The sequence below is a fragment of the Mobula hypostoma genome, chromosome X1, assembly GCF_963921235.1.
Source record: "Mobula hypostoma chromosome X1, sMobHyp1.1, whole genome shotgun sequence".
NCBI lineage: Eukaryota > Metazoa > Chordata > Chondrichthyes > Myliobatiformes > Myliobatidae > Mobula > Mobula hypostoma.
Window position 1 is genome coordinate 28,197,948 of NC_086128.1, and position 53,622 is coordinate 28,251,569.

At 42.9% G+C, this 53,622-nt stretch overlaps 1 protein-coding gene across 5 annotated transcripts; it reads left to right on the forward strand.

Moving 5' to 3' along the window:
• Nucleotides 1–8,672: 8,672 nt before the first annotated feature.
• Nucleotides 8,673–48,209, forward strand: avil (advillin). Of its 5 annotated transcripts, XM_063037841.1 has the most exons (21): nt 8,703–8,766; nt 8,893–8,937; nt 10,121–10,219; nt 10,530–10,604; nt 12,358–12,554; nt 16,956–17,064; nt 19,165–19,275; nt 19,894–20,099; nt 20,847–20,925; nt 21,465–21,563; nt 23,110–23,263; nt 25,453–25,553; nt 29,619–29,756; nt 31,289–31,447; nt 35,275–35,454; nt 36,494–36,639; nt 37,799–37,943; nt 42,739–42,927; nt 43,543–43,611; nt 44,619–44,735; nt 45,444–48,209. In XM_063037841.1, the coding sequence occupies exons 3-21, from the start codon at nt 10,154–10,156 to the stop codon at nt 45,555–45,557; spliced, it is 2,454 nt and encodes an 817-aa protein (XP_062893911.1). In that variant the 5' UTR covers nt 8,703–8,766; nt 8,893–8,937; nt 10,121–10,153; the 3' UTR covers nt 45,558–48,209. The 5 variants fall into 5 exon arrangements, with proteins under 5 accessions (XP_062893910.1, XP_062893909.1, XP_062893914.1 ...); XM_063037840.1 differs by lacking the exon at nt 8,893–8,937 and having other exon boundaries at nt 8,673–8,777; XM_063037839.1 differs by lacking the exon at nt 8,893–8,937 and having other exon boundaries at nt 8,683–8,766.
• The last annotated feature ends 5,413 nt before the right edge of the window (nt 48,210–53,622 follow it).

Below are 53,622 nucleotides of genomic sequence, written 5' to 3' on the forward strand. Positions count from 1 at the left end.
GTTCATTAGCTATGTTTAATAGGAAGTTAGATATGGCCCTTGTGGCTACAGGGGTCAGGGGGTATGGAGGGAAGGCTGGGTTCTGAGTTGGATGATCAGCCATGATCATAATAAATGGCGGTGCAGGCTCGAAGGGCCGAATGGCCTACTCCTGCACCTATTTTCTATGTTTCTATGAATACCTGTCTGGGCCACCTGCTTTGATTTGCACTTAAAGGTGGTCTCGGATGGGTAGGAGGGAAGCAACTGTCCTGAGCTGAGTTCTAACAGTTGTTTGCTTTACACTATTATCTTAATGATCTAAATGAAACTTAGATCGCAGAGCAGCATAGATAGCGTCCTGTGTATGTGTGCGTGTTTGGGGAGGGGGAAAGGTGGGAGAGAATTTGCATACATGGCAGATGCTGTAAAAAGGTATCATGTGCCTTGCATTTGATGTTTGTATCTCTAGATGTGGGTGTTGATGACATTTATTTGCCTCTAGCAAGGGTGGTAGTGGGCAGTTTCTGGAAGTATTGTGGTCCATGTAGTGCTGAAAACATTTGCCAGGATTTTGACCCAACGATGGAAAGAACAGTGGATAACTGCAAGTGGGGATTGTGTGTGACTTAAAGGGTAATTTTCAAGTCACGATGCTACTATACACCACCTTCCTTGTCAGTTTTGTAGGAACAAAAATAACCTGTTTTGCCAGTTAATGAGATCATGGCGATTTTACCTCTAATCTGTTTTCTCCCTTGCTTCCATTTCCCTTAATACCCTTAGCTAACAAAAATCTAGTGATATTAGTTTTGGAATATTTCCAGTGACTCAACAGCATCTTTTCTGAAGGAGAGTTGGAAATCTGCTTGGGCGTAACATTAAAACGTGACCCTGGTCAATCCAAACCTGAGGGCTTATTGCTTGATACTTGACCCAATCGAAGCCTGACATGTAGTCTGGCCTCATCAGATTCAGGTCACCAGACTCCAGGGAGATTTCTAAATTTATAATGCATTGTGTAGAAAAAAGTGTTTTCTGATACAGTCCTTGATTGGCCTTTGTCTAACTTCAAGACCTCCAATGCTACCATGACTTTCCTGAAGTGAGGTGCTAAAGGAAATAAAGGAGTATTACTGTTATGTTTTGTAACTCCAAAACAATATGAATTAAAGAAAAACATGGAGCCAGGAGATACTTGTTTTTAACTTCCAGTTTCATTTTTACTTTAAGTGAGGTGCATGGTGGCATATGTCATTCACGTACTTTTACAGACAACCCATAGTGAATTATGTAAACAACAAAGAATGCTTAATCAAACAACAAATTTACACTATTACCCAAATATTATTGAAATATTAAATACACAACACTCCCCCCTGCTTAGCTATAAACTCCAGCTCAATATAGCATGCATCTCAACTTATATACACAGCGGAGTAAATTTTAAATTGTCCCATTTAGGCCTAAAAGTTTAACTACAGTAGAGGATTTCTTACTCTTGTGGGATAACATCTTTCCTGACCTAGGGGGGTAGAGGTGGAAGGAGGAGGGGGCAATCACTCTGCTTGGCAGGTGAGACCTGTGGCTGTGAAACAATCTCAGGTTCTGGGGACTCCTAGTGGTGGTTGTAGGAGTTGACTCTGGGACTGCAGAAAGTGGTTCTTTCTGACAGTTCTGGACAACTTTCTTCTCCAGCAATTGACTCTGCTCTCCTCAACTGATCAATTTGTCATCTCCACATGACATCAGATGCAATCTCCGCTATGTAGGAGAGTGATTTAGTTCAGTCCTTAGTCTTTCAATATTTAGAAGGTTTCAATGAGATCCCCCCTCATACTTTTAAACTCCAATGAGTGCAGCTTTAGAGCCATTGAACACTCCTCATATGGTAACCCTTTTATTCCTGGGATCATTCTAGTGAACCTCCTCTGGACCCTCTCCAATGTAAGTGCATCCTTTCTTAGATAAGGGGCCCAGAACTGCTCAGAATAGTCTGGGTGCGGTCTGACCAATGCCTTATAAAGCCTCAGCATTACATCCTTGCCCACTCTATTCTAGCCCACTCGAAATGAATGCTAACATTGCACTCGCCTTTTTTACCATCAACTCAACCTACAAGTTAACCTTTAGGAAATCCTGCACGAGGACTCCCAAGTCCCTACGCACCTCTAATTTCTGAATTTGCTCCCATTTGGAAAATAGTCCACACCTTTATTCCTCCTATCAAAGTGCATAACCATCCACTTCCCTACACTGTATTCCATCTGACACTTCTTTGACCATTTTCCTAATGTAAGTCCTTCTGCAGACTCTGCATCCTCAACACTACCTGCCCCTCCACCTATCTTTGTATTGTCTGCAAACTTGTCCATGAAGCCATCAATTCCATCATCCAAATCATTGACATATAATGTGAAAAGAAACAGTCCCAACACCAACCCCTGCAGAACACCAATAGTCGCTGGCTGCGAACCAGAAAAAGCCCTCTTTGTTTCCACACTTTGCCTCCTCCTGGTCAGCCAATCTTCTATCCATGCTAGTATCGTTCCTGTAATTCCATGGCTTCTGCTCTTGTTTAGCAGCCTCGTGTGCAGCACCTTGTCAATAGACAATAGACAATAAGTGCAGGAGTAGGCCATTCAGCCCTTCGAGCCAGCACCACCATTTACTGTGATCATGGCTGATCATCCACTATCAGTACCCTTTTCCTGCCTTCTCCCCATATCCCTTGACCCTGCTATCTTTAAGAGCTCTATCTAACTCTTTCTTGAAAGAATCCAGAGAATTGGCCTCCACTGCCTTCTGAGGCAGAGCATTCCACAGATCCACAACTCTCTGTGTGAAAAAGTTTTTCCTCAACTCCGTTCTAAATGGTCTACCCCTTATTCTTAAACTGTGGCCTCTGGTTCTGGACTCCCCCAACATCAGGAACATGTTTCCTGCCTCTAGCGTGTCCAATCCCTTAATAATCTTATATGTTTCAATCAGATCCCCTCTCATCCTTCTAAATTCCAGTGTATACAAGCCCAGTCGCTCCAATCCTTCAACATATGACAGTCCCGCCATCCCGGGAATTAACCTCGTGAACCTACGCTGCACTCCCTCAATAGCAAGAATGTCCTTCCTCAAATTGGGAGACCAAAACTGTCAAAAACCTTCTGAAAATCCAAGTAACCAACATCCACTGACTCTCCTTTGTCTATCCTGCCTGTTATTTCCTCAAAGAATTCCAACAGATTTATCAGGAAACCATGCTAATTTGGCCTATTTTATCATGTTCATCCAAGTACTCGGAAACCTCATCCTTAGCAAATGGACTCCAGCATCTTCCCAACCACTGAGGTCAGACTAACTGGCCTATTGTTTCTTTTCTTCTGTCTCTCCCTTCTTGAAGAGTGGAGACACATTTCTAATTTTCCAGTTTACTAGAACAATTCCAGAATCTAGTCATTCTTGGAAGTTCATTACTAATGCCTCCACAATCTCTTCAGCCACCACTTTCAGAACACTGGTGTGTAGACTACCTGGTCCAGGTGACTTAACTACCTTCAGACCTTTTAGCTTCCCAAACACCTGCTCCCTGTTAATAGCAACTACACTCACTTCTGCTCCCTGACACTCACAAATTTCTGGCATATTGCCGGTGTTTTCCACAGTGAAGACTAAAGCAAATATTAATGATTTTGTCTGCCATTTCCTTGTCTCCCATTACCACTCCTACAGCATCATTTTCCAGTGGTCTGATATCCACTCGCCTCGCCTTTATTTTTTATATATCTGAAAAATATTTTTGTATCTTTTATTTTATTAGCTAGCTTACCTTCATATTTCATCTTTTCTCTCCTTATTGCTTTTTTAGTTGCTTTCTGTTGGTTTTTAAAAGCTTCCCAAATCTGTAGCATCCCATTAATTTTTGCTCTATTGTATGCCCTCTCTTGCTTTGATGCTGACTCTAACTTCCAATGTCAGCCACAGTTGTATCATCCTCCTTTTAGATACTACTTCTTTGGGATATAACGATCCTGCACCTTCCAAATTGCTCCCAGAAACTCCAGCTATTGCTGCTTTGCCATCATCCCTGCTGGTGTCCCCTTCCATTCAACTTTGGCAGCTCCTTTCTCATGCCTCTGTAATTCCCATTACTCCACAGTAACACTGACATGTCTGACTTTAGCTTCTCCTTCTCATACTACAGGGTGAATCCTATCATGGAGATAATAAATACTTTAAAAAAAACGTTTATTTCCCTATTTAAAAAATTACTCAACCCCCTGAATCTCTGTCTTAAAACATGCAAGCTTGCTCTACTTTCTGTTTTGAATGCAAGAATTTTAAGACACAATGCAGCAAGTAATGTCATTTCAGACAAAGCATGGCAGTGCCTCTACGTAGAAGTTTGTGCAGATTCGCCATGTCATCTAAAACTTGGACAACTTTCTATCAATGCACCGTGGAGAGAGTACTGACTGGTTTTATTACTGCCTGGTATGGAAGCACCAGTTTTCTACTCACTGCTATCATGGCCTTAGGTCCCATACCATCAGGCTTGGGAACAGTTATTCAGTTATTACCCTTCAACTATCAGGCTCCTGAACCAGCATGGATAACTTCACTCACCACAACCCTGTACACAACCTATGGACTCAATTTCAGGGACTCTGTAACTCATGTTCAGTATTATTTCAAAGTTGCTGGTGAACGCAGCAGGCCAAGCAGCATCTATAGGAAGAGGTGCAGTCGACGTTTCAGGCCGAGACCCTTCGTCCTGACGAAGGGTCTCGGCCTGAAACGTCGACTGCGCCTCTTCCTATAGATGCTGCTTGGCCTGCTGCGTTCACCAGCAACTTTGATGTATGTTGCTTGAATTTCCAGCATCTGCAGAATTCCTGTTGTTTCAGTATTATTTGTTTATTTTTTTTGTTATTGATATTATTATTGCATTTGCAGAGTTTGCCTTTTGCACATTGGTTGCTTGTCAGTCAGTGTGCAATTTTTCATGGACTCTCTTGCATTTCTTTATTTTACTGTGAATGCCTACAAGAAAATGAATCTCAGGGTAGTATCTGGTGACATACATGTAGTTTAAATGCTTCTCAGGCTTCTAGGCTGGAAGCCAAAGAAGAGTTTGTTCACCATATATACCAGGAAAGCATTAGGTCCTTTTTCATATATGTATGTACTTTGAATTCTGAACAAAGACTGGAGGTGGCAAGTTACATTACAATAATGCTTGAAGTCAAGGTATCGGACAGATGCAAAATGACTGCTGTCTCTGGTGGGAGAATATACAACACGCATGGGCAATGTTATAATTAGAATAATACCAGTTAGGAAGGAAATTGGGTCACATTTTTCATAAAGGCTAAAGAAATGTTTGAGTTGGCAAAGCTTGGCACAGAAAAGTGATGAAGCTGTATCTGAAAGCATTAGATTTTCTGTGAGTGGACAATTTGATGTTGGAATCCCACTTTTAATAAACACACTTTTCTTTAGCTTGACGCACAGAGCAAAACAGAGCCTCTGGCAAAGTTTCTGTGCTGTGGCTCCATTTCTAGAAAAGCACGTGTCATTGAAAAAACAGTTCTACGATTTCTTTGGATATCTTTAATTGGTGCAGGTGAACATTCGAGGCCTTTGCCTGACCCAAGACCCAGCATGGCTCATTTTGTGCCAGATAGTTGACTGGTGGCACAGCAGTAGGTGCTGCTGCTTGACATCGCCAGGAACCCTGGTTTGATCCTGACCTCTGGTGCTGATCCTGTGGATTTTTCTTGTTCTCGCTGTGCCTCTGTGGGTGCCCCTGAACGGTGTGTTGGTTGGTAAGTTAATTGGCTCATGTAAATTGCCCTAGTGCAAGTGCGTGGTAGGAGATTTGGAGGTGTTAGCCCATAAGACATAAGAGCAGAATTAGGCCATTTTGCCAATCGAGTCTGCTTCATCATTTCATCATAGCTGATTTATTATCCGTTTCAACCCTGTTCTCCTGCCTTCTACCTGTAACCTTTGATGTTCTTACTAATCAAGCACCTCTCAAACTCCACTTTAAATATACCCAATGACTTGGCCTCAAGAGCTGTCTGTGGCAATGAATTCCACAGTTTCACTACTCTCTGGCTAGAGAAATTCCTCCACATCTTTGTTCTATGGGGCATCTTTCTATGTGTCCTCTGGTACTGGACTCCCCTCACTATAGGAAACATCCACTCCACATGCTATCTATCTAGGCCTTTCAATATTTGATAGATTTCAATGAAATCCCTCTCTTTCTTCTAAACTCCAGTGAGTACATGCCCAGAGCCTTCAATCATTCCTCATACATTAACTCTTTCATTCCCAGGATCATTCTTATGAACCTCCTCTGGACCCTCTCCAATGCCAGCATATTCTTTCTCAGGTAAGAGGCCCAAAACTGCTCACAGTACTCCAAGTGCGGTCCGACCAATGCTTTATAAAGCCTCAGCATTACATCCTTGCTTTCACATTCTCATCCTCTCAAAATGAACTCTAACATTGTAGTTGCCTTCCTCACCACCAGCTCAACCTGCAAGTTAACCTTTTAGCAAATCCTGCACGAGGACTCTCAAGTCCCTCTGCATGTCTGATTTCTGAATTTTCTCCCCATTTAGAAAATAGTCTACACCTTTATTTCTTCTAACTGTTCAAGACCATACGCTTCCCTACACTATATTTCATTTGCCACTTCTTTGCCCATTCTCCTAATCTAAGACCCTCTGCAGACTTCCTGCTTCCTCAACACTACCTGCCCCTTTATCTAACTATGTTGATGTGTATTTGGAAGAGAATGGTCTACCAGGAAATAATTAGAAGAATGGGATTGCCCTGAGTCTATAGTTACAACAGTGCAAAGCAATACCGTAATTTGATAAAGAACAGACTATGGGCACGATAAAAAAAAGTCTCAAAGTCTCTTGAAAGTCCCATCATCTCACACAGACGGTAGAAGGAAGAAAAAAAACTCTCTCTGCCATGAACCTCCAGCGCCGCAAACTTGCCGATGCAGCACCCTGGAAGCACCCGACCACAGCCGACTCTTGAGTCCGTCCGAAAACTTCGAGCCTCCGACCGGTCCTCCGACACCGAGCACCGAGCACCATCTCTGCCGAGCCTATTATGACCTATTATGATGTATGAAATATGAAACTTGGCCACACAGCCAGAGATGAACACATTTTAGATTATTGAGTATAACTTGTCGGCTACCTGTCCTTGCCCATCACTACCTTCATCTACAAGCTTTCAGGTGGCAACACTGTAGTGGGATGAATCTCAAATAACAATGAGATAGCGAGCCTAATGACATGGTGTCATAACAACAATCTTTCTCTCAATGTCAGCAAAACAGGAGCTGGGCAGAGACTTCAGGAAGTGTGGTGGTGCACATGCTCCTGTCTACATTAAAGGTGCTGAGGTCAAGGGGGTTGAGAGCTTCAAGTTCCTAGGCATGAACATCACCAACAGCCTGTCCTGGTCCAAACACATAGACACCATGGCTGAGAGAGCTCACAAACATCCCTGATTCTTCAGGAGGCTAAAGGAATTTGGTATGTCCCCTTTGACCCTTAACAATTTTCATGGATGTACCATAGAAAGCATTGCATTTTTTTAAGTCCATCTCCCCTACTGGGGCGTAGGCCACCATCAGTAGCTTGCCAGGGTCCTCTGTCCTGGGCCAGTCTTTCAAGTTGCTCCTCTAGGTGAAGATCCTTCCTCTCCCAGAGATGTCTTTTGAGCCTTGTTGGCATATCTGTAGATCTGGGTTTATATGGGATGGGGTGTCTAGCCCTTTGTCCAACCCTTCTCCTTTCGCACCTGGGCCTGGGACTGTCTATGGCGGAGTTAAAGCATTGTATCCAGATGAATGGATGCATAATGCCTTGGTATGGTATATGCACATGACTGCAGGAAACTGCAGAGAGCTCTGGGTACAGCTCAGCACATCACAGGAACTGGCTTCCCCGCCACGGACTCTGTCAGCACCTCGCACTACCTCCATAAAGCAGCCAACATGATCAAAGACCCCATCCACACTGGACGTTCTCTCTTCTCCCCTCTCCCATCAGGCAGAAGATACAAAATCCTGAAAGCACACACCACCAGGCTTGGTACAGCTTCTACCCCACTGTTTTAAGACTATTGAACAGTTCCCTAGTATGATAAGATGGACTCTTGATCTCACAATCTACCTCATTCTGGCCAATCCACTTGCACAACATGGTGTAGTGTTCTGTAATCGTCTATTCTGTATTCTGTTGTTGTGCTATTGTATTCCCTTGTGCTATCTCAATGTACTGACGCGGTGAATTGATATATATGCATGGCATGCAAAGCAAAATTTTTCCACTGTACCTTGGTACATTTAACCAATTTACAAACATTCCTTGGCATTTCATGTCTAATCTTGGGATGCGATTGCAGCAACCTGTGACTATCTGAGTGGTGGCCTTTAAAAGGACAGACTCTAGCCACTCTCCTGATTATCTGTAACGCCATGCGAGATTAGTGAGCAGGAGGAATGAATGGCTTTGCTGTCAGTCATATTTCCGTGAGTTTGAATTACTAACATCTTTTGTTCTCTCTCTTTAAATCCAAACAGGTGAAATCATGTGCCATGCAAATACATGGCAACGCCCAGAACAGCTAGAACACGCCATCTGATACCTCTTTGAGCTTTGATTGCAAGTGGTTCTGCGTTTGTCTCTGCCTGATCTCCTGCTCTCCTCTCATCCCAGCCTACAGCTGAGTTTTGATCAGCGAACCATTGAGGTAATGTACATGTAAGTTTATCATAAAGCTCTTCAGTTTTCATTTTTACATTGGACAGCACCTGAAATTTGCAGGTCGCTGGTTCAGGAGAGTGCACAAATTATATCATTCTCATTCTTGTTAAAGATCAGCAATGTAGAGCCTTGAGGTGCAGTCCTGAGAAATTAATCAGTTGAGTACTGTTCTTTTACTTGGACATATCACTGCAATTTCTCTTCTGTTGTTTCTCCTGTTTGTTGCTTCATCTTAAATTCCTCTTAATACACCCAGTGAGATTGTTTAATGGGGAAAGCGATGTTATGAGTAAGGGAAGGTTCACTGTTCAAAAAGAAGCAGTATAACTCCATGCTTGAAATTTTGTGAAACTGCATTTATGCGGCAAACACAGAAGTATGTACGATATATGTGCCTGTGGGTTACTCTGAGTTCTACTTATGCTTTCAGTTCTTGTAGAGTTCCCATTGCTCTCCAGGAAACCAACATTGCTTCCAGGACTATCCTGGAGGTTAATCTGGGAGGAAAATCACAGGGGTGAAAATAGACATCCCACCCTGCACAAACTCATATCAGGGAGGTAGCACCATCAATTTGCGGGAGACTTCTGGGAGAGGTGGGATGTCTGCAATAGAGTAGCTCCTTAGCAGCTGGCCAGCTAGTTTAAATAATGTTAGCTATGCTAATGAATGAATGACACCTGTTAAACTCACCTCAACACGTCTTTTACAGTCTTAACCCACCATGGGCAATAGAAAAGTCACTGTTGCAAATGTCATTATTTTTTACCCCTATTAGACAGGGGTACACTTTAGTGTAGTCTGGGGTGACGTACGTTTTATATTTTTTTGCAATGGCGTGCTGTCACTCTCTCTCTCTCTCTTGTGGTCGCTTGCGCGCTCTCAAGCGCTCTCACTTGCTTTCTCTCGCGCGCGCTCTCTCGTGGACGCTCTCGTGCTCTCTCTTGCTTTCTCTCATTAACTCTCAAAAAAATTGATTTCCGTGATATTGTATATAATTTGCGAGCATCAGGGAACCACTATTAATATGCGGGAGACTCCCGGAACTTCTGGGAGAGGTGGGATGTCCAGTTAAAATAATAACAGCTTTGAACTTCCTGTGAACTCTTTTAGATCTAGATTTTAAAATACTGAAGGTAGAGAAAAGATCGTTCAGCTGAGAGTGAAGAATCATCAGTTAGGTAATAAAAAATCTTTCTGATTGGGGCTCAATGTGGGCTGTTATGTTGGGTGAGCAGGGAAGGGGTAACAGGAGGCAGGAGGTTATGTTGCCAAACTTCCAGAAATTCGTTCAACCAGAGTTGTCAATCCTGGCTCTGCCTGCCTCATTTTTTTTGTAGGAAATACTACTGATTTGCTGGATCTGAGCTATCATGTCACTGGAAATTGCTTTTAAAGCTGTCACCGATACTTCAGGGATCCTGATCTGGAGGATTGAGGTTAGTTGGCACTTTGGGTCTGAGGTTCATAAGCAAATGAAGGGTGTTGACCATCTCAGTCAGCAGCTGTAAATCTGGTGTAAGTTTGACACGTTGGAGGACAAACATCTGTGTAAAGGCTTCTTTGGGGATCAACAAACATTAATGCAAAGTAAAATCCTTGACCAACTACACATTTAAAACCAATTGCACGCTATTTGTTTCGGACCTTGTTAAACATTGGAAGTGAACGCCCAATGTCGTTGCAGACTTTTATTTAACTAGTTTTATTGCTTTTCTCTGTTAAATGTGACCTATTTAATTTTATCAGCAAATGGAATTGGTGCCTGTTCCTCAGAAGTCTTATGGGAACTTTTTTGATGGTGATTGTTACATCCTCCTGGCGGTAAGTTAAAGATCTGGCTGCTCATCAGAAATGGAATTAATAATAAACCTATTTTATAGTTGACTTTTTATGCGTATTAAAACAATAGAAATCGGTGATAGAGAATGAAAAATATTCCAAATTTTTGGATGCGATATCACACAGGGTAGGAATATCACAGGTTAGATGCATAGTTACAATCCTCTGCACTGTTCCATCTAAACACTCCCAGAGCAAGGACAGCACATCAAAATCATGTCTTTGCCATTCTGTGTATAGGGAAATATTTTCATGTTCATGTCAGTTTAAAAATAAATATGTAGCTTTGAAACTTGGAATCCTACTTGCTGCTTTTCCAATAAAGATAACGAGTGGGAAAATTCAAATAAAAAAGGCTTAGATACAATATTAAGCTCCTTCTATGCTACCCAGTCAAACACTGCCTGGGCATGGGCAGCGTGGATTACATAATAAATGCTTCCCTGCTCTGCATTAATGTGGTACATAAACTGAAAAATTGTAAACTAAATTGAAGTAAAAGAGTAGAATAGCTATAAAATAATGTACCGTCCCATCAAACAATCCCAGGATTAGATACAAAGATTTTTGAGACCAATGTGACAGTTGTTTTCCCATAGATGTGTTCATGTATATTGGGTATATTGGTGGGGATGGGAGAGGGTTGTTCTGTTTGAAGATCTTCAGGTTAGGACTAACATTTTGAAAAAATGTTTGTCGTGTTTAATTTTTTGAGCTGAGTGTTGATCTCCATGCCCCTGGACTAGAGAAGGAAATTCACCAGAATGTTAGCTTCTGACCTCATCAACCAACTGGTGTTGGAAGCATCTTTTGACTGCAAATGACAGGGTGGTATGAAGGAGTGGCCAAGATGAAGAGCAGAGGTGCTTTTAAGGAGAAGCAAGATAACCATGGGAGAAGATTAGAAGTAATAAAGTGGGAGGAAGGTCATGTAGAGCATAAACTCCCATGCATACCTGTTGGGCTGAATGGCCTGTTCTGGGGCAGTGCATTAATGAAGCTTAGCGGCAGGGCATACAGGTCTGAGCCTGCATCTACACCCTTCGAATCATGTGTAACACATTGTCTCATTAAACCCTTGCTCGATGACCTACATTGGCTCCTGGTCAAACATTGCTCTGTTTAAAAAAAAGCCTTTTCACTCTTATTATCACTCTCTACCTCCTTTTCCCAAAATATGCTCCTCAAAAGCCTCTTTGACCTTTTGGTCATCTACACTACTTAAGTGGCATTGTCATTTTTGCCCTCTTGTGTTTCTGAAAGCATTTGTTATATTAAATGTGCTTAAATATAACTGGTGCTTACAGAGTTGGTATTCTCTTTTGAGGAGAACGGAGGGGTATCTCATTGAAACCTATCGAATATTGAAAGCCCTAGATAGAGTGGACGTGGAGAAGATGTCTCCTATAGCAGGGGAGTCTAGGAACAGAGGGCACAGCCTCAGAATAGAAGGACGTATCTTTAGAACAGAGATAAAGAGGAATCTCTTTAGCCAGAAGGTGGTAAATCTGTGGAATTCATTGCACAGGTGGCTGTGGAGGCCACATTATTGGGTATATTCAAAACGGAGGCTGATAGGTTTTTAATTAGTAAGGGTGTCAAAAGTTACCAGGAGATGGCAGGAAAATGGGGTTGAGAGAGAAAATAAATCAGTCATGATTGAAATAGCAGAGCAGACTTGATGGGCCAAATGGTCTAGTTATGCTCTAATGTCTCTTTCTCATCCATCATGCAGACCCAGAGTGTTGGCAGTGCTTTACATCGTGATATCCATTACTGGATTGGGTTGGACTCGTCGCAGGATGAGCAGGGTCTGGCTGCGATCTACACCATACATCTGGATGACTACCTCAATGGAAGTCCAGTGCAGCATCGAGAAGTTCAAGGGCATGAGTCAGAAACCTTCAAGGGTTACTTCAAAAGTGGGATCATGTGAGTCCTTTCTCTTGTCTGTGAATGGGAGGACAGAGAACTTGGGGCTTGGTAATTAGGGGAATGCAGAGTATAGTGCTCAGTAAAAAGAGGAAATGCTGTAAACACTCAACAAACCAGTCGGCATTTGCAGAAAGGAAAATGAAACACTTCTTTCCATCCTGCACTTTTTATTTTTAATATAGTGCTCAATATTTGAAGAATACTGAGCCTGAATCTGAATTTTTGAAGCACATATTTATTGTGAAACTTCCACAGGGAATGCATAAACTCTTCTCGGGCTTCTAGCCAGGTCCAGGTGTCAATTTTAACTGACGTTTCGATGACAAACTCTGCTATCTTTATCAGGGATGACGCCTAGGCATGTCTAGTTTAGTAGCATATATACTCAACTTCCGTCGTCCATCCCTCTTGATTGGTAGTCCTCAACCAATCAGGTTTCCATTGTCCCACCTTGTTTAAAGTCATATTCCAGTTCTTACTTCGAGCAAAACCTTTTGTCTTTGTTAAAATTCATATTCTCTAGTCTTATTTGAATGGCTTCCTTCACCAAGCAGCCTCAAAAGCCGTTGGCTCGGCAATGTAGTTTTGTGCCATCAAAGTCAATCCTGTGGCCATTGCGAATGCAATGTTCTGCTACTGCCGATTTCGCCAGGTAACCCAAGTGGATACACTTCCTGTCCTCCTGTGCTCCTTGATGCAGGTTTTCCAGTCTGGCCAATATATGTTACTTAGTATTCACAGGGAATCCTGTAAATGCCAGCCATCCCAGGTCATCTTAGACCCACATAAGCTGGGATTTGAGCTTCCTTACAGGATTGATTGACTTTGACAGCATGGAAGCTTTTGGCTTTTGGGACCATCTGGTGAAGGAAGCCATTGAAATAAAACTAGAGAATAGAATAGAATGATATATATATATCTATCTATCCATCACCGGACTAGACATGCCCAGGTATCATCCCTGATGAAGATGGCGGAGTTTGTCATCGAAACATCGGTTAGAATCGACACCTGGACCTCGAGAAGAATTTATGTGTCATGTACACCAGGAAAGCACTAGCTCCTTTTCCAAAGGGAATGTTTTGTTGTTTTACTGTAGCCTAGAACTGAAAGCATATCCACAAATAACTTCTAGTCCTAGAACGTTAAACCACAGAAGAAGGTCCATCATGACCTCTGCTACTCGTACGAAAGAGCTGTCTCGCGCTTTCTACTCTTCCTGGTAATGCCCGGACATTTATCATTGTGTTTTGCTATTCCTCACTCACCACCAAGTGCATTCATTACTTGTTGAACTACGGTGTCTCAGGCACTAGTTGACATTGTGCATTTCACCTACCCAACCAGAGGTCACACGTAACCTTCAACAATGAGAAGTGTGGGACAATTCACTCATGGGTGGGGCATGACCTCCAGCTGCTCCAGTTCTGCTCGCTGTTCCCAAGACGTGTGCTTTGCAGGTGGAATTGCTGGAGGGGGCTTGAGCAGAAAATCTGGACAAATTTTTCTTTCCCACCTCCTTCAGTGGTTAATTACAACACCTCTTGCACCAGCCTACTGGATTCAGCTAACAACATGGGATAGGCTCTAGGTATTTATCGAGCTAACAGGTCAATCAAACTGTGTATTCATGTTAGGTTACAGTCTCCTTCCATAACATTTTCAGCATTGGTTGTTCTTGAGACACATACATAAGATGAGGTATGTACTTCGTAATGTCAATGCATGCAGAGCAGCGGGACCGGATGGCATACCCAGAGGGGTTGTCAGGGACTGTGCCAACCATCTGGCAGAAGTTCTGATAGATATTTACAACCCCTCACTCTCCCAGGCTATGGTTCAGGCATTCGTCAAAGCAGCAACCATCATATCAATCCCCAAGATGTGGGCAGCGATGAGTGTTGATGACTACAGTCCGGGGCACTCATCCTCATAGTTGCCAAGTGCTTGGAAAGACTGGTCATGTCCCACATCAAGGGTGTAATCCTGGCTACCTTGGGCCAGCACCAGTTTGCTTACAAGGTGAATAGATCAAATAAAGATATGATTTCTATCACCCTTCATACTATCTCAGAACACCTGGAGCACAAAGACACCTACATCAGGATGCTTTTTATTGATTACAGCTCGGTCTTTAACACCACACTACCGAACAAACTGACTGTTGAGCTCCACAATCTAGGCCTCGACATATCAACCTGTAATTGGATCTTGGACTTCCTCACTAATCATACCCAAAATGTGAAACTAGGCAAATGCATATTAACCTCCTCCACCCCAATCCCGAACCCTGGTGCCCGCAGGGGTACGAACTGAGCCACTTCTCTACTTCTCTTCACCTATGCTACTCATGCTCACGCTACAAACTCAGTCATCAAATCTGCAGATGACACAACTGTGATTGGCCTAATCACAAACAATAACAAATCTTCAGATAGAGAGAAGGCGGTGAAACTGTCCAATTCGTACAGGAACCACAACCTATCACTCAACATCAAGAAGACGAAAGAAATGATAATTCGACTTCAGGAAAGTAAGAGGCCCCAAACAAACCCACTATTCATAAATGGTGGTGGAAAGGGTCTCTAGTTTCATGTTTTTGGGGATGAACATCACCGACGAGCTCTCTTAGTCTATCAACACGACCTTAATAGTAGGGAAGGCACAACAAGTGATGATATTACTTCAGGTGCTTAAGGAGAGCTAATCTGCCTCAAAAATTGCAATGTGTGAGAGAGAGCCTACTGACATACAGAATGACAATGCGGTACTCTAGCTGCAGCAAGACAGATCACAAAGCACTCCAGTGGGTGATTAGGATGGCTTAGAACATCACTGGGACTCAACCACTGAACCTGGAGACAATCTACGACTCTCAATGCCTACGGCACGCTCGTAACATCAGTAAAGACCCATCCCATCCCAGACACTGTCTGTTCAATCTCCTGCCATCTGGTAGGAGATACAGAAACATCTTAGCCAAGGCAGCAAGACTAAAAAACAGTTTCTTCCTGAGGGCTGTTGTGCAGCTGAATAATGCTACACCTCAGCTTGCCAATGGCTTTTTAGTGTCATGGACTATCAAAGCCATTTGTTTCATGTAAATATGCGAATTTAAAAAAAAAATTAAGCCGTACCGCATGCATTGTAAGTATCTGTATTACATGGACTGAGGTACCACCACAATCTTGTTGTCTTCAGCAATACCAGTAAAGCTCTGTTCTATTCTATGCTTGTTGGTTGTTCTTGAGACACATGCTGAGGCTTGATGGACAGCCAGCCTTTGTCTAAGCTTCTACCAATGCAGCCCTGCGTTGGTCATTGAGAGGTTCCAGGGCAGCATTGTGCCGCTCCTGGCTCCACGTTAAACCTCTATGCGGATTTTGTATAAATTGTTGTCAGGGTGTTGGCTTCTTTCCTGTAGCTATCCAGCTTCTTGTCTAAGTTCACTCTGTTGTCATACCTGAACTGTCCCTGCACAACATCTGTTAAACACCTTTCCTGCTCTCCTTGTTCTGTTAATAATTATTGAGTCTGTTCATATGTTCACATTTATTTAAGTTTGATTATTGACATTTGGACATGTGACCATTCTGCTAATTGTTAATTGCTCATGGCTGTTTGCACTAGTGTCTTGTAAATTGTTGTTTGTTATTGTGTTGTCTGTTATAGTATTGTCATGTGTTTTATGCTTGGCATCGAACAAGAATCAATACTGGCAATGATTCAGGTTCTGTTGTCTATCGCTAGTAATCTTTAGAGTGGTGACGGGTTTTGTTCTAGATCTGCTTTAGTCTCAGTGGAAGATCTCTGTGCGGATGTTGGACAAGTCCACCAATGTTGAAAGGAAGACCATGTTTCCAAGTCATGATACCGTGTGACTTGGAAGTAATTTGCTGACTTTCCTTGGATTAGGTGCTAACATTGTCCTTTTCTACAGTCTGTTGAACAATCTTGAGTTTTGAAAGTAGGAAAGTGGAAGTGGGAGGAAGACATGGGAAATTAATTAATGCTTTGGCAACTGACCTTTGTGTTTGAATGGTAGTAGTGAGAAGGAGGTAGGTGCTGACATCCTTCTATACCTCACAAGGGGCCTGAGACAGGCTCTGTCTTGATAGAAATGTAATCATTCTTCATGTTCTGGTGATCTATATCACATTATGATTTACATCTTTTCTTTACACCATTTGAATTGGAAGCTCAGTGAAACAGAAGAGGTTTTGAACATTCACCCTACTTATATCTCTATGTTCTGACATCCTCTGCAACCGTGTTGACCCACCAGTTTTACAGAAGGCACCACGTAAGCGCAGTACGGTAGGAACGTGCAGGTGCAGTGTTGAGCTCCCTGCTGCCCCCACTTCCACACTTCCATGACAATGTGCCTGTTCCTTGCAGTTACAAGAAGGGAGGAGTGAACTCTGGTATGAAGCACGTAGAAACCAACATTTACGATGTGCAGCGTCTCCTCCATGTGAAAGGGAAAAGGAATGTCACGGCTACTGAGGTAAGAATGTACCTCCAGCACAGCTGAAGGCCAGTGATCCATATCTGTGGTAGAGAGTTGTGGAAGTAAATACTGGATCACTACTGGAGCTTTCAGGGTTGAGATCAATGTATTTTTAATGAACAAAGCTATCCAGAGCTGGGTCAAAAGAAGATAAATAATATTGAGGTTGAGATCAGCTACAAACTAACTGGACAGCAGAGCAAGTCTCAGGTTCTGTATGTTGCAACTTCTAATTTTCCGCAGCCTGATCTGACAGAGTGACTCGCTGAGATCGTTACATCTCCATACAAATCATGGTGGCCACTGCCTCTTGCTACTCCTGGACCAGCTGGCTCCAATTTTAACATTAATCCACCCCTTGTTCTATTCTTTCCCACTCGAGAAAATTGTCTCTGTGTTTCAACTCCTATTTTTTAAAAAAAAACTCGGTGAAGGAATGGAAACTTCTCAATTAAATTGTCCCTCAACCTTCTAAATCTTTCAGCTCAACTTTTCAGAAGGTCTTTGACAAGGTGCCATGCACGAAGCTGCAAAACAAGATAAGAGCCCATAGTAATGCAGGAAAGATACTAGCGTGGACAGAAGATTGGCTGACTGGCGGGAGGGAAAGTGTGTGAATAAAGGGAGCCTTTTGTGATTGGTTGCCGGTGACTAGTGGTGATCCAAAGAGGTCTGTGTTGGGACCAGTTCTTTTTACATTATATATCAATGACTTAGATGATGGAATTGATGGCTTTGTGACCAAGTTTGCAGACAATACAAAGATAAGGGGGCAGGTAGTGTTGAGGAAGCAGGGATTCTACAGAAGGGCTTAGACAGATTAGGAGAATGGGTAAAGAGGTGGCAGATGGAATACAGTGTCGGGAAGTGTATGGTCATGCACTTTGGTAGAAGGAATAAAGGCGTAGACTATTTTCTAGCTGGGAACAAATTCAGAGATCAGAGGCAGTATTCCCTAATGGTTAACTTGCAGATTGAGTTGGTGGTGAGGAAGGCAAATGTAATGTTAGCATTCAGTTTGAGAGGACTAGAATATAAAAGCAAGAATGTAATGCTGAGGCTTTATAGGCACCAGTCAGACTGCACTTGGAGTATTGTGAGCAGTTTTGGGCCCTTATCTGAGAAAAGATGTGCTGACATTGGAGAGGGTCCAGAGGAGGTTCACAAGAATGATCCCAGAATGAAAGGGTTAATGTATGAGGAGTGTTTGATTGTTCTGTAAATAAGAATGGGGTAGGGGGTGGATCTCATTGAAATCTATTAAGATAGAGGGGATGTGTAGAGGATGTTTCCTATAGTGGGGAAGTCTAGGACAAGAGGGCACAGCCTCAGAATAGAAGGACATCCCTATAGAACGGAGGTGAGGAGGAATTTCTTTAGCCAGAGGGTGGTGAATCTGTGGAATCCATTGCCACAGATGGCTGTTGGGTGTATTTAAAGCAGAGCTTAATAGGTTCTTAATTAGTAAAGGTGTCAACAGTTATGGGGAAAAGGGTGGAGAACAGGGTTGAGGAGGAAAATAAATCAGCCATGATGGAATGGCAGAGCAGGCTCGATGGGCCGAATGAACTGATTCTGTTCCTAGGTCTTATGATCTTAAATATATGCAAAACCAAAGCAAATTCACACACCCTTTCCTATCAGATCAGGGGTATTTACAACAAAGGAAAGACATAGTGACATACACCCATACAGTGATACTCAAACATTCCTCTACTGGAGGGGTGGTGGTGATCAATCATTTCACCTTGCCGTGTTTTCTCTATCTTATGAAACAAGGCTTTCAATTCATCCATTCGGAGAAACATAGGCATACAAATAGAAACTCCTTTTCATCAGCACTCTGTTTCCAACCATAGGGTGTTGCTGGAGAGAAGGTCTCTACTGAACGCAAATTGCCCATTGACTGATGTTCTTTCCCAGTATCACAGATTAGCAGGTGGGTCCTGATCTCCTGGTTTGCCACACACTCTGTGGTGCCTGTTTTAAATGCCCCAGAATGGTCAAAGCCTGAGGGAACATCTTAGAAGCTTGATGATATTATTGCAGGCTTTGCACTGGGATCTATTATTCTAACGTGTGCTTTGTGTTTTTCAGGTTAAAATGAGTTGGGAAAGTTACAGCTTGGGTGATGTCTTTCTTCTAGATGTCGGCAAAGTCATCGTTCAGTGGAATGGGCCAGAGAGTAATCGGATGGAACGGTTAAAGGTACAGTTGTCTAGAAATCCTGCTGTACTACAATGGTGTAGATGAGTTGAAATAAATATCTGTTCTGGTCAGTGCAAGCCAGATGAGGGACCTTATTATCTGGTTAATTGTGTCTGTGACAAATGTCGTCTGTGCGTAATGAGATGCCTTGCTTCTAATCTCAGTGGCACGTTCATTCGGTAGCACCCTCACCTCTGAGCTTAAGCTCCAATAGCCGTGAACACAAAATTTGGCACTCTTGTTGCAGAACCACATGTATTCCTTGCATTGTCTTTCAGATCAGATATTAAACTAGGTGTTTCTCCGCCCATTAGGTGGATGTAAAAGATGCCTGACGCTCTTTCAAATAAAAGTAGAGTTCTCCTTGTGCCCTGACTAGAATACAGTACTGTATATCCCGCAACCAATGATGAAACAAATGCTCTAGCTATTGTCTGTGGGAGCTTGCTCTGAACAATTTGGCTGGTGTGCTTCCTACTGTACAACTGATACTACACTTCAAAAAGTATGTCAATTGTAAAGGACTTTGGGATATCCAGAGACCATAAGCATAGTGCCTCCTCACAAAAAAATAGACGAATTAATGGTTTTTAGAACTCCCATTTGTTCTTGCCATAGGGCATGCAACTCGCTAAGGATATTCGCGATCGGGAGCGAGGTGGACGTGCAGGGATCGGAATAATCGAAGGCAATGAGGAGATAAAATCTCCCGAGCTGATGAAGGTTTTAGTAAAGTTTCTCGGAAAAAGGACCAAGGCAATTAACCGTTCGCTACCTGATGAGATGGCAGATCAGCAGCAGAAAGCCAAACTTGCCCTCTACCAGTAAGATTGGAATGGGTTTTACATTAAATAGTAAATATGAAGCATTACATGGAGCATGTTTTGTGTATTGGGGAGTAGACGTGTGGAGTATGTCTCTATTATCATTCTATGGCAAACTGAGTTTGTGGATTACTGTATTATTTTGTGGGTATAGGAAGGACGTGAAAGCTTTAGAGAGAATTCGAAGGAGATTTACCAGGATGCTGCCTGGATTAGAGAACTTGTTTTATGAGGAAAGGTTGAGTGAGCCCAGGCTTTTCTCTTTGGATCAAAGGAGGATGAGAGGTGACTTGATAGAGGTGTACAAGATGATAAGAGGCACAGATAAGAGTGGATAGTCAGAGACTTTCTCCCAGGGTGGAAATGGCTAATACAAGAGGGCACGATTTTAAGGTGATTGGAGGAAAGTGTAGGGAGGATGTTAGAGGTAGGTTTTTCTACACAGTGTGGTGGGTGGGCAGAATGCTGTGCCAGAGGTGGTGGTAGAGGCAGATACATTATGGGCATTTAAGAAACTCTTAGATAGGCACATGGGTGATAGAAAACTGGAGGGCTACAGGGGAAGGAAGGGTTAGATTGATCTTGCAATAGGTTAAAATGTTGGCACAATGTCGTAGACTGAAGGGCCTGTACTGTGCTGTAGTGTTCTCTGTTCGAGGTGTATGTGTGTAGTATAGCATTCAAACAAAATGATAGCTACAAACAGTAAAGGTCTGAAAAGCAAATCAAGCTGTCTTGATAACTCAGTGTTTCAGATGCTTGTGGACAAATGAAGGTTACAGAAGTTGCCACACGGCCTCTCGTCCAGGACGTGCTGGATCACAATGTGAGTATACAGTACACCCTCCTGATGCCTTTACACAGTAAGCATTTTCAATACAGCTCCTCCCCAGGTTATGACTGGGTTCCATTCCTGTGAGCTGTTCGCCACCCAAGCAGTTTGCAAGTTGGAAGTGTGGCCTTGGATAGAGTTTTGATTGGGTAGAAGATTCCTGCAGCCCTACAGCAGCTGGCAAATCCACCCTGCTGGTCTCTCAAATGGTTGAATGTATGCAAGTTGGGTGTTTGTAACTCCGGGAGGACCTGTTTGTCAGAAGGCCTCTTCTGTTTCTGCTCCTCTCTTTACTGCTCATTGAATTGAATTTGTTGCTAATTGTTGATTTATTGAACTACCTGTTACAAGCCTTTAGCCAAGGCTTAACACCTCCAGCCTTGAAACTATCAGGGCTTTGACCTTAAGAGATGACAGTTAACTAGAGAAAATGTAGACTTTTTTTCCTTTAGACCTTTGTTTATATTGTGGTCAGATATATTACTTCTGAGTTTTTGCATTTTAATAATGTGAACTTGTTCAATGTCTTCCAGGATTGCTTCATTCTCGATCAAGGTGGAACCAAGATTTATGTCTGGAAAGGAAAACGAGCTTCAAAGAAAGAAAAACAAGCAGCAGTCTCTGGAGCTCTGGTAATTTCAATCTAATGGACTGAAGGGTTTGGATGGTGGTTTCTATAATGGCTATCATGGATAACTGTACTCCTGCCTTTCATATTTGCAAGCACCCGAATGATCTTTCAGTTATAGATCTCTTCCCTTCTTTGTATGACATGTGTAAGAGAGTGCAGTGCAGTGTTAGCCTGAGGTAAAACAGGTCTGAGCAGTGAGTGATATGGATGCCGTTGTAGTTGATGATCAGTGTTATTGCATCATTGATTGCACAGGTGGAAAGACCAATCCAGGCAACCCTAATGTTACGGCCATTTGGGCAACAGAAATTCACCCTTGCAGAATTGACCAACCACTACCCAAAAATTAGAGATCGAGAATAAAATTTACTCTAACTGAATTTACACTGGGGGGGAAACTAAATAAGTAAAACAATTACAAACAACAGGAATTCTGCAGATGCTGGAAATTCAAGCAACACACATCAAAGTTGCTGGTGAACGCAGCAGGCCAGGCAGCAATTTTTACTTTGTCTTTCATTTCTTGATGCTTATGCAGATGTTGCAGCTTTGTTATCGAAAATCGCAGTTTGGACTATTTTCTTGAAATTGTGGGATGTTTAAAGAGCTGCAGTGTTTAAGTCTGCTGGTTCAGAATAGCATCCTGCAACGTCTGGACATCCAGTTGTCGGTTTTATGTTTTGGGTGCCAGATTGATCTAGATAGCCACTTACTTGATTGAATCCTCAGAGGGGTGGAGGGGGGAGGTGGAAGGAAGGGAGGATAACTTTTAGTTGCTGTGTTCTGCCAAAAGCTCTGACTCGTGGACAGACAGCTCCTCTCTGCATATTCTCCACGTTGAACTTGGATAGCGAGTGAGGAAGCCCACGGGAAAATCATGCAACCCAAACTAACCTTATCCTTCCCTGCTTAATGTCTACACATGCTCCTTCTCAGCACAAGTGGCCAATATCAAAAATATTGGTGAACTTCTGTTTATAAAAGAGTGTCTGCGGTTGCCTTAGTGTCTCATTTGAGATCAGCAAGATTGCAAGTCTAGGCAGAGTCAGCATTGCTCAACTGGATGGAAGCCATTGCAATGCTTGCTGAGTGCAGAAGTCTGGTTGCCTCTCCTGTGCTTGGAGCTTATCTAAACCTGCTCAGAAATTATCACTGGAATCAAATTGACCTACAGAATCCAAAATAAAAATTAATGGCAAAGGAGACCAGCTGGCCAGTTCGAGTGCTACCCAGCCTGATCTCTCCTTCCTGGCCTGTATCCATAGAGCTACAGTACACATCCAGGCAACAGCTAAATGTAATAAAGGTTTCTGCCGCCTATTTGTACCACCCACCCCTCTTGGGAAGAAATTTCCAGACACCTACCATCCATCCTGATTTCCGCTCTAATCTTTTTTGTCAATTAGCTTAAATGTACATCCCTGGTTTTGGAACTCTTGGTTAAAGAAAATGGGTCTTCATGATTTTATACAGCAGTTTTTGTTTTTATTCACGAATGACTTTTAACAATATTGCTCTGAATCGATGAATTCTTTAATCTCACACAGGAGTTTATGAAGTTGAAGGGATACCCAAACACTACTAGCACTGAGATGGTCAATGATGGGGCTGAGTCAGCCATGTTCAAACAGCTCTTCAAGAAATGGACGGTGAAGGGGCAGACAGTGGGTTTAGGGAAGACACACACAGTTGGTAAAGTTGGTGAGTATGCACAGTATGAACTGTTTGCTGTGGGGCAGGAATAAGTGGAAAGATGAATGAACTTTTATGTCTTTTCTGATGATGGACATGTTTTTTCATAATCCAAGTGAAGGTCCAGAGAGGTTTGAGCTCTGTTTACACAAATCACTAAGATGTGGCAATTGTGTACAGAGGGGGGGGGAAATGTTTGAAATGATAAGTTTGTTGGCCTGTAAAACTGGAACAGCAAATTCCAGGAGGGCTGTAACTTTGGAGCAGTTCACATGTATTGTGAGGCCTTCTCAGGAAATTTGGAACTTCCACATTCATAAGACATAGGGGCAGAATTAGGCCATTGGGCCCATCGAGTCTGCTCCACCATCCATTCGTGGCTGATTTATTTTCCCTCTCAATCCCATTCACTTGTCTTCTCCCCTTAACCTTTGACACATTTACTAATGAAGAACTTATCAACTTCGGCTTTAAATATACTTAATTACTTGGCCTCCACGACTGTCTGTGCCAAAGAATTCCACAGATCCACCATCCTCTGGCTAAAGAAATTCCACGTCATCTCCGTGCTAAATGGACATCCCGCTACTCTGAGGCTGTGTGCTCTGGTCCTGAACTCTCCCACTATAGGAAATATCCTCTGCACGTCCACTCTAATAATATTCGATAGGTTTCAATGATATTCCCCTTCATTCTTCTAAACTCCGGTGAGCACAGGCCCAGCGCTATCAAATGCTCTCTTTTCAATCCCGGGATCATTTTCATAAACCTCCTCTGGACGCTCTCCAACACCAGCACAATCTTTCCCAGATATGGGCCCAAATCTGCTTACAATACTCCAGATGTGGTCAGACCAATACTCAGCATTACGTCCTTGCTTTTGTGTTCTAGTCCTCTCAAAATGAATGCTAACATTGCATTTGCCTTCCTTATGATGGACTCATCTTGCAAGTTAACTCTTGGGGAATCCTGCACTAAGACTCCAAAGCCCCTCTGATTTCTGAATTCACACCCCATTTAGAAACTAGTCTACACCTTTATTCCTTCTACCAAAGTGCATGACCATACACTTCCTTACACTGTAACCATCTGCCACTTCTTTGTCCATTCTTCTGATCTGTCCAAATCCTTCTGCAGACTCCCTGCTTCCTCAATACTACCTGTCCCTCCACCTGTCTTTGTATCATCTGCAAACATGGCCACAAAGCCATCAATTCCGTCATCCAGATCTTTAACATATAACATGAAAAGAATTGGTCCCAGCACCAACCACCGTGGAACACCACTAGTCACCAGCAGCCAATCAGAAGAGACACCATCTATTCCCACTCTTTGCCTCCTGCCAGTCAGTCAATCTTCTATCCAGACTAGTATCTTTCCTGTAATACCATGCCCTCTTATCTTGTTAAGCAGTCTCATGTGTAGCACCCTGTCAAAGGCCTTCTGAAAATTCAAGATGTCGACATCCAGTGACTTTCCTTTGTCTATCCTGTTTGTTATTTCCTCAAAAAAATTCCAACAGATTTGTCAGTCAAGATTTCCCCTAAAGGAGACCATGCTGATTTTGACCGCATCTTTAATAATAGACTCTAACATCTTACCAACCACTGAAGTTAGGCTAACTGGCTTATAATTTCCTGAGTTTTGCCTCCCTCCCTTCTTAAAGACAGGAGTGACATTTGCGATTTTCCAGACCTCCAGAACCATTTAGTGATTCTTAAATGATCATTACTAATGCCTCCACCATCTCTTCAGCCACCTCTTTCAGAAGCCTGGGGTGCAGTCCATCTGGTCCAGGTGACCTTCAGACCTTTCGGCTTCTCAAGCACCTTCTCCTTAGTAATAGTGATTATACTCATTTCATGTGATTGGCCTTCAGAAGTACTTTGGGTTGTCAATCTGGCCCTTTGAATGGAATGATGCGCCATTGAACTTGATGGCTAAAATCTAAAGGAAAAGGTGTTTTGCTGCAGCCATACAAAGGCCTGCTTTGACAACATTTTATGGTCTGAGCACTAGAGTTTTGGCTTTTGGGGTGAGGTGGGGGCAAATAAGTGCAGTGTAGATATGGAAATAAGACAAATAGACCAAGTAAAGCTATAGATCAACCATGGAAAAATGGGTGAATGGCCTTGTCCTTTTACTCTTTAGGAGTTCATAATATCGCTAATCTTTCACACCTTCTGTTTCCTTTCCAGCCCAGATTAGCCAACAGAAGTTCGATGCCACCCAAATGCATGCCTTTCCGAAAGTGGCGTCTCAGGAGAGGATGGTTGATGATGGTAGAGGGAAAACTGAGGTACAATGTTATTATTTTCATAAGATCTTAAGACAAAGGAGCAGAAGTCGGCCATTCAGCCCATCGAGTCTGCTCCGCCATTTTATCATGAGCTGATCCATTCTCCCATTTAGTCCCACTCCCCCGCCTTCTCACCATAACCTTTGATGTCTTCGCTACTCAGATACCTATCAATCTCAGCCTTAAATACACCCAATGACTTGACCTCCACTGCCGCCCGTGGCAACAAATTCCACAGATTCACCACCCTCTGGCTAAAAAAATTTCTTTGCATCTCTGTTCTAAATGGGCACCCTTCAATCCTTAAGTCATGCCCTCTCGTACTAGACTCCCCCACCATGGGAAACAACTTTGCCACATCCACTCTGTCCATTTTGTATGGATACTGAGAGGCAAAAAGTATATAGATGGTATGAACCATTGAAGACATGGTTGGGCTGATGGATAGAGTGGAATGAATGGGAACAGTGAAGAGATGATGCTAAAACTAAAGAAGATAAGAAATTGGAGCATCCCTTGTGCTAGTTACACCATTCAGCAAAGCTAAGCTTATTATTGTGACACCACTCAGCTAGTTGGTATATCTCACTCCTGTATGCCCTCTCATCTCTTGTTAGTCAAGATCATTTGACAGACCTGTGTGAGCTTCTCTCTGGTTCTGCCCCAAGGCTACAAGCAGTAGTACTTTATGGCTCTTGCCTCCGGTCTTGTGACCTCGGTAGTTTCTTTTGCTCTTTCCAACTCAAACTGGTTCAAACCAGTCCAACCAAGTCAGCCAAACACTGGACCCAGATGGCCAGATCACAAGCTGATCTTTCTGCAAGCCTGCCACTTTACATAATAAACAGCTTCTGGATTGGGGAGCATGCCTTATGAGAATAGGTTGAGTGAACTTGGTCTTTTCTCCTTGGACCGACAGAGGATGAGAGGTGACCTGATAGAGGTGTATAAGATGATGAGAGGCATTGATTGTGTGGATAGTCAGAGACTTTTTCCCAGGGCTGAAATGGCTATCACGAGAGGGCACAGTTTTAAGGTGCTTGGAAGTAGGTACAGAGGAGATGTCAGGGGTAATTTTTTATGCAGAGAATGGTGAGTGTGTGGAATGGGCTGCTAGCAACAGTGGTGGAGGCAGATATGATAGGGTCTTTTAAGAGACTCCTGGATGGAGTCTCTTAAGGGACTCATGGAGCTTGGAAAAATAGAGGGCTATGGGTAATTTCTAAAGTAAGTACATGTCTGGCACAGCATGTGGGCCTGTGTTGTGCTATAGTTTTTCTATGTTCTATGTTCTTATCCGAGAATGGTCTCCGGTTGAACAGATCACTAGCATGAACTCCTTGTGTTCATCTTCAGTTGCTTCAATTAAGCTATCCCTGAGCAAGAACTAATTCACCAAACAGTTCACAAAATGGCAGCCACAAGAAAAGTCTTACAAAATGGTCACCTCCATTCCTGTGACTACATGGCAAGAACAAAGACATTTGCTTTGTCTGTTTCCACTGCTGTTGCCTCATTGCTATTAGCTGATTTGTAGATTGTAGTTCTTTCTGGCCAACACTAACTTGTGGAATTAATTCAGAGTTAAAGTGAGTGAATTATCCACGCTGGTTCAGGAGCCTGATAGTTGAAGGTTAATAACTATTTCTGAAGCTGGTGGTATGGAGCATAAGAATTCTGTACCTCCTTCCCAATGGCAGTAGAGAGAAAAGATCAAGGCCAGGATGGTGGGGGTCTCTGATGATGGATGCTACTTTCTTGTGGTAGCACTTCTTACTGATGTACTCAGTAGTGGGGACGGCTTTTTCTGTGACGAACTGGGCTGTATCAACTACTTATACAGGCTTTTCTGCTCCTGAACATTGGTGTTTCCATACTAGGCCATGATGCAACTAATCAGGATGCTCTCCACTATGAATCTATAGAAGTTTGTCAGAGTTTTAGATGACATGCCATATCTGTGCAAACTTCTAACAAAGTAATGGCACTGTTGTGCCTACTTTGTAATGGCACTTGCACGCTGGTCCCAGGACAGATCCTCAAATATGACAAAGCCAAGGATATCCTAATGAGGACTTGCTCATGAACCTCCAGTTTGTTCCTTTTTGGACTTGCTGACATTGAGCGAGAGGCTGTTGTGGCACAATTCAGCCAGATTTTCAATCTCCCTCCTATATGCTGATTCATGACCTGCTTTGATTCGACCAACAACAATCAGTAGAGTTAAACATGGCATTGGAGCTGTGCTTAGCCACACAGTGATAAGTGTAAAGCAGTTAGAGCAGGAGCTAAGCACACAGCCTTGTGGTGCACCTGTGCTGATGGAGATTGTGGAGGAGATGTTGTTGCCAATCTGAACTGACTGGGGTCTGCAAGTGAGGAAATCGAGGATCCAATTACACAAGGAGGTGTTAAGGCCAAGGTCTTGGAGCTGTTTTTCTGCTAAAGTGAATGATCTCTCACTTTTTTTCTACATTGCACTCCATCTGTTATGTCCATTCTCTTATCTGGTTTACATATATCTCCTTGAAGCCTCTTTACATTCCCACCTAATTTTGTGTTATCACTAAATTTCAAATGTCTTATCTGGCTCCCTTTGCCAAATCACTGATACAGATTATTAGTGGTGACATCCTTGTGATACATCACTGATTGGCAACCTGAGAAAGACTCATTTGTTTCTAATCCTTATTTTTTATATATTAACAGATTTTCAATGCACACTAGCATCTTGACCCCAATTCCACCTGTGCTAACTTTGCTTAGCTATTTCCTCTATTAGATTTTAGTATTGCAAACCCAAAGGGGGTTGAAAGGATCATAAGAGGTTACAAGACCACTGGACTCAAAAACATTTACTTCCCCCAAGCCGTCAGGGCCAACCTCCACCACCACTACATCCACATCGCCTATCATCACTTGATGTACATACAGTACAATCAGTCTGTCTACATAGCAGTTATTTGTACATTGTGCTTTATAGGATTGTTTTTATATTTATAGTGTTTTTTTAAATTGTGCTCTTTATACTTATTGTGTGTTTTTTATGCTGCATTGTATCTGGAGTAACAATTATTAGATTAGATTATGAGGACACGCAGTCCTCTTTTATTGTCATTTAGTAATGCATGCATTAAGAAATGATACAATATTTCGTCCGGTGTGATATCACAAAAACACAGGACAGACCAAGACTGAAAAACTAACAAAAACCACATAATTATAACATATAGTTACAACAGTGCAACAATACCATAACTTGATGAAGAACAGGCCATGGCACAGTAAAAAAGTTCAGAGTCTCTCGAATGTCCCACATCTCACGCAGACGGGAGAAGGAAGCAAACTCTCCCTGCCATGCCCGACCACAGTCCGACTCTGAGTCGTCCGAAAACTTCGAGCCTCCGATCAGCTCTCCGACACCGAGTACCAAGCACCACCTCTGCCGAACACTTTGACCTCAGCCTCGGTTGCCAGCAGCAGGCAAAGCGGGGGATTTTGGGGCCTTCCCTCTGGAGATTCTCGATCGCACTGTAACAGTGGCAGCGAACCGGGCATTTATTTCGTTCTCCTTTACACTTGTGTACCGAAGGATGACAAAAAACAATCTTGAATCTTGAAATAAGTGAGGGAATGAAATTGAGAGGATTGCCTTAATGCCTCCCAGCTCCAGTGACCCAGGTTTGATTCTGACCTTGGGTGCTGTCTGTGTAGAGTTTGTATATTTTCTATGACTGCGTGAAATTTCTCTGCTTCAGTTTCTTCGCGCATCCTCAAAGTAAGCTTCTAGGTTAATTGACTGCTGTAAATTGCTGGCAATTGAAAAACTAATTTGGGGGAAAATGGTGGGTATATAAAGGGATACACAGATGAATAATATAAGGGGTGGGAGAGGGATTGACAGAATTGTCCTACTGGGAGCTGGCATAGGCTAAATGGGCCAAACGATTTCCCGTGCTGTAACAAATGCTCATCTAATCTTGTATGCATTGCAGGAATTCATCCTCTGCATTGTTATCATTGATGAACTCTGGCTTTTCTTTTGATTATGGATTCTCATTGCAGGTTTGGAGAGTGGAGAACCTTAAACTGGTTCCTGTGGACCCGAAGACATACGGATTCTTCTACGGAGGTGACTGCTACCTGCTCCTGTACACGTATCTGGTGAACAGGAAGGAGAATTTTATCCTCTATATTTGGCAGGTATTGCTGTCTGAAGAGGACACAAAAACATATCATAAACCACACTACAGTCGAATTCCAATTGAGGCTGGAGCTAAGCTAAGTGACCAGTTTGCCTTCTCACTTCATTTTGTTTTTGCAACCCACACATTTTCAAGATGCCAAGCTTTTGTATTTCATCCATGTACCCAAATTGTTTTGGTAATGGGAAACAATAACTTGAATATATTTGTCAATTAGTGATGATAGTACTGGTACAACGTGATTTATGGTTCACTTTTGTGGCCATTTAAGAGCCATCCATATGGGATGGACGTGCAGTCACACTTAGGTCAGACTGGGTAAGGTTGGCAGACATTCAAGAACCAGACGGGTTTTTGCGACAGTCTGGTAGTTTTGCAGTCATTGTTACTAAAACCAGGTTCCAGATTATTGACTCCACAGCTGTCCTGGTGGGGTTTGAACTCTGGTCTCTAGATTACCAGACCCATAACCATTCATACAGATATTGCACATGGATATTAAAGATGTGAAGAGAGTTGTTGGAGCCATTGGTATCATTTTAACAAACAAAATCATAAGCGTGAAGAAAGTACAAGGTATGAGTCATAGCCGAGTAGGTAGCATGTTTTCTAGAAGCTTCAAATTTCAGGTCATACTCAACAAACTTGAGCCCAAGCTGTAGGCCTAGACTCCCAGTGGGTTACTGAGGATGTGCAGCACAGTTATTGACACCATCCCCTCCCCCCCATGTTAAGCCCCTCCCCCCCACCCCTTGGGTGAGTTTGAAAGATGCCAAGGAATCATCTTGAAGAAGCGCAGAAAAGTTCACTCATCGTCATGCTCAATATTATTTTTCCTCCAATTTCACAAAAGCACACGATCTGGTCATTGACATTGCTATTATAGGATCTTGCTGTCTAGTAATTGACTGCTAGATTTATAATGGAGAGTCTATTTCAAGAAGTGCTATGACATCGGACATCCAGAACCTTTTGATGTGTGGACACCCCTTGAAAACTGGTCAGTCCTGAGGCGTTTTACCTCGTGAGGTCAGCTATACAACCATTTCTTCATGAGAAGATGTGACCAAGAGTCCAACATGACTGAAAAATATCATACTTCTTCTAGACTGAGCAGTTAGACACACATGCCTAGAAACTGGTTTCCTTTGCATGATTTTTCTGCCCAATTTGTGCATAGTGTTATTTCACGATAATTTCAAGGTTTATCAATAACCATTGGAAGTGCTCAGACCAGCTTCCTCAATTAATTCTTTGTACATTATACATTTGCCTGGTGTCTAATAACGTCATACATAGGTGAGCAGCGCCAGTTCTTGTTTGTTCATGGAAATTCTGACTCAGAACCTGAAAGTTTAGGGGTGAAAACCACCCCAATAATTCTTTAATGGCTTTCTCCCACCTCTTCAGTCTACTAGGGGCATTAGTGCTTCATGTGGTTCCCATTCAGTGAGCCAAAATAGTGGTCCAGTATGGTTAGAAGTGACTGGTTCTGAGCCTCTTTAACCATGTTAGTGACTCTGTTCTTAGGGGCGTCATGCCACCCAAGATGAACTGGCTGCCTCAGCCTATCATGCGGTCCAGGTTGACCAGAAGTTTGGCAATAAACCAGTGCAGGTTCGGGTCACTATGGGGAAGGAGCCTCTACACTTCTTGACCATCTTCAAAGGCAAACTAATCATCTTTGAAGTAAGTCTCTTGTATAATGTGAACTTGTATGGTATTAAAAGTTGGGTTAACAGTGACATCGAATTGTGTGCCGACTTTGATCCTTGATCCTTGTTTGTTTTAAATTGCATGTCCTTGTTTGGATTGCCACAAGTGACCTCAAAAATGATGAGCTCCTTCCACTCTCTTCTAACTCGAGGGGTAGCCATGGGCACTCGCGTGGGCCCCAGCTATGCCTGCCTCTTTGTTGGCTATGTAGAACAGTTCATGTTCGAAGCCTACCCCAGTAATACTCCCCAACTTTTCCTCCACTACATTGACAACTGAATTGGTGCTGCTTCATGCACCAGCTCGTCAATTTTACTAACTTTGCCTCCAACTTCCACCCTGCCCTTAAATTCACTTGATCCATTTCTGACACCTCCCTCGCCTTCTTGATCACTCTGTCTCCATCTCTGGAGACAAAATGTCAACTGACATCTTTAATAAATCTACTGATTCCCACAGTTATCTCGAGTGTGCCTCTTCCCACCCTGTCTCCTGTAAAGATGCTGTTCCCTTTTCTCAAGTTTCTTCACCTCCACCCCATCTGTTCCCAGGATGCAGCTTTTCATTGCAGGACATCAGAGATGTCCTCCTGTACATCCCTGCTCACCCCATCTTCCCACCATCATAATAGTGACAGAGTCCCTCTTGTACTTACCTACCACATCCCCCATCAGCCTCTGCATACAACACATTATCCTCCGCAACTTCCACCGTCACAAAAGGAATCCTACCACCAAACACATCTTCCCCACCCCCTCCACTTTCTGTAGGGATCGCTCCCACTGCAGTTCTCTTGTCCATTCATCCCTCCCCACTAATCTCCCTCCCGGCACTTAACCCTGCAGGCAGCCAGAGTGCTACACCTGCCCATTCACCTCCTCCCTCTCCTCCATTCAGGGCCCAAACAATCCTCCCAGGTGAGGCAACACTGCAATTGTGAATCTATTGTGTCCGGTGCTCCCAATGTGGTCGCCTCTACACTGGTGAGACCTGTCGTAAATTGGGGGATCACTTCGTTGAGCACCTCTGCTCCATCCGCCACAGGCGGAACTTCCCGGTGACCAAGTATTTTAATTTCCATCTCATTCCCATTCTGACGTGCTGGTCCATGGCCTTCTCTTGTGCCGAGAAGAAGCCACCCTCATGTAAGGAGCAACATACCATCTGGGTAGTCTCCAACTTGATGGCATGAATATCGATTTCTCCTTCTGCTAAACAAATTCTGTACCCCCCCCCTTTCCTCCATTCCTCACTCTGACCTTTTACTACTTTTCACCTGCCTATAACTTCCCCCGGGTCCCCTCCTCCTTCCCTTTCTCCTATTGTCCACTCTCCCCTCCTATCAGATCCAGCCTTTGACCTTTCCTACCCATCTGGCTTCACCAATCACCTTTCAGCTAGCCTCCTTCCCCACCCGCCCCCCCACCTTTTTACTCTGGTGTCTTCTCCCTTCCTTCTCAGTCTGAAACGTTGACTGTTTATTCTTTTCCATAGATTCTGTCTGACTTGCTGCGTTCCTCCAGCATTTTGTGGTGTTGCCACATTGTTACATGTTAAACCAAGGTCTTGAATAATTCCTCTGGTGCTTCAGGTAGTTGTTAAAGATCCCACAGCATGATAAGCTAAGATGCTTTACATAATTCTTCAACTGATGCCACTAAAACAGATTATTTGGTCATTCTTCTAAGTATTCAACACACCTTTTGGTTTGTCTGGCTCATATGGGAATCTCCTAGAAAATGGTCTTTATTTCACTATGTGAAGGCCACATCTCTAAGTCATTATTCAGAATCTAAACACAAGTCTCTCTGTAATTGTGCTTTGGAGGTGAGCTAACTTTTAGATCCTATGTTTAATAACAAAATATCAACCAAGATAATCTTGATCATTATGATGCGGAAGGCCATGTACATGGAAGTCAGACTTTCTGTAATGCCCCTCACAATCAGTTAGACTACTCATACATGAAGAATGCACACTTGAGCTCACTGACACATTTTCTGGTATACCCCTCTGGCATGAGGACCCGTTACCCCCTAGTTTGGTGAGTCCGGAGTTTGAGACCTGAAGATCATGGTCCTGGGTCCTGGGTCGATACTGAAGGTCAAAGATCAAAGTCAACAAGTCCAGAAGTTGAGGCCTGATGGCTGAAGCCCTTGGTTTGCGAATCCACTGGGGAAATCAGAGGTCTGATGTCCAAGTCCGCTGGAGACCCCGAGGTGTTCTGTCCTGGGTTGAAAAATTGTCTGTGTGACACACACAAAATGCTGGAGGAATTCAGCAGGCCAGGCAGCATCTATGGAAAAGAGTACAGTCGATTTTTCAGGCCAAGACCCTTCGTAAGGACTGGAGGAAAAAAAAGATGAGGAGTAGATGTAAAAGGTGAGGGGAGGGGAGAGAGAAACACAAGGTGATAGGTGAAACCAGGAGGGGGAGGGATGAAGTAAAGAGCTGGGAAGTTGGTGAATGAGATAGAGGGCTGGAGAAGGGGGAATCTAATAGGAGAAAACAGAAGGCCATGGAAGAAAGAAAAGGGAAAGGAGCACCAGAGGGAGGCGATGGGCAGGCGAGGAGATACGTTGAGAGAGGGAAAAGGGGATAGGGAATGGTGAAGGTGGGAGGGTGGGGGGTGGGGCATTACCAGATGTTTGGGAAGGGGAAGTGGAATTAAAATGGGCGGCCACAGGGAGATCCGGTTTTTCTGACGGATGGAGTGTAGGTGCTTGGCGAAGCAGTCTCCCAATCTACGTCAGGTCTCACCGATGTACAGGAGGCCACACCAGGAGCACCAGACACAGTAAATGACCCCAACAGACTCACAGGTGAAGTGTTGCCTCACCTGGAAGGACTGTTTGGGGCCCTGAATGGTAGTGAGGGAGGAGGTGTAGGGACAGGTGTGGCACTTGTTCTGCTTGCAGGAATAAGTGGCAGGAGGGAGATCAGTGGGGAGGGATGAATGGACACGGGACTATCTGTGTGTGTGTGTGGGGGGGTGGTTGCGAGGAACACGGCTTGTTTTTCCGTTGTTGCTTGTGTTCTGCTGAACATTGTGGGCTTGCTATGTTGGCACTGGAACATGTGGCGACACTTGTGGGCTGCCCCCAGCACATCCTCGGATTATGTTGGTGTTTAACACAAACGACACATTTCACTGTCTGTTTTGATGTACATGTGATAAATAAATCTGAATTGGAATCTGAGAAAAACAGATGGGGGTGGGGGTGGAGAAGAGAATGACAAAGGAGATCCACTGACTGCTGTTTAAAATATTGCCTGCCATTGCCTGAATGATATACTTCCACACATGTTAGCCACTGTAAAGATTTAAGGTGCTGACTGAATAAAGTGCTATGATTTTTGTTTAAGTGGTATCACCAGTAACTGAGCAGATGTACAAAAACTAATACAAGGGACTGACTTTAAACATTTCACCTTAAGCTAACATTTGAAGTGGTGTTATTTGGATGGAATAAAGGGAAGGAGAGATGGTTTACTTTGTGGGCAAGAATGCCTACAATTTCTAGCTGCTTGCATATGCATGGCTATGGGAAAGTGTTGGGTATTAGAATTACATTTGGTTTGCTCAAAAGTCGGCAAAGATACAATGGCTAATGTGGCCTCAATGCACTGTTCTGTTTATGAATCAAGTATACACACGGCGTGTTTGCTTTTTAAATGAATTCTTTAATTTTTCCAAATCTTCGGCGTTGAAGTTATTAAGTATTTGTCAAGCAATTTATGAATGGAGGAACTGCTATTTTAATAAAATAACTACTGTGTATTATTTAATCATTTGTTAGGGGGGCACCTCAAGGAAGAACAACAAACAAGAAGAGCCGCCTGTCAGACTCTTTCAGATTCACAGCTATGATAAGTCCAGCACCAAAGCGATCGAGGTCTCACCCTACGCTTCATCCTTGAACTCAAATGACGTTTTTCTCCTAACGACCAAAGCAATTTGCTACCTCTGGTTTGGGAAGGTAAAAGTCCTTGAAATACAAATGACAAGCTATCAGCTAAATATTTAGGAAGACATTAATGGCAAACCCTTTTGGAAGTTCAGTCCGTGGTCTGTGCTGTTGGCTGTTCCAAGCAGGAGGTACTGCTGCGGTGTCCTTTCGATGTCACTAGCCAGTGAGCACTGGCGCCTCTGCCACACTGCATCTCATAATAATGTCTGGCAACGCTTTTACCATAGTACTCACACCACCACTGCTTGCTCATACTTCCCCTTCCCCAGGCACACCTAATTCCTGTGAAAACATTTCATTACCTGATTTGATGATTGCTGGACCTCAAGTCAAACAGTTTTTGTTCCATCTCGTTTACATTGTTAAAGGCAAAAGTAGAACGTGAATTGGCATCCTGTAAATTAATCTTCAGTTTCATAGGCTATTTGATATCAGCTCTAAAAAGGCTCTGTTTTGTTTATTTATTGCAGTTTGTCTTGTTTTGCACATTGGTTATTTGATATTTTGTCAGCTTATGTATAAATTTTCATAAGTTCTATTGTATTTCTTATTTTTCCTATAAATTCCTGCAAGAAAATGAATCTCAAGGTAGTCTATAGTAACATGCATGTACTCTGATAATAAATTTACTTGGAGCTTTGGTCAAATAATCACCAAAAACGATGTCACCGTGTCTGATTACCCTCGCATTAAAAAGCGGAGTCTGCCATGATTTCAAGGACTTTTGTCCAAAATTTGCCTGAGAACAAGAAACAAAATAGCCTCTGTCTTCCCGACACTCATGCTAAACATTACCATTGCTGATACGCTTTGCTCATGACTGCAAGTGAGGTTCATTATTTTGTTCTCAAAATGAGCTATTGTTGTGCTGGGAAGGCAGGTGGAAGTCACAGGAATAGCCTTGTGTGCTCAGGAGGAGTAAGTCCTTTATTCAAACACGCCTCCCAATGGTAACCAAACACTGTCACAAAACAGGGCAGAGAGGAGGAATAATGTTGCTGCAAGTTCTTTGAGGTCATAGTTCTGATTCTGCTCTTCCAATTTGTAGGGATCCAATGGGGATGAACGTGAAATGGCAAAGGAGTTGGCTGTTATTATTTCCAATGGAAATGAGGCCATTGTTGCTGAGGGCCAAGAATCAATGAAATTTTGGGAAGCACTCGGTGGAAAGGCAACTTATGCAAATGATAAAAGGTAAAAACCAAATCCTGCAACTGCTCTTCCTTAACATCACTGAGCTAAGGTTCCTTGGGCTGCAGCTTCCTCTTTTACTTTGGTTACATGTCCATTTGACATTTGCACAGGTGGTGTTAGTGGGTGACCTTTTGGTGGAGTGGGTATTATTGCCAAGTTCTATCCTGTTCTTGTCTGTTAGTCACACATGACCTCTTGCAGGAGACCAAAAGCAATTGGGACTTTGACTCAAAGGAGGCAGAAGGAGGATATTCAGCCTTTTGAGTTTATGCTGTTTGATAAAGAGCCACTCAGTGTAGGCCCCACTGGCTTTAGAAAGCCTACAGCACAATACAGGCTCTTCGGCCCACAAAGCTGTGCCGAACATGTCCTTACCTTTGAAATTATCTAGGGTTACCCATAGCCCTCTATTTTTCTAAGCTCCATGTATCTATCCGGGAGTCTCTTCAAAGACCCTACCATATCCGCCTCCACCACCATCGCTGCCAGCCCACTCCACGCACTCACCACTCTCTGCGTACAAAAACTTACCCTTGACATCTCCTCTGTACCTACTTCCGAGTACCTTAAACCTGTGCCCTCTCGTGCTAGCCATTTCAGCCCTGGGAAAAAGCCTCTGACTATCCACACGATCAATGCCTCTCATTATCTTTGTAGCCCTGCAGGCCACTGCTCTTCAAGTCCACATCCAAGTCCTGTTTAACGGTGGGGAGGAGTTTCCACCTCACCACGCTTTCAGGTGGTGACCTCCGTAGCCTCACCTGTCTCCAGGTGCAAATGTTTTACATCTTCCTGCTACTCCTTCGACCAATTCCTTTAAACCCCTGTGCCTTTGTTTCTTGGAGCAGCAGGAGCCAGGGCTTTGATTTGGGCAGAACAGTGGCACCAGCTCTTTTCACCAAGGCTTGGGTTCAGGGGCGCCCATTTCAACTCTTCCTCCTTTCCGTTGTTTCTTGACTTTAGATACAGAAGTTCTTTTACTTTGGAACAGCCAGCAATGACTCTAGCAATAGAAACCAGCCAGAGCTGGAAGCACCCACCCCCCACCCAGCCCAGCTAGTTGAAGGTTTGAAGACCCTTCATGAAAAGAGATGGAACTGTGCTCCTGTTTGATAGGTTATCTCTGTCCCTCATGAAGGATATTTCCATTCCTGTACAGGCTACAAGAGGAAAATATGGACTATCAACCCCGTCTCTTTGAATGCTCCAACAAAACAGGGCGATTCATTGCAAGCGAGATTACAAATTTCACTCAGGATGACCTCAGTGAAGATGATGTCATGCTCCTGGATACATGGGATCAGGTAAATAGAACTGATCAGTGGAAATGCTGTTTTCAATATGGTGACCTGGAAATTAGATTGCTGAGTTTTCTATTCCCTTCATGTGCCCTGTCAGTCAGTGATTGGCTTATTGCAGGATGACTGGGATGGACAGCCAGTTTATCCCACTGAGTCTGGAGCTGTCTTCCTGAGCATATCCCACTGAGGCTGAAGATGGGAACAGTCACTGTACAAGCAGCCAGAGTTCTGGACCGGTAATTCAGATATGATCTTGAATCCGACCATGGCAGCGGGAAATTTAAATTCAAGTAATTTGATCAAGATTGAGGCCTGAGGGTCAAATTGGAAGTCCGGTGGTCAAGGCCCCTTGGCCAGATCCCTGGGTCTGTGAATCTCTGCCAAGTCCATTTGGGTAATTGAAGGCCAAAGGTCTCTGTGTCCATGTTCGAATCAGAGTCCGAATCCGGATTCGCTGGTTGCTGGAGCCCGAATTAGGCAGCCTGTCTTGGGTTTAGAAGACTGAGTGTATGCATGGGTGGAAGGGAGGAATGGGGCTTGTTTTGTTGCTTGTTCTGTCGAGCATTGTGGGCATGCTACATTGCCCCCAGAATGCGTGGTGACACTTGCGGGCTGCCCCAACACATTCTCAGATGTGTTGGTTTCTAACACAAACGATGCATTTCTCTGTATGTTTCGATGTACACATGATATATAAATTTGAATCTTGGATAGTTACATAGAACATAAAATATTACAGCACAGTATAGGCTCTTCAGCCCATGACGTTGTGCTGACTCTTTAACCTATAATATAATAAACTGATTAGAAAGGCTGGCTCTGTTATAGGAGTCACACTGGACACACTGGAGGCTGTGGTAGAACAAAGGACCCTACGGAAAATCCTGGCAGTTCTGGACAATGTCTCTCACCCTCCGCATGCCACCTCGGCTGAACAGAGGAGCACTTTTAGTAATAGGCTAAACAACTGCACTGCTCCAAAGAGCATTATATGAGGTCATTCTTACCCTCGGCCATCAGGCTCTATAATGAGTCAACCAATAGCTGGGGAAGTGATGACCACCTCCTGTTAGACTGTTTGAGGTAACTTATTTTTCATTCTTTCATACTTCTCTTCTAATATTAGTATATCTGTGCACTTGTAATGCTACTGTGACACTGTAATTTCCTTTGGAATCAATAAAGTATCTTTATTCTGAGAGCAATCTAACACTTCCCTCCCTAACAGCCCTCCAATTTTCTTTCATCCATGCACTTATCCAAGAGTTGCTTAAATGTCCCTAATGTATTTGCCTCACCACCACCCCTAGCAGGGTGTTCCATGCATCCACCATTCACTGTTCTAAAAAGAACCTCTGACATCCCCCTTATATGGAGATTACAAGTACACGTTTGTAGAGTAGATAAAGGGGATGTAGTACATTTGGACTTTCAGAAGGCCTTTGACAAGGTGCCACACGAGGCTGCTTACCAAGTTAAGAGCCCATGGTATTACAGGAGAGTTACTAACATGGTTAGAGTATTGGCTGATTGGTAGGAGGCAGTGAGTGGGAATAAAAGGATCCTTTTCTGGTTGGCTACCAGTGACTAGTGGTGTTCCGCAGGGGTCGGTGTGGGGACAACTTTTTTTTATGCTGTATATCAATGATTTAGAAGATTTAGATGGCTTTGTGCCAGTTTTACAGATGATACAAAGATTGGTGGAGGGGCAGATAGTGTTGAGCAAACAGTAGGACGCAGAAGGACTTGGGACAGATTAGGAGAATGGGCAAGAAAGTGGCAAATGAAATACAATGTTGGAAAATGCATGGTCATGCACTTTGGTAATAGAAATAAATGTGTGAACTATTTTCTAAACAGGGAGAAAATGCAAGAATCTGAGATGCAAAGGGATTTGAGAGTCCTTGTGCAGAACACCCTAAAAGTTAACTTGCAAGTTGAGTTGGTGGTGAGGAAGGCAAATGCCATGTTAGCATTCAGTTCAAGAGGTCTAGAATACAAGAGCAAGGATGTGATGCAGAGGCTTTATAAGGCATTGGTGAGGCCTCAACTTGAGTGTTGTGAACAATTTTGGGCTCCTCATTTTAGTAAAGATGTGCTGGCATTAGAGAAGGTTCAGAGGAGGTTCACAAGGATGATTCCAGGAATGAAAAGGTTATCATGTAGGGAACGTTTGATGTCTCTGGGTCTGTACTTGCTGGAGTTTAGAAGGATGATGGGGGGATCTCATTGAAACCTTTCGAATGTTGAAAGGCCTAGACAAAGTAGATGTGAAAAGGATGTTTTCCATGATTGGAGAGCCTTGGACAAGGGGGCACAGCCTCAAAACAGAGATGCAGAGAAATTTATTTAGCCAAAGGGTGGTGAATTTGTGGAATTTGTTGCCACATGCAGCTGTGGAGGCCAGGTCGTTGAGTGTATTTAAGGCAGAGATTGACAGGTTCTTGATTGGACACGGCATCAAAGGTTACAGGGAGAAGGCTGGGAACTGGGATTGTGGAGGAGAAAAAAAATTCAGCCATGGCTGAGTGGTGGAGCAGACTCAATGGGCCAGATGGCCTAATTCTACTCCTCTGTCTTATGGTCTTAAACTTTCCTTCAATCAGCTTAAGAGTATACCCCCTTGTATTAGGCATTGCTGCCCTGAGAAAAAGTTGCTGGCTGTCCACTCTATCTATGCCTCTTATCATCTTAAGCATCTCTATCAAAGTACCTCTCATCTTCTTTTGCTCCAAAGAGAAAAGCACTAGCTTTCAGTCTTTCCTCATAACACATGCTCTCTAATCTGGACAGCATCCTGGTAAATTTCCTCTGCTCCCTCTAAAGCTTCCACATCCTTCCTATAATGAGGCAACCAGAACGGAACACAATATTCCAAGTGTGGTCTAACCAGGATTTTATAGACTTGAAACATTACCTTGTGGCTCTTGAACCCAGTCCCCCAACTAATGAAGACCAACATACCATACGTCTGAGGTGTATCTCCTCACATTTTCCAGATTGAACTCCATCTGCCACTTCTCAGCCCAGCTCTGTATCCTATCAGTGTATCCTTGTAACCTTCAACAACCTTCTATCTACACTATCAACAACAGCACTGATCTTCATCTCATCTGCAAACTTACTAACCCACTCTTCCATTTCCTCATCTAACTCATTTATAAAAATCACAAAGAGCAGGGGTCCCAGAACAGATTCCTGCAGAAACTACTGGTCACCAACCTCCAGGTAGAATATACTTCATCTACTATCTCCCCCTGCCTTCTGTGTTATGTTCCCCATCCACGACCAGCGAAGGGTCTCCAACAATTTACACCATGTGAATATTCTCCAAATTCAAACACCGTCTAACTGCAAAGCTATCAGTCAACCCTCATTCCATTTCCTCAAACTATACAAAACGCACTTTTGTTTCTTGGGAAGTGCTTGTGGAGAGGTGACCACTGGACAGTGAGAAGCCTGGCTGATATATTTTCTCCCCTTCCCCACTCTTGAGTAATTGCTGCTCCAGTGAGCATGCTGACTGGGCCTGGCTCATTCAGCTGAGGGGGAGACTTTCCCACATTTCCCCATTCAAGCTATTCACTGTAAATGAAGGTTATTTACAATGAGTTACCAAATAATGACTGAAATTTCTATTTTCTGGAGTGCATTGTCCTTTTACTTGAGTACACACAGACACATGCCAGGGTTTACCCACTAGATGTGTGAATATTTTGGGGATGTGTGCATTTATCTGCCCATCCCTAATCATCCTGGTGAGCTACTGCCTTGAATCACTGCAGTTCAGTCGTACTGGTACAGTTTGATGGATCACTTCAGAGGGCAGTTGATAGCTAACCATAAGGGATGCATCTGGATTGCATATAGCTCTCATCCATGTAAGCACAGGGCTTTGCCTCAGTGGGGGATATCTGTAACCTAGATGGCTTCTTAACAATTAATCAATTCGTTTTTTTTCATCATTGCTAAGACCAGTTGTTTTATTTGCTTCCAAGTTCCAGATTATTAACTGAATTCAAATCCTGCAGCCAAAGAGAAAGATTTAAAGATTTAGTCACATGTAGGTCAAAACATACAGTCAAATGTATAGTTTGCATCAACGACCAACACAGTCCAAGGATGTATTGGGGGTAGCCCGCAAGTTTTGCCATGCTTCTAGCACAACTCATTAACCTTAATCTGTATGTCTTTGGAATATGGGAAGAAAGCCACGTGGTTATGGGGAGAATGTACAAAATCCTTACAGATAGTGGTGGGAATTGAACCATAACAGCTGGCACTGTGAAACATTGTGTAAACTACTACCCTGTGTTGCCCCATGTTCCTGGATTACTAGGCTGGTAATTTAACCAATGTGCTACCTTATCATGATTAGTCTGGAATTGTACTCCTCACCACCCCCCCCCCCCCACCCCACATCACCACATTTTCCTTCACCCATTTCCTCCGGCCTTGAATGAATGGTGGATCACTTGATGGGCCAAATGGCCTAATTCTGCTCTTATGTCTAGTGGTCATTTCCTGCAGTTCAAGTCTTTGTGGGTCTTCTAGTGAAACAACCTTGCTGCTATCTAACAATCCCCACTACCCGCCTCACCATACCCACCCCAACTCAAGGACTGGTTAAGTATCTGAGATGAAATGTGGATATGAAGGAGCATAATAAGTTGCTTTTTGTGGGGGCATAATGGGGACTGGAGCCAAAGAACAGAACTGGAAGGCCCTGTAGAAATTTGAAAGCTTCAGTCTGACCATCTTTTTCATCATCCTTGGATTCCTCCTTATTATGTTGCAGGTTTTCCTATGGATCGGCAAAAATGCAAACGAAACTGAAAAGAGGCTGTCCTTGACAACAGTGCAGGAGTACCTGAAGACTCATCCTAGTGACCGGGACTTGGACACCCCCATAATCATGATCAAACAGGGCTTTGAACCACCCACATTCACCGGCTGGTTTGTGGCATGGGACATTAGCAAATGGAGCGTAAGGAACTTCAGAATTTTGAATTTTGTGTAATGAACTGTCAGTGATAAAGGGAGAATAACGTTCTGTGCATTGCTGCTAGGGCTTAGAAAAACAGAGCAAGACTAAGCTAGAGATTCTTTTAAGACCTCCTCTCTTGTTAATACATTTTCAATAAATGAGTGCATAAAGTCTCTGGTATTATTATGTATTAATAAGAGAGGAGGTCTTAAAAGTTTCCCCTCATACTGTATGTTGATTAGTCTTGTCTAAAGCACAATGAATGGAATTGCATTAGCACATAGGAGCTTGAGAACAGACCTGGCAGTAATAGAATGCTGGAACATCAGAGTAGAAGGACCTTTCTTCTGTGCTGTAGGACTCTTATAAACAGTTTATCATGTATAAAGAGGTAACATCAAGCCTAGCTTTACCACTGGACTTCCCTAAATTTTGTCACTGTATTTTAGTCAAGAATGATATGTAATTGTCCAGTTGTTTTTCAGTTTGAAATACATAAAGAAATGTGAGCAGGAAATACTCACTTCAACCAATGAAGTTTATCCTTTGAATTCCCTTAGAAAAGAATCAAGCTAGTCCAGCTCATAATATTCGTGTTTCTGCTGTCTTTTCCAGGATGGTAAAACTTATGATCAAATGAAAAGGGAGCTTGGAGACATTGCAGCAATTGTGCAGGTCTCATCTGTAAGTATCCTCTCCTATTACCAGCCCCACGTCTTGTAATTCCTTCTTATTCACTCGTGGCATGCAGGTGTGTTGACATTTATTGCCCATCGCTAATTGTTTCTTGCTGGATGATTGTAGAGTCATCCATAACGCTGTGGGTTTGCAGACACAAATAGGGTAGGCTGGGTAAGGAAAGAAGATTGTCTTTCCTAAAGGGAATTAGTTCCATATTCATTGTAATTTGATAACTTTTTTTAAAGAATAGGAAGAATCCCAGTTGGTATTTGAATTCTTGCCTCTAGCTCCCTGGTACAAGCTCTGAATTGCTTGCCCAATAATTTAACCACTACCTAAGTCTACAATATTCTTTCTGTCTGCAGCTTGAAATCAATCATTTCCTGTACCTCACCAGTCTGATTTCCCTCAGTTTTGCCATCTTTTGGCTTTTAATACAAGCTTTCTTTCACCTGCTTGTTGGTTTTCTTTGACTTCTTTAGGATTTCCCAGACCAGCAAAAGATCAAGTCATACCCAAGTGTACATTGTTAATGTAATGCAATCTGCTGCAGTTTTATTCCCCGTGTGACTTGTTTTCTTTCATTTCTTCTGTAAAATACCAAGGGGTTATATGTGAGTCGTACACAAACTTCTAGCATCAAATTCGATAATTAGAGGCAAACACTATTCTCTGGATCAATCTCATTTTCCTGGCTGTGTACCAAATCTCTCACTTCCTTCACTTCCCACTCCACCCTGTTGCTCTTGAATTTATTAATGTGCAGAGGGTTGTGAACCTTTGTGATTCCAAGTAGAGGCTCCATTGCTAAATATACTCAAGATTGAGATAATTAGCATGAAGTCACCAAGAAATATGGGTTTATGGGAGGAAATATGAATTTGAGTCATCACTTATTATAGCGGTCCTCTATGTGGATGCAGAGAGAGTTTAGCATTATGTGACAGGCTATCTTAAGTGGAGATCTAAAAAATTGTAACAAATCCAGTAATGCATTTTATTTATTGCAGGATTTAGCTGGGATGGACTTGGACTGTGTAGCCACCCACAAGCACTATCCACCAGAGGCGCTGATTAACAAACAAACATATGAATTGCCTGATGGTGTCAACCCAGCCAGAAAAGAGGTTAGTTCTGATGATGGTGATGCAGGAATGGACGTGTGGAGTGTAAGAAATTGAAAGCACATGACAGGATAGAAGCTGACATCTCTGCTTTTGTTAGCTGCCTCCACAGTGTTAATGGGCACAAAATGCATTTCTTAACTCAGCCAGAGGGCCAAGAGATTGCAAGAAAGTTGTATGGGTGGGGGTGGTCACAGGTGAAGATAAAACACACTCTCTCTCTGGGTCATTTACCCTAGCATTGACCCAACTTAAAGTGGCAGGACATGTGCTATTCTTTCCAGGACCACCTTTTTAAGATGTATTAGCAAAGCATCATTTGCTGCGTCTGCTAGCAACCTGTGATCCTGATGCTATAAACCTCATGCTGCATGTTTCTTACAGCTGAGGGTCTCTGTACGTTACATAAAAGAACGATAGAGCAGGCTCCACATCCAGCAACTACGCTGGGGGTGGGGGGTTGGGTTTAAAACACTGGGAACCCAGGCCCAGAAATGACACTAATAGAACCGATCAGATAGACAAAGACCTTTTGGTTTGGACAAAGAGAAGTTAGTCACTTGTGGAGAGGAAGCTATCAGTGACAGAGCAAAATCTGGGTCGTTAGAGAACCAGTAAAGTTCAGAGATTTTTCCAAAGGTTACCCAATACTGCAGGGTGTTAGCAGAGGCTGGAAAAGAATCAAACTGAGCTCATGAACTTCCTTTGCAGGACGCACTGACAGACCAAGATTTCAAACTGGTTTTTGGCCTGTCGAGAGAGGTCTTCGTTGCAATGCCCAGCTGGAAACAGGTAAACTTGAAGAAGTCAAAAGGAATGTTCTAAAAGATGGAGAACTGGATAACATTTGCTGCATCACTTTTGCATCTACCAACTGGATCATGAGTCATTGCACTGCTTTAGTTTAGGGTATTTCTCCAAACCATCCAACCGTCCAAGAAAGGAAAACAAGCACCATCTATTCTGCAAAAGGATCAATAGAAACTCTACCTCCAATTATAATGCAGATAAATATTAAACCTTTTCATTCATTTACTTAAAATTACCTAAGTTGTATCACAAGGTTCAATGGCCATAAAGGAGGACCAGGAAAGATCACAGCAGCTCCACCTGGCTCTATGTCCACAACTACCCTTTATTCGTTGTTTTAAACTTTCTGTCAGATAATAATTCTGATCCACTTTCAGGAGCAGGGAATTATCTCAAATAAAAACATGTCATATCTTCCATCTCTTAATTCCTAACCAAATGGATGATTTGTATGACTTCTTATAAACAAAAGTACACATAAAAATGTATGTTTAGACCCAAGGTGTCTTAATGATAAAGTCAATGATTTTAGTCCCCTCCCCCCCCCATCTTCCTCAAGATGCACATAAATCTCGAAAGGTCGAAAGCACTTAAAGCCCAGGAGTCCGAGTCATTCTAGTCTGTATGTTATGCCTCATACTCTACCCCGCCCATCTGAGGTTCAATCAAAATAGTTGTGCCACCATCTAACCCAAACCCGCTGAGGTAACATTTGACTCCTCTAATATGCCAATCATTGAAGGCTTGTCATCAAGAAGCCATTCAACAGGTGCTCAGGAGGTCACACTAGTAGGGAGGGAAGGAGGAGGAGAAACAAGGTGGAGGTACCTTATTTACCCCATTTAGGGTAACTGGGGAGCAGTATATTTTGCAATTCTGTTTGAGCAGCCTTCATTAACCAGTGGAGTGGTATTCCAGAGTCTTAGGATAATTACAGAGGAGCAAGACCTCAAATACCCAAAGCTGATGAGACAGATCCAAACCCTGGAAACTCAGACATAATAGAAATGGATCAGGTAGGACACAGCTGCGGTTGATGCAAGGCCATTTTGATGCTGAATGTTGAAAGTCCATGTGACTGAGTTTTCTCCTGTATCTGGGAATGAATTGAGAGCGATTCACCTTGGCCTAAATAAACTATCTTATTTAATTAGTTCTTTTATAAATTTTCAACCACATTTCCTGGACTCTGCTACCAGAAAGTTTGTTGTAGCCCTTTAGGAATTACACTCTCACTGTTGATGTGACAGACTTCATCTCTGTTGTGCGATTTGGACACCAGAATCCACGGTGACACGAGGTACAGTGGTGGGAGAGGTTGTGAAGAAGGCACGATATATATTAAATATTTTATCTCCATTATATTGTTTGACCCTTTCACATTTGTCAGGATAACTTTTTTTAATTTAAAAAGTAGAAACAATTTCTAGATTTGAACCAATCAGGCTTTGAGAAAGGCCTTCACAGGATCTAAGTGGGCTGTATGAAGAGCAAACAATGGAAAGTCTGAAACCAAATGAGCAGAGACCAGCAGTGGCAAACAGTAACTGGTAACTCATTGCTAGTGAGCAGCAAGCTTGCACGTAGCTCACTGTGCAAGCAGCAAACAGCAAGCAGGTCACAAGCTGAGCCCGCAGCCAGCCTGCATGCAGATAGTAGCCAGGTCAGTCAGCACACCGCTCACAAATAGTCAGCAGACGGCTCGCAAGTAGCAGGCGTCTTGTGAGCAGCTGGCTCACGTGCAGACAGCCCGCAAATAGTCCGCAACCAGACCATATGCACATAGTAGCCAGGTCGGAGTAGGCAGACCACTCGCAAATAGTCAGCAGACGGCTCGCAAATAGCATCGACTTGTGAGCAGCTGGCTCACGTGCAGACAGCCCGCAAATAGTCAGTAGCCAGATGAAAGTTTGCAACCAGCTCGCAAGTAATGCATGCGGCAGCTTCCTGTCCAATTATCGTTGTCATCAATGTTTGAATTAAAATCATAAATGGAAAAGTATCTGCATACTTGTGTTGTTTTGTCACAAATGAATTGGATGAATTTGGCCACACAGCTCAGACTTTAGAGAATGCAGTTTGATTCAGCCTTAAGACTTCAATTAAATTGCCTTTCCTGAGAAGTTAAGCCTTCTTTTTCAGTCTTCGCTTGATTAATGAAACTTGAAAGGAGTGCAACCTGCTCATTATGAAACAGTTTTCCGTGATCCAGTTAACTTTTGTTTAATCATTTGGGTATCTTATTGTTGGGTCACACCTACCAACAATGACATTTCCTTTTTTTGGAAAAAGTTAGTAGTTGCTTTGAGTTTAAACATACATTCAAATATTCAATGGTTGACAGCAAACTAAAGAGTTTCTTAGAGCAGTGAATGTTGCAAAAATGCTTTATGTAAGGAATTTTTCCTAATAATACAAAAAACCAGCAAGTATAAAACTTTAGCATCTCTTAGATTTCATTATAACTAGATGGAACTACAATTGTTGTCTAATCCCTCTCATTACATCAGATGAAACCTTACCATCAGCTTAATGCAGCCACAGTAGAACCTCTCCCATATCCTACGTAACTGAGCCCATTGTGTTACAGTTAAGTGTTGTTTGGTTCTGCACTGAGCTTGGCAAACTGAGTTTAGAAACACACATCAAAGTTGCTGGTGAACGCAGCAGGCCAGGCAGCATCTCTAGGAAGAGGTACAGTCGACGTTTCGGGCCGAGGCGTCGACTGTACCTCTTCCTAGAGATGCTGCCTGGCCTGCTGCGTTCACCAGCAACTTTGATGTGTGTGGCTTGAATTTCTAGCATCTGCAGATTTCCTCGTGTTTGAGTTTAGAAACAACTACACAAACTTTGCTGAACAATTTTTTTGTTCTGTTACAATTTCAATTTCTAAGCATCTTATTTCTTGCTAAAGCAACTTGTGTATTTACTAGAAATTAGTTGATGTAGTTTCTGCCACAGCACATTGGGGATGGGATTTTAATAGAAAACTATTTCCATTGTGTCTTCACAACAAATAAAAATAGTTTCAAAACCATTAATTTGTCTGTGTTCACTACACTCTAGCTTAAACACTTAGCTTTCTTTTGCACATTCATCAATGTTGGTCAAGTCCAAGCTGAGAGACTTGTGGTCACCTGCATGTCAATATGGCGCTACTTAATGGAACACCTCACACAGTGATTTTAAATTTCTCTGGCAAATGTTAACATTCCTACTGAGTATCATTAATTAAACTCAGGGGAGTGCTGATGAACAGAAGGACAAACAGCATCAGTATCTAACCAGAAGACTGCAATCTGTGCGGATTGGTGATAACATCTCCTCCTTGCTGACGATCAACACTGTGCACCTTAGGGATGTGTGCTTAGCCCACTGCTCTACTCTCTATATACACATGACTGTGCGGCTAGGCATAGCTCAAGTACCATCTATAACTTTGCTGATGATACAACCATTGTTGGTAGAATCTCAGATGGTGACGAGAGGGCGTACAGGAGCGAGATATGCCAACTAGTGGAATGGTGCCGCAGCAACAACTTTGCACTCAATGTCAGTAAGACAAAAGAGCTGATTGCGGACTTCAGGAAGGGTAAGACGAAGGAACACATACCAATCCTCCAGCGGGATCAGTGAGCAACTTCAAATTCCTGGGTGTCAAGATCTCTAAGGATCTAACCTGGTCCCAACATATCAATGCAGTTATAAAGGAGACAAGACAGTGACTATACTTCATTAGGAGTTTGAAGAGATTTGGTATGTCAACAAATACACACAAAAAACTTCTATAGATATACCATGGAGAGCATTCTGATAGGCTGCATCACTGTCTGGTAATGGGAGGGGGGTTGGTGCTACTGCACAGGACCGAAAGAAGCTGCAGAGGGCTGTAAATCTAGTCAGCTCCATCTTGGCTACCCAGGACAAATATAGGCAGCATGGAGTAAATGAGGTGCTCGAGGAATATAAAGAATGTAAAAAGAATCTTAAGAAAGAAATTAGAAAAGCTAAAAGAAGATATGAGGTTGCTTTGGCAAGTAAGGCGCAAATAAATCCAAAGGGTTTCTACCGTTATATTAATAGCAAAAGGATAGTGAGGGATAAAATTGGTCCCTTAGAGAATCAGAGTGGACAGCTATTTGTGGAGCCAAAAGAGATGGGGGAGATTCTGAACAATTTCTTTTCTTCGGTATTCACCAAGGAGAAGGATATTGAATTGTGTAAGATAAGGGAAACAAGTAGGGAAGTTATGGAAACTATGATGATTAAAGAAGAGGAAGTACTGGAGCTTTTAAGGAATATAAAAGTGGACAAGTCTCCGGGTCCTGACAGGATATTCCCTAAGACCTTGAGGGAAGTTAGTATGGAAATAGCAGGGGCTCTGTCAGAAACATTTCAAATGTCACTAGAAACGGGGATGGTGCTGCAGGATTGGTGTATTGCTCATGTGGTTCCATTGTTTAAAAAGGGTTCTAAGAGTAAACCTAGCAATTATCGGCCTGTGAGTTTGATGTCAGTGGTGGGTAAGTTGGTGGAAAGTATTCTTATAGATGGTATATATAATTATCTGGATAGACAGGGTCTGTTTAGGAACAGTCAACATGGATTTGTGCGTGGAAGGTCATGTTTGACAAACCTTATTGAATTTTTTGAAGAGGTTACTAGGAAAGTTGACGAGGGTAAAGCAGTCGATGTTGTCTATATGGACTTCAGTAAGGCCTTTGACAAGGTTCCACACGGAAGGTTGGTTAGGAAGGTTCAATCGTTAGGTATTAATATTGAAGTAGTAAAATGGATTTAGCAGTGGCTAGACGGCAGATGTCAGAGAGTAGTGGTGGATAACTGTGTGTCAGATTGGAGACCGGTGACTAGTGGTGTGCCTCAGGGATCTGTACTGGGTCCAATGTTGTTTGTCATATACATTAATGATCTGGATGCTGGGGTGGTAAATTAGATGAGTAAGTATGCAGATGATACTAAGATAGGTGGAGTTGTGGATAATGAAGTAGGTTTTCAAAGCTTGCAGAGAGATTTAGGCCAGTTAGAAGAGTGGGCTGAAAGATGGCAGATGGAGTTTAATGCTGATAAATGTGAGGTGCTAAATTTTGGTAGGACTAATCAAAATAGGACATACATGGCAAATGGTAGGGCATTGAAGAATGCAGTAGAACAGAGGGATCTAGGAATAATGGTGCATAGTTCTCTGAAGGTGGAATCTCATGTGGATAGGGTGGTGAAGAAAGCTTTTGGTATGCTGGCCTTTATAATTCAGAGCATTGAGTATAGGAGTTGGGATGTAATGTTGAAATTGTACAAGGCATTGGTGAGGCCAAATTTGGAGTATTGTGTACAGTTTTGGTCACCGAATTATAGGAAAGATGTCAACAAAATAGAGAGTGTACAGAGAAGATTTACTAGAATGTAACCTGGGTTTCATCACCTAAGTTACAGAGAAAGGTTGAACAAGTTGGGTCTTTATTCTTTGGAACGTAGAAGGTTGAGGGGGGACTTGATAGAGGTATTTAAAATTATGAGGGGGATAGATAGAGTTGACATGGATAGGCTTTTTCCACTGAGAGCAGGGGAGATTCAAACAAGAGGACATGAGTTGAGAGTTAAAGGACAAAAGTTTAGGGGTAACATGGGGGGAACTTCTTTACTCAGAGAGTGGTAGCTGTGTGGAACGAGCTTCCAGCAGAAGTGGTTGAGGCAGGTTTGATGTTGTTGTTTAGAGTTAAATCGGACAGCTATATGGACAGGAAAGGAATGGAGGGTTATGGGCTGAGTGCAGGTCAGTGGGACTAGGTGAGAGTAAGAGTTCGGCATGGACTAGAAGGGCCGAGATGGCCTGTTTCCGTGTTGTAATTGTTATATGGTTACCTTCAGGGAGCGGTGTCTCAGAAAGGCAGCGTCCATTATTAAGGACCCCCAGCACCCAGGGCATGCCCTTTTCTCACTGTTACCATCAGGTAGGAGGTACAGAAGCCTGAAGGCACACACTCAGTGATTCAGGAACAGCTTCTTCCCCTCTGCCATCCAATTCCTAAATGGACATTGAACCCTTGAACACTACCTCACTTTTTAAATATATATTATTTCTATTTTTTGCACGATTTTTAATCTATTCAATATACGTATAGTGTAATTGATTTACCTATTTAGTATTACATTTTTTTCTATATTATGTATTGCATTGAACTGCTGCTGCTAAGTTAACAAATTTCATGACACATGCTGGTGATAATAAACCTGATTCTGAGTATCTCTGAGAAATAGTCCTGATTCAGGGTTTCATCCTGAAATGGCAAGTATTCTTCCTCCTCCATAGATGCTTGCTGAATTCCTCCAGATTACTAGCATCTGCAGTGTCTCATGTCACTGACTTGGATATAACTAGGTTTTGGCTGTGCTGTGATAACACAAATGACCTGCTGAATACTTCATTGTCAAAGGTAAAATATTGATAATTAACAATCACAACCATGTGCCAGCTGATGCTATGACTGGAAAGAGGAAGAAAACTACATTGTTCATTATAGCAGGGAATGTCCTTAATGGGGGAAATGAATATTTTGTCTCTATGTGTGCACCCAGTGTCAGTACCAACCACAACATGGTCAGAGTTGAGGATCTGCTTCCCATTCCCTTCACTGAACAGATAGGGGCGCAAAATAATCTTATTTTTAAGCAGCGACTTCAATGTTTATGCGATTTTAACTACAGCAGATCAAAAGCATGCACCTGTTGTCAGACTTTATTTGACTGCTTATTATTTCCTGAGAAGCTGAGCTCACCTTTGTTGCCCTCAGAGCTAATTTTACTACTGGATAGCAAACTTGATATCATGCATTGAAGACAGCTGCATAACCTACATCCTGTTACTATATTGACAGTGTGAATGTAAATAATTGTGCACTGCTCAACTGAACAATAGTCATTAGCCATATTTAGTTTATCAGTTAATTGGTGAATGCACTGTTCAGTGTGGAAGTCAATAATGTAATTCAAGAACTGGAGGAACAGAGGGATCTTTGGTCCACATGCACAGATCCCTCAAAGTTGCCGCTCAAGTTGATTGAGTGGTTAAGGTGGCATGTGGTGCGTTGGCCTTTATTAGTCAGGGGATTGTATTCAAGAGCTGCGAGGTAATGTTGCAGCCCTGGTTAGACCACTCTTGGAATATTGTGTTCAGTTTTGGTCACCTCATTATAGGAAGGATGTGGAAGCTTTGGAGAGGGTGCAGAGGAGATTGACCAGGATGCTGCCTGGATTAGAGAGTGGATAGGCTGAGTGAGCTGGACCTTTTCTCTTTGGAGCAAGCAAAGGTGGGTGAGAGGTGACCTGATAGAGGTGTACAAAATGATAGGGGGCATAAATTGAGTGGATCACCATAGACTTTTTCCCCAGGATGGAAATGGTAATACAAGGGGGCATAATTTTAAGTGGAGGAAAGTACAAGGAGAATGTCAGAGGCTTTTAATCTATTTTAAATACAGAGTGGTGGGTATGTGGAACACATTGCCAGAGATGGTGGTAGAAGTAGATACATTACCGGCATTTAAGAGACTCTTGAATAGGCACACGGATAATAGAAAAAATGGAGGGCTAAGTAGGAAGGAAGGGTTAGATTGACCTTTTAATGTACTCCAGGATCAGCACAAAATTCTGGGCTGAATAGCCTGTACTGTGTTGTAATGTTCTGCAGTAAGTTCAAAGAAGGTTCTGGCTGCTTCATGACTCAGTGGATAGTATTCTCATCTGATTCCCCTCCAGGAGAGAACAGTATAAGGCAAGCAGACACTGCCTGCACTCCTGTAGATGCCATATTTTGAATGTCTCCTATTGACATCAATGGATCTGGGGTTGAGAGGGTGAACAGCTTTAAGTTCCTTGGCATAAACATCACCGAGGATCTCACGTGGCCTGTACATACTGGCTGTGTGGTGAAAAAGGCACAACAGCGCCTCTTTCACCTCAGACGGTTGAAGGAATTTGGTATGGGCTCCCAAATCCTAAGAACTTTCTACAGGGACACAATTGAGAGCATCCTGACTGGCTGCATCTCTGCCTGGTATGGGAA

Bases quoted from the DNA above. Each gene is read 5' to 3' on its own strand.
- avil (XM_063037840.1), top strand. From the start codon at position 10,154: ATGTCACTGGAAATTGCTTTTAAAGCTGTCACCGATACTTCAGGGATC. The intron at 10,220-10,529 runs GTTAGTTGGCAC...TAATTTTATCAG, and splicing joins TCCTGATCTGGAGGATTGAG to CAAATGGAATTGGTGCCTGT. The intron at 21,564-23,109 runs GTAATTTCAATC...AATCTCACACAG, and splicing joins CAGCAGTCTCTGGAGCTCTG to GAGTTTATGAAGTTGAAGGG.